We start from the raw sequence: 72,089 nt of genomic DNA, 5'->3' as shown, positions 1-72,089 counted from the left end.
TTCAGATCATGGATTTATGGAGAATGCAATTATGAGGTTGGTGCAAAAGTCATTGTGGTTTAAAAGGTTTAAAATCATTGCAAAAACCACAGTTACTTTTGCACCAACTTAATATTAATACAGAGGGTGCCAAAAAAATGTATACACATTTTAAGAAAGGAAAAAATTATTAAAATTGTAATGCTCAATATATACTGATAACAAAAGATGAATACAGGTCACAGTTGACTTCTGCAATTACAAGAGGTGCTCGAAGTGGTTCCCATCAGCGTCCGGACACTTCTAATGATGGCAAACTACTGCTTGAGCAACGTTGACCAAAGTGTCCACTTGCATGCATTTTTTTGGCAACCGTGGTATACGCCATGTTTTGATGCCATCTTGGCTTAGAGAGCTGCCAGCTGCATAACCTGTGGTTTCACCATAGAGTAAGGCATGCTCCAAAGAAAACCACGTATCATCACATACGTTTACCCTATTAAATGGCCATGGGCTGATTCCTCCAATTTAGTAACTCTTTTGGAACCGTGTTTTTGATCACACTGTTTGCTTCTTGGGCATAGCTCCCCCAAAAAACTGCCCCGGTTCCCTCCACTGATTGACAAGACACAGATGTCAGACATGATGTTATTAACAAGTCATCCTCTGATGAGAAACTGCCTTCCTTTATTGACCTTCTTTTAAATTGCAAAATTACTGCAAAAATATTCTTATGTGAATTAATTTCTCCCATTATTTTATAATTTCTCATCGTCTTTCTATCATGTGTGTTGATGTGAAAGGAAGTCGTGGCCAGATAAGACTTGGGCTACTTAGCAATGTCACTCAAGCCACTTTTTGTCATAACGTAAGCTAACTTTTTTTCTGTTATATTAGGTTTTCATTCTGAAATCTGAAACCATATCCTCAAAAAGTTACACATCGCTCAACATTTATTTTCATTCATGAGAAATGGCAATAATGTGTCTTGCGTCTGTTTTATCAATTGGTGTGGAATTTGAGATGACAGGGTTCCTGTGGTTTCTGCCATATGAAGAGTCTCAGAACTTGGCCCCACGTCTGCAGACCAGATTTTTAAATAAAATCTAGCTTACTTAATTGGTGCTGAAATTTAAGACCGGCTTTCCTCATTCTGCCTGGTGCAATAGCTGAAAAAAAAACTGCCATTTTCCACTTCCTTAATAGCACTTCTTATCCTCGTGAAATGCCAGTAATGACATTGGTGGTCTCCACAGATAGTTCCCACTGAAATATAAATGAGGACAGAGTCTCCTTTGCTGTTTAATGGGCCAAACCGAGTTAAACCTACTCGTCCTAATTCGGTTCTGTAGGATTCTCATGTAGTTAGTTGCTTTGAGTTTGTTCATGTGATAATGAACAAGAGACTGAGAACATCAAAAGAAGGAAGGGAGATGTTTAATGTTTTATTTAGGACCAGCATCGAACAGAGTACGTTTGATTAAAGAAGCAAAATCACTATTTGCATAAGTTGGTTCCAGAATTTATTCACAGCCTCGTGAGCACATGACACCTTCTCTTGATTGGAAAGGCCTAATTAACAGCGGTTTTATCAGAGGAAGGTGGTGAATTATTGATTTGCACTCTAGAGCAGCTCTTGCCTCAAAATAGTAGCAGTTATGCCAATCCAGTAAGATGGGTCTTATACCCGACGCATCTTCCAAACTAAGGGGTAGAGACCCCATTATTTTGTCCCAGCACCAAAACTGTGTTGACTGATGCCCTAACTTTTGTCAGGAGCACTGGAGCTAAAAATGCAAAGGAATGGCAGGAAAGACCCAAGTGACTAACAGAATTAAACAGGGCTGCCTTTGCAAACAAGATCCCTTGAAGTTGGGATTAGCTTCGGCCAGTAGTGTAGAATTTGAGCCAAATAAGACAGAAATGAGGTAGAAGATGGAAGAGACTCAGATATTGGAGCAAATATTAAAACATGTCTTTCATCCTTGTAATCCATTCCTCAGTTCTGATTTATTGCATTAGATAATTAGTTATCTGCTAGGTTTTATTTTTCCCAAACTCCTGCCACTTGTCATCTTCCCAAGGGAAACCCGCGCTTTGACCTGCTCTCTTGCGTTCTGGTGAGTTGTTGTCAGAACGCAGTTCCTCGTGGGTTATTGGACTAAGGGTCTCATTTGGGGTCGTACACTGCTTGGGCTGCCACAACCAAATACCATCAACTGGATATTTATTTCTCACAGTTCTGGAGACTGGGAAGTCCAAGGTCAAAGTGTCATCACCACAGGACAGTTTCATTTTTAGTCCTCTTATCTTGATATGCAGATGGCCACCATCTCCCTGTGTGCTCAATGCCTTGTTCTTTGTAAGAATGCAGAGAGAGAGAGAGAGAGAGAGAAAAGAGCTAGAGAGAGAGAGAAAAGACACACACACACACACACACACACACACTGGTTTCTCTTCTTCTAACCCATCATGTTGGCCCCAACCTCATTTAAACCTAATTATTTCCCACTTCAAACACCATCATACTAGGAGTTAGGGATTCAAGATATGAATTGAGGGGAGGGGCACCAATATCCAGTCTATAACTGGCCAGAGCCCACGCTAAGTCCCTTGTCATGTGGACCTCTGCAACATGGCTTCTTATTTCATCAAAGCCTGTAAGTCAAAAAGGTGATAGAGGGAGCGCTAGTAAGACAGACGTCAGAGTCATCCTATGGCATCTCCCTGTCCTGCTGGATAGAAGACAGCCAAGACTCCATGGGACAGAATTGCATAAAGATAGGAATACCAGGATTTGGGGCTCATTGGGACCCATCATACATGTCGCTTCCCCTTGACATTCCAGTTGGACTATCTGGGTGAGCTTCAGAAGCGAACAGAGATGGAGGCTGCCTCCAGATGATGTCTGCCTCTCCGCCTGGCCCCAACTCTGGGACTCCCTCCACAAGCCACACGATGATCAAAAAACACGAAAATGAGGGATTACAAACAGCACTTACATTTTGGAATCTGAAGAAGGTTAACCACACTCCAATAAACATGCTGCAGGAATTACACAAAGAGGATGGTTCCTCCGTATTCCTTGCCACAACCCCAAATATTCTCTGGTAACTGATCGCTCCGGCCCTTCATCCTCTCCAGAAAAAACCACTGCGATTCTTCTGAGAGAAAATTCACTGACTGTCCTTGTTCCTTTTGGAGACGTTGGAACGACAACCCATAGGACCACATGCAGTGACATAGGGCGTGAGAAATGTCATTTTTTCTATGACATGTTGAGGGAACATCAGATAATCCTAAGTGAGGGGCATTCCAAAAATAACTGATCAGTACTCTTCTTAGGTGACAAGGTCATCTAAGACAAGTGAAGGTTAAGGTGCTGTCATAGATTGCGGGCGGCTTAGGTGACACATGCGCTAAATGTAATGCAATGCTGCAAGCTTTTGACATTGGGGACAGCCAGGTGAAGGCTATGCAAAGACTCCTGATGCTATTTTTGCTACTTTTCCACAAGGCTCAATTTATTTTCAGGTTAAAATTTTGCAAACATATTCTCACCTGATTTTTCAAAACAATTTTGTGATGCTGCTGTCGTACTCCGTCTAGATTGCTCAAAGGAATCCCTAAAGTGTAAGACACAGCTATCTGAAAATCATCAACCATCAGGACAACTTTCTCCTATTTTTCTTTTTTTTTTTGGCCGTGAAAGTGACTATCTCAAAATACTTTATAACATGCAAATTCAATGGGTCAATCCTGTAAACTTGCAAATCAATAATATCTGTCAAAACTAATTAGAATGGACTCAAAATTCAGGAGTAATCTCAAATGATATATCTGTCAGAGACCAAAGATGCAGGATAGCAAGTGTTTCAAAGCAGTTAACACCTTCTGAAATTTACTATTAATAACACCAATAAAAAACAAAGTCTCCCAATTTTTAACAGTGTAAAACGTGTGTAAGAGAATGCATACAGTAGTAAAGATAGAAAAAATATTTGCAAATTGTTCTAAGAAAATGAGAAATGATACCTACTCTTGAAAGAAAGATAGTTTGTTCTTCTCGGTGTAAAATTTTCCAGTGAAGTTTGAGTCCATTATCAAAATATAAACAGACATTCCAACTCTGAGACAATGCAGTTAAAAATAAACTGACTCTGGGTGGTGAACACACAACGTGATATATAGATGATGTATTTCAGAATTGTACACCTGAAACCTATGTACTTTCCTAACAATTGTCACCCCAATACACTTTAATTTAAAAATAAATAAATACATAAATAAATAAATAAAGATACAGTGACACCGTCTCTAAAGTCCTTGCCTATCATTATTCTATAGCACATTTTTCTTACCAATTCCGCGAGTGATTATTCACTCTGTTAATTAATTGACATTTCTTGTCTGTTATAGCCACGTAGATATCCCAATGCCACGTCCGTGTTCCCAACATAATGAATAAGAGCGTAATTCCATCTTGTCCATGTACAGTTAGCTGGAGCCTACACAAATGTCAAAGTTTTAAAATTTCTATTTAGAAGGGTACATTTTTCCTAAGTCATAGAATACAGAGAGCCTATCGGCTGGAGGTAATGAGGCAAAGGTGCCCCCTACTATTCATCAGCATGAAACGGGGTAATTGTGTAGACACACACCAGCGGAAGCAGGTCCACAGAAAATTGAAGGGCATTGGTTTTTTTCCTGTAGAATATATATACATATATATGTAATTTTTTTTTTTTAATGTGTACAAGTGGACACTTTGGTCAGTGTTGCTCAAGCAGTAGTTCACCATCATCAAAAGGGTCTGGACGCTGATGGGAACCACTTTGAGCACCTCTTGTCATTGCAGAAGTCACACGTGACTTGTATTCATCTTTTGTATCAGTATATATTGAGTAGTACAATTTTAGTACAGTTTTTCTTTCTTAAAATGTGTATACAGTTTTTGGCACTATATATATATCACATGTATAAGCACCCATACACAAGGTCTGAAAATTAAGTTCACAAACTTGTTGCAACAATGTTGTTTACCTTTTTTGAAATCAGAGAAATTATTTATTATGAATTTGTATCAACTGGACAAACAGGTAATCAAGTTTACTATTGGAAGTGCTTAAAAGGCTGCGTGAAAAAGTTAGATTACTTGAAATTTTCGCCAACGATTCATGGCTCTTGCATCACGACAACGCACCAGCTCACACGGCACTGTCTGTGAGGGAGTTTTTAGCCAGTAAACAAGTAACTATTGGAACACCCTCCCTACTCACCTGATCTGGCCCCCAGTGACTTCTTTCTTTACCTGAAGATAAAGGAAATATTGAAAGGAAGGCATTTTGATGACCTTCAGGACATCAAGGGTAATACGACGACAGCTCTGATGGCCATTCCAGAAAAAGAGTTCCAACATTGCTTTGAAGGGTAGACTAGGCACTGGTGTCGGTGCACAGCTTCCCAAGGGGAGGACTTGGAAGGTGACCATAGTGATATTCAGCAATGAGGTGTGTAGCTCTTTTTCTAGGGTGAGTTCGTGAACTTAATTGTCTGAACTCATATATTTATATATGTGTGTGTGTATATATATATATATATATATATATATATATATATATATATATATAATATTAATATGTATAATATATATATAAAATGAAACACAAAAAAAGTCTACTGCTTGGTAGAAAGATGGCCACTGAGTTGCACATCAGCTCTCACTGTTGGAATTGGTCCCCTGAGAGCTCAGGAGCACTGGTACAATATCTTGTTTCAAATCCTTGTCCAGAGACTTTAGACTTTTGTTTGTCTGTTTATCCTGAAGAATCTGTGAGGAAAAAGAAAGGCATGGGATGCCTAGGTACCTTCCACTATTGTCACATTCTGGGTGAAGGTGTCCTGACTGTGGAACGCTATAATCTAAGATGTCCAAAATCCACATCAATGAGATTACAGTTTGGGAAATATAACATTCTTTCTTCAATGTGCGGAGAACGTACAAGAATTATTATCAGTATCTGTTGATGGTTTTCAACAAGGGGATTGGTTTACTCATATTCCTAGGGAACAGCCTCAAGGACTTTTTGATGGCACACGTGTCCTCCCAAATCCTGAAATCTGTTCACAGTTTAAAATGACGCTTACGATAATGCTACCTCTGTGCCTTTCAATTCCTCATTTCCATCAGAGTAAACCGGAGAGCCTCGGTGAGGTCATTGTTTCATCGTCTTAATAATAAGAAGAGCTTCTTAATAGGTACGAATTACATGCCTGGAACTCTCCTCCTCTGTCATCTAGGACGCATCATATTATCATATTCGTGGTATTAACTTTCTCCTACATCTGAGATAATAGCTATTCAGAGAGATGATATGTGTCTGGAACTTAGAGGGCTCATCCTTGGCCAATTGGAGATTGATGGGCACATCTGTTATACCCCAAAATTGTTGCTCTTTTTTACTATGGTAATTTGTTCCCTCAGCCCTTACACATTGTTTCAGAGGATTTCAAGGTGGAAAGATGGTAGATGACGGTAAGGCGGGTAGTTTGAGTCACATGGAAAACACGGCATTCAAGTCCATGCTCAATATTAATGCAAATACCAGAATTTAGAGCAACTTAAACTTCGCTGGTTTTCCATTGCTAAAGCAGAGCTCTAAGTGTTTCTACACACGCTCAAGTGCTCAGTTGGGACCTGGAACCTAAATCTGTTGGTCTACTTTAATACCCTCTTCTGTATACTAACTTTCAAGTATAGTTGGTTTTAAGAAAATAAACCAGAATGAATGTTTATAATATACAGGGAGAAACCAAAAACTGTGCACACCACAAAATCCTCAGTTAGAAAGATAACTCTGAATTATGCCAGTTTCAAGCTTATAAGTGATAGAAGATTAAATGACACATCAGAAAAAGTGTCTCTTTCGATGGATAAAGAAATTGTCAGTGTTGGTCCAGGCACGATAAAGGCTCAGTGACAGGAAATGCACTGTCCTATTTATGCTGAAAAGTACAAGAGGCATGACATAAACAACTCAAAGTCTGAGGAAATCATGGTTCTCAGAGAAAGAAGCCATTTCTTTGGACATAGTCACAGTTTCTGTTATGAGGATGTCACTTCTTGCGAAAGAGGATCTTATATATACATTGGATATATCATGAAAATATTACAATAATATAACGAGGCTTCTTAGTCGGGGCTGTAGACTGAACACTTATGTCCCACCAAACCTCCTACGTTGAGACCTAACCCAATCTGATGGTATTTGGAGGTGGGGATTTTGGAAAGTAACTAGGTCATGAAGTCAGAGACCTCAGGATGGGATCCAGGCTTTTATAAGAAGAGACCCCCTTCTGCCCTGTGGGAACGCAGGGAGAAGACACCACCTGTCACCCAGGAAGTGAGTTCTTACCAGACCCTGAATCTGTAGGTGCTTTGATCTTGGATTTCCAGCCTCCGGAACTGTGAGACAGAAATGTCTGTGTTTTGTAATTCACTCAGGCTATGGTATTCTGCTATTAGCATCCTGAAGGGACTGACACAGGGAGTCATTTAAACCTGTTCACCTCTCAAGTTTGTTTATCAGCAGAGATCTTTTACTGCAGCTCAAGGCTCGTATTCTCGTGGGTTCTCAAGGAGACTTTACAATGACAGGATCAGCTCAAAAAGGAGCAAAATGCCCAACACTCTGAGGGTATTAGAAATGATGGGGAGAGACTTTCTCCAAGTTCTCGGTATTCACTCAAGAATGCTGTGAGTTTCTGATGAATAGTTTACTCCAAAACACAAGGGAATGCATTCAGCACCAAGGTTTTGGGGTTGGAAAACAAACTTGCACAAGCCACCATCTGGGGATTGTAAACAACACTTGGAAAAACAAGAAGCCCAAACAGGAGATGGAAAGATGCATGCATGAGAAGCTCGTGATGTCATTATCTAGATGGCTCTTTATTGGGTGCTAAGCAATATGTCATTTCACAGTGTGGGACCCTACTTCCTTCATTCAACACTTTTCTTTTCCCCCCTAAATTCCCTTGGCTATTTGTTTTCACTACCATCATTTTGGGCTCTAGCATTCAACAAGCCTAAAATATTTTTTAAAAAGTCAAGAAAAGAGTAGGAAATAATTTTGAAATAATTCCTCAAAACTTTGCCATTTAAAAGTGATTTCTTCCCAAACCCTCCTAAGTCATTTATCACTTATCCCCTTAGCCGGTATTTATCTTCTGTAAACGTTCTCAAATCTTTTGATCCAAAGACTAATCATGTTTTACTTATACGAATATATTAGCTAACATTACTTTAAGCCTCCAAAATCAGTTGTTTGGCTACATGTTATATGATTTTCCCTTGACGATACTGTTTAGATTTTGTTGTATGGGTTTTGATTCTGCAGCGTATACATTTGGTTTCTTTTTTTATTATAGCAATCCCTAAAGTTAATCTTAATTTACTCACAAAATAGGGTTGACTTATTTTTAATTCCCTAAGTGTAGCATCACAGCTTGACTTATTTCACTGGAAACTCATTCGCGTTTATTTATTTATTTATTTATTTATTTATTTATTTATTTATTTCTAGTAACATTCCCTCTAATCTTTGTGTTCTAATGAGTATTTTATTTTGAATGCTAATGCTTTTGATTCAAATCTCTTAATTCTCTTAAGCATTTTTCATATGAATGTATAGCATGTTTCTTTTTGTAAAACCCAGCAAATGCCATATCTGTTATAGTTCATGGTACAAGCTGTTCAGAAAACTTTTAAATATTAAGTAATCAGGTAATTAGTTTGAGTTATATTCAGAAATATAGAAACAAGGAATTTATTTATGTTCGAAGGTAGCAAGTGAAGAACATGGGCAAATAAATATTTCTAAGTAAAGCCAACTTCAATCTAGTTGCCAACAATTTATACAACTCTTGCACAGAACTTTAAAATATTTACCATACATGGTATTAAACTTTAAGAAGCAATATGGAAACTCCATCTTATTGCTCAGAGTTTAATTGTCCTACATATCTCCATGATTATTTCTTAACTAAAAGTGGGTGGCCTTTCAGAAAAATGCCCAAATGCACACACCTGAGAAAAACATGCACCCTCATGGGATTCAGGTAGAGAACTCCTGGTTTGCAGCCTAATAAGAAAGACACAAAGCCAATGATCAAACAACTGTAATTTAAAACAATATAGGGGATCGGCCCGGTGGCTCAGGCGGTTGGAGCTCCGTGCTCCTAACTCTGAAGGCTGCCGGTTTGATTCCCACATGGGCCAGTGGGCTCTCAACCACAAGGTTGCCAGTTTGATTCCTCAACTCCCTCAAGGGATGGTAGGCTGTGCCCCCTGAAACTAGCAACGGCAACTGGACCTGGAGCTGAGCTGCGCCCTCCACAACTAAGACTGAAAGGACAACAACTTGAAGCTGAACGACACCCTCCACAACTAAGATTGAAAGGACAACAACTTGACTTGGAGAAAAGTCCTGAAAGTGCACACTGTTCCCCAATAAAGTCCTGTTCCCCTTCTCCAATAAAATCTTTAAAAAAACAAAAACAACAACAACAAAAAACAATATAGTATACTGTTCATTCCCTACCAAGTAGCAAACTCCCCTTTCTCTTTGTGGAAGAACTTTTGTAGCAGGTAATCCCCCAGGGGGATTTCTTTGTACAATATTCTAGGGTATAGCAAAACCACAAATGTGAATGCAAAACCCCAGGGCTGGCAGCAGTGGACCTCTCACCATCCTTAGGTCCAAAGAAATAAAGAAAGAGGTCTCAGTGCCTGGGTGAGGAAGCTTTGGGTGGGGAGAGCTGTGAGGTGACCTCCTGTAAAAGCATAACAAGGCCACTTCTCCAATTTAGAATCAGGACCCCTCTCTTGCTTGCCAGAGATTTTTACTGGAATTACCAAGCTGCCCTCCAGCTCTTAGAGGTGCCTACTTATGTAATCCATACAGGTCAGCCTGAAGGGACAGAAGCAGAATAGACAATGGATCTGAAAAAGCAAATAAAAGATGGGTTTTATAATTCTGGAATTTCTCAGCTATGACCTCAACCCTAACGTGCCTCAGAGAATCACAATCCCTTGATCCAAGGATAACTGTTGTTGGTGTGAGCCATTCTCAGAGGTCTCAGCACTCTTTCTTGAAATTCAGTTAGGACTGAACAAGTGCCAAGTTCAAGCAATGGAAAGTATAAAGAGCTTGTATTGGGAGCTTCTGGGAAAGGCTGTGGAGAGAGCCTCTGTTCTACTGTCTGTTCTCCTCCTGGACATTAGTATGTATGCCGTGTATATATTGCATCCTCCTATGATGTGTGGCATGACGTGTAGCACCGGGGCCATCATCTTGAGAAAGGAAAGGAACTACCTTGAGGAGCAAGATGGCAGAGAGGAAAGATGGAAGGAGCGTGGGTCTTCGCAAGTGTTGTTGAACCGCTGGATACCAATGTGCGCGCCCTCTGTTCTGCCATTTCATTATTTGTAGGATAATACACTGTTCTCATAGTGAAAGCCATTTTCACTTAGGGATTTTTGTTACTTTCAGCCAAAGGAAAACCAGTCTGTACAGGTTCCGTGAGAGGAGTTGCATGTAACTTGAGTGGGAAGTTGAGTCAAGTTTGCAGAGCCCAGGTTGAATGCAAGGGATTTCATAATGAGGGCGAGTTCAAGTTCTTGAACGCTGGAGTGTCACATAGGAAGGAATATGTATTGTTAGATAGACTAAGTGACATCGAGACACATGCAGAGAGGTGAGTGAAAACATTAATGTAATAATTGAAAATCCAAGTGTCAAGAACCCGAAATAGAATGCAAATCCATGAAATGGAAAATAAGACAATAGGAGAAGTTCAGTGAAAAATGAATTTAAAAAAACAACCCATGAGATGCAAGAATTGGAGCAGGAGCAAAGAAAAAGAAAAAAGCAATTTAAAAATATTTAGTCGCAATTATGTCTTTCCTTAAAGCAATTCCAAGACTTATTATATCTGTTTTTAGGAAACTGCCTAATCTATAATTCAGATATTTTGCAACTCAGATTATCAATGTAACAAAAAACATTGAGATGAGGGTCATTTTATTTCAAGATTGATCAATACAGATAAAATTGCAACACCATCAATAAATATGGAGTTGATGAACAGAAACAGGTTTTCCAAAACTAAAATAAATGCTAAAGAAATTAAATAATACTCTCAGCGTCCTTACAATAGGGAAGCAAGATGTCAGTGGAATTATTGTTTATCTTTTTAATTGATGGCCAATAACATTTAGCAGATGGCCAAACGTTGTGTTGGCACTAAGGTTGTAAGGATTAAAAAAACATAGTGCCTTCCTTCAAGCAATCTATGACGGACAGGACCAACAAGGAGCTGAAACACAAGATATATGGTACTGAAGATTAGGTATGTCTGGGATGTTATGTGAGCACAAAGAAATGTCATCTAACAAAGCTGGGAGTGGGTGGTACAGGAGATCCAACTGGATGGGCACCATTCCTGGAGAAAGAGAGTTTTGAGGAATGACAGCGACCGAGGAGACTGCAGAAATGAGAACAATGTTCTTTCCAAGAAGGAAGGTGACTACCACAGACCATTTGGCGTGGCTGAGACATAAGCTGCCTGCTCAAGAAGCAAACTAAGATGACAGATACAACACGGCCACATCAGAAGGAGCTGTCATTCCAAAATGAGATGCCTTCTTCTTCTTGCCTCGTTTGGGTTACAAAAGAAACATGGCTCTTCACCCGTGAATGTTGCTTGTAGTTTTTTAAGCATTTGGGATGCTGTAGGAGCATCTAAATAAATACCACTGGTTCAAGCTACATCAACCCAATATTTTTCCTCTGGGCCTTGTGTGAACAAGTAATCAAGAGGCATACTTGTTTCCATGTTTTTTTTCTTGCCAGGAAATAAAAAATGCAATTTCAATATTAAAATTATGGTCATTTGTTTCATGCCAGCTTGAATTCAATCAAATACTTCCTACATTTCCACAATTAAAAAATGTGTGTTTGTGTGTGCACGTGTGTGTGTGTGTGTATGCACGCGTGCACACACTTAGTGATTCAACATTTATGAGTTGATAAACCTATCAGGGCCAATAAGAGTAAATTGCTTGTACATATGTTAATATGAAATTGTTTATGCTAGTTTGATTTGTGCAAAATAAATCATTAACATTTACATATTTGATTATTTCACCTTCAAGTGATGCAGTACTTTAAATAAGATTTGTAATCCCAAATGTTATTTTTGCAAAGCCCAGATTGAAATTAAACCATCTTCATCCTAAATCAGTGGACCGACAGAGCAAACCAGCTCTTAGAACTAAAATTAAATTGAAAAGTATTTTAATATTCCTTCTAAGGATGAACTTATAAATATTAATGACACTATTATATGCTCTCTTAAAGACATTTATAAATATAATTGTTCTCCTCTTTCCCAGTGTAAAATCACATTATGGGTGTACTTTGTACATCTTTTTCGCGGTTAGGAAAGTCTGAATCCATGGTTGTACCATTGCACGGATTTAACCATTTGGCAAATTTTTTGTTTTCTTAAAATTTTCCACTTAGTTTTTGAACAATCTGAACTTTGAAAGGGTTCATCAGAAGGTAAAATCTTTGTTTGTACAGAAATTTTTGCTGCCATTTGAAAACAGGAATTACTGGTCTTTATTTTAGGAACTGACAGATGGATTCCCTAAATTAGAAGAAATTATTTTTTTCTGATAGTTCTCTTGTCTATAAGCAAGGTTAAACAAGGTGTCATCATTTACACAATAATTAATAATGTTGTTTGTGTCACACATACCTAAGAGTATCTGATAAAAATTATTGACCTTGAACAGAAAAATGCCTGTAGCTACTTTTGCACAAAACACAATTTCTGGAATTTGCAGCCCGTATGTAGATTACTGGTTACGAATGCCTCCTTCAAAATGTAAATTATCCTTGGAAGAATGAGATGCCTTTTTTAATTTGGGAGAAAAAAAAAAAGAATTTAAAGAGATTACCACCAGCAAAGACTCATGATGAAAATGATATGTTACCAGCTTTTCCTAAAATGCCTGTACATAAAAGAAAATGATTTCCAGGAGTAAGACTTTCACGGCTTTTGTATTCACGTAGATGTTATAAGAAAGCTATGCAAATGAACATTCAAACAGAATTTTCTACAGGTGGTAGTTGTTAGGGCGACATCTTAGGTGGGGTCCAACACCAGTCAATTCCTCAGACAGTTCCTCATGGGCAAAAAGGGACCAGCTGTCTTTTGTTCTTGCTGACCTTAGATTTTAGACTCTTTACCAACTTCTGCTTTATTCAACCAGTAGATAACATGTATCTTTTAAATAATATCAAGAGGATTCCAGTATATTCTTTTTTCACCATGTTGCTTTCATGTCTGCTTGCTGGAGTTGTTCCGTATTATAATTTCTCCCATAATTAACATCAAATACAAGTAGGCAATATACTTCCAATTAGATGGGTTACCATGATGGTTCAAAATTAATAACTAAATTCATTTCCCTCGCACTATACAATCAGTGCTCTCTATGATTGTGCGATCTCTGAGCTGTCAAGAATAAGTGAAATTAATTTGGAAAAACACTGAATGCCCATCAATAGAAGAAAACATAAAGAAAATGTCATATGCATACAATGGAACACCTATCAGAAATCAATTAAACAAAAACAGTACTGATTTGAGAATTGCGTCAATGCAGCTCAACAGCATTTTGCAGTGGAAGAAGCCCAGCGTTAAAAAAAGAACCTATTGTGTGATTCTGTGGATAGGAAGTCCAAGGTCAGGCAAGACAAATTTATGATTATCTTGAGATACGGAATTTTGGGGAAATGGGCATGAAGAGTGTTGCTGGGATGATGGAAATGTTTTATGGTTTGTTCTGGGTTCTGCTGATGGATACATCTATTTGTCCAAGTTCAGGAAGCTGCAAACTTGTGACATAAGCACTCTATCATGCATATATTACCCTTATTGAGATACCATTATTTTTCTAAAGATAATTAGTTAAATTAATGTCAGCTGAAATTGAATCTATGGGCGCAACAATTCCAAAGGGTTTTAGTAGGTGCTATGCAGTAAATTTCATATACTGAGTAATAGCCCGTGGGACCAGTATCCCAGATAACATGGTTTAGGAAACACTCATTTAAATGGTACTCAGTACTCAAAGAAAACATTAAATTATAGCCTATTTTTTAGAAGTGGTTCCCTTCAAAATGGCTGGATTTTCGAACATTGTCTTGGGGAGAATAGCTCATTCTGAATGATTCCAGATAAATGACACAGAGACGATGAAGTAAAGATTTTGAATTTCACTGTTTGAAGCACAGAACGGATTCAGAAAAAGTAAATTTTAGTGAATAGAAACTAATGAAAAGATGGTACAAAATTTATTTATTTTCTTCATCCACCAACTTAACAGACATATATAATACCCCGGTAATGAAAAGAAAAAAAAAAAAAAATCCGGTCGCTTCTTTTCCTAATAATGTTACAAAATATACATATTTTTATTTTTCTCAATCTTAAAATCCACTGAGAGCATCACACACTTTGGGACACTGGCAGGTGATATCCTGAGTTTTTTTAGATGAACACAGGTAACTGTATGTCTAGAAGTGTATGATGTAATGAAATATATGCTGTCATCACGTTGAAATGCATGACGTAATGACTCAACTGCTAATCTAATTTGAGTACCTTACCTACGAAATCACGGTAGCCTAGAAAAAATTATCTTTCCATTTGCTTGACATCTTAAATAATTGTAATTATTTGGGGAGAAAAATGTGAAGCTTTCAGCTCTTTAGGAAAAATATAGCATTATTGTGGATCTCCTGAGTGCATTTTAACTTCGAGATTTCTGTGATACTATAGTTTAAATCGATAACGGTTCATTTTTAAGCCTACTCATTTCATGAAAATTCATGAAGGTGGATTTTTCTCCTTAAGCTCTCAGTGCAATGCTAAATCCGAAAACGTTCTGTGCTTCCAAAAAGAGAATGAAATGCTTTGTTACACACTCGTTGCAACGTCATCTGCGATGAGGATTTGACAGACCCTTTCCACTTAATAATCTTTGCATATGGCCTCCCTCTTGTCTCAATAGATTTCTCTCGGTTGTTTGTCGCTAGGACTGCCGTTGCATTTCTGCCTGGTACTGGTCAACAGATCTGTTATTTCTGTCAGCTGCTGCCCACACTTAGAAGGAGGTCAAGGATACATTCTCACTGAGTCTAAAACACCCAGAAATCAAGGGTAATAGCCTATGTGTCATCACAAATTGAACAGGAAACCCTTTAAATTCCGTGGCTTGTTTTAGCATAAAATTAGAATTCCAAGAAACATATAACGCTTACCTTGTTTGAATCTATAGTCATGAAATATTGTCCTGTGACGTTTCATTCTAGTAATGTGTTTATCAGGTTTTGGTTTCAAGGTAATGCTGAATTTTAGGATAAGATGGAAAGTGTTCTCTTTTATTTTTTTAAAGGATTTATTTAATATTGGTATCACATCTTCCTTAAATGTTTTAGAGAAAGTACCAGTAAATCCACTGGCCCGGAGGAAGCTTTGTATGGTATTTTTTTATTATCATGTATCAAACAAATTAATAGTTCTATAGCTGTTTGAATTGTATTTCTCCTTGTGTCAGTTTTCATAAACTGTGTTTTTCGAGGAAATGTTTATTTTATCTAAGTTCTTGCATTTATTATCATAAGGTTATTTGTGGTATGGCCCAATCATCATTTTAACATCTGTTATCACTTTATCAGTCTTCTCCTTAGTAATTTCTGTTTCCTGTTTCTTTCTTGATCACTCTTTGTAAATGTTTGTCAATTTTATTAAATTTTTTATGGATATTTTAGTATTCATTTTTATTTATCTTTTTTACATTTAATATTTAAAAGTTACTTATTTCAGTTCCAGCTGACATTTAAATTTATATGAGTTTCAGGTGTACAGTATAGTGGTTAGACATGTGTATATTTATGCAGTGGTCCCCCCAATTAGTCTAGTACACCCGTCACTATACATAGTTGTTGCAACATTATTGACTATATTCTCTATGACGCATGTTGCATTCCTGTGACTATTTTGTAACTACCAGTTTGTACTTCTTAATACCTTCACTTTTTTCACCAGTTTCCTACGCACTTCCCCTCTGGCAACCATCAATTTGTTGTCTGTGTATCTATGAGTCTGTTTCTGTTGTGTTTGTTGGCTTATTTTGTTCTTTAGATTCCACATATAAGTGAGATCCTATGGTATGTGTCTCTCTCTGTCTGACTTATCTCACTCAGCATAATACCCTCTACGTCCATGATCCATGTTGTCCCAAATGGTAAGATTTCGTTTCTTTTATGGCTAAATCCCCATCAAATTTATTAAACTTTTAAAAACAGCATTTAACAATCTTGACATCTCAATTTTGTATGTTTTTTTAAATTTTATTTTTTCCATTTATTTTTACCATTTAATTTCTTCAACTTACCTTTATTTTATTTACTCTTCTTTTTTTAGCTTTCTAATGTGGGCTCTTAGTTTCCCAATTTAATCTTTTTCTTAAATCAAAAGAGTTTAGTGGAATCACCTATATATTAATATGTGGTCTTTTCATTTTTAGAAAGGCCAGTATTTTCCTATTTTTCTTTGACAGCTGGGTTTTTAAAATATTTTTCTTAATTTCAAAATATGTGCATTTTCTCTATTTATTTCTGTCTTATATTTTATATAAGTATATTTATAAGTATATAGTAATATATACTGGGGGTGCCAAAAAAATTTATACACATAACTTGTATTCATCTTTTGTTATCGTTACATATTGAGTATTATAATTTTAATATGTTTTTTTCCTTTCTTAAAATGTGTGTACAATTTTTTTGGCACCGTGTGTGTGTGTGTGTGTGTGTGTGTGTGTGTGTGTGTATGTATACTTTATATGTATTAAGTATATATAGACATACATTTATATATAAATATATCAATAATTTATATGGATATTAGTGTGTATTTAATTTAAACTTTATGGCTTTTATGGTATATTTTGGTATATTTTTTAGTTTAAGTCTGTACTTACATATACTTATAAATAGTATTTCTCAACATATACATATATGTGTCCATAAGCATACAAGTCCATGCTTATATATAAGATACACACACTTACATAGTGTGTACACTCACATATCCGTACACCCATAGGCTGATATGCTTGCATATAAATTGACCCTGGAATTTTAGAAGTCTTTTGTATTTATGACATTAGTAATGTGCAGCCATTGAGAACAATACTGGAAACCTTTTTATTTGTACTCAGTATTATATGACCTAACAACGTAGAAGAAAATGGTTACTTACGGTTTCCCACAATAGAGACTTCAATTTCACAGACCATTTTGTAATCCCTGCTTATTCAACTCCCCATAAAGTTAAATAGGTTTTATTGAAAAATCCTATCTTAGGAAGACATTCAGTCCTTTACAACCTCAAATATTAAAAAGTTCAAATAATTATATTTTTGTAAAGGTGACATGTGGCGTATTAAACTTTCTAAGTGAGAGGATGTACGTGTGCAATGGAAATAAAAGGGTTTAGGGATATTGTTTTGAAGAAGACTCTCTTGGGAATTAATCATGTGTATATTCCGCTCTACCTGCTACGTAGAAGCAGGTAGAAACCATACCCTCCCAGCTCAGACGCTCTAAAAGTGAAAAAGACGTCTTCCCCAGGATCAGAATTCAAACTGACTTCTCTTCTGTGCAGTCCCCTCTTCTCAGATGGTGCCAACAGAATTCTGGATGCTTTATATTTTCAGTGTAACGCAAACATTGCCTGATGTCCTTCCTTGTTTGTCGAAAGGTGCCTCGCCAAACCTGTCTGTGTTCTTCCACGTCTTCTGCTGTTCCAACAGCAGAGAACAGCAGACACCGCCTCCGTTAGGCATTGCAAACTGTTGGTCACCTCCTGGCTTGCTGTTAGAAAGCAGGGTCTCCATTTTCAATTCCGTCCAGGGAGTGGTGGGTTAGCTCTGTATTGGAAGTGTTCTCTTTCTTGTTAATCATGCAGGTTAAAAAGTGTTTACTAAGGTCATAATTGTTGCATAGATGAGTGGAACCACTTTATATAAAAGTGAGGTGTGATGGTGTAGGCTCTCCAACTTTCTCTGTGTGAGTTAAACGTATTGAAGGACTGAGGGTTGGTCTTCATAATTCTCACACGTGGTGTAATCTGCCATGTGCCATAATTCCTTCCCCAGTTGTTACTGGTTTCCCCGAAAATAAGACCTAGCCAGACAATCAGCTCTAATGAGTCTTTTGGAGCAAATATTAATATGAGACCCGGTATTCTTATATTATATTACCCGGTATTATACTTATCTTGTGTTATGTTATGTTATGTTATGTTATGTTATGTTATGTTATGTTATGTTATGTTATGTTATGTTATGTTACGTTACATTACATTATATTACATTATATTATATTGTATTATATTATGGTAAAATAAAACCGGGTCTTATATTAATTTTTGTTCCAAAAGATGCATTAGAGCTGATTGTCTGGCTAAGTCCACTTTCCAATGAACTCTGGGTAGTGCCTGTGGAGAAGAGAAATCAAGTTGGATGTGAGGGCCAATTGTGGTCCTTTTCACAGACTGGTAGCTGAAGCGTTGTGTACCCAGGCAGGTGGTCAAATCAAGATTGTACACCATGAATTTCCGGTTTGTCTGAGGACAGGTGCCTTCTTCTGATCTGAGGAAAATATTTCTTGATGTGCTGGAATTGGTAACCAAATATCCCTGGGGTGCAATTAGGTAAATCATTCTCTTGCAGATTTTTCAATGACCCTGTCATTTCCTCTTGAAAAACTAGCAGTGTGTCACTCAAAAATGCACAATTGGGTTGATTTACATGGACAATGAGTTGAATTAGAGATTCCCTTTTTTTTTGGACAAATCCTATTTTGGTTTATTGGCAGATCTTTCCGTCCAAAGTAGATTAAAGGATTGAGTCGTTGACCGGAAGTTTCTGCCCCATTGAAAATGCACTTGAATGGTGGGGAGGACCCACAGAGAAGGTGGCTTTTGTCTCATCAACAGTTGCTTGAAAAAAGGGGATTCAGTCCATGAAAAACTGAGGAGAGGCTGTTGTAGTCTAATTCTTGCTTTCTGAGATCATGTTTCAGACTGTATTTTATACTGATTTTTTACTATATTTTGTACTATAAATATTCTCTTTTATACTATATTTTATACTGAGTTTCTTTTTTAAAGAACCTAAAAGCAACAGTTGCCAAGCAATAGAGGGAAAAGAGACATCAGTATGACATCCAGTGGTGGCCACAATTCTGAAATGATGGGAATATTTTGCTCAGGGGAGCTACTTACACCAGTTTACTGTGTGTGCCTCATAATGAATGCATACAAGAGCTGACAATTTAGTTAACAAACTTGTTGCAACAATGTCGCTAACCTTTTTTGATATCAGAGCGATTATTCATTATGAATTTGTACCAACTGGACACACACTTAACCAAGTTTACTATTTGCAAGTGCTGAAAAGGCTGCGTGAAAAAGGTAGACGCCCTGAACTTTTTGCCAACAATTCATGGCTCTTGCATCACAACAATGCACCAGCTCACACGGCACTGTCTGTGAGGGAGTTTTTAGCCAGTAAACAAATAACTGTATTGAACACCCTCTCTACTCAGCTGATCTGGCCCCCAATGACTTCTTTCTTTACCCGAAGATAAAGGAAATATTGAAAGGGAGACAGTTTGATGACATTCAGGACATCAAGGGTAATACGATGCCAGCTCTGATGGCCATTCCAGAAAAAGAGTTCCAAAATTGCTTTGAGGGGTGGACTAGGCGCTGGCATCAGTGCATAGCTTCCCAAGGGGAGTCCTTCAAAAGTGACCATAGTGATATTCAGCAATGAGGTGTGTAGCACTTTTTCTAGGGTGAGTTCATGAACTTAATTGTCAGACCTCGTAAGCCTCTTGTCTTGCTAAGCCCTGATATTTATAAAGGCCGAAGCTGAAATGTTTGACACATGCTGAGTAGCTAAGGAGACTTCAGACAGATTACAATACAGTAATTCAGCTCAGAAGATCTCCTAAAAATACAATGGTAGATCCGGGTCACCAATATGTTTCCTTGCTTTGAAGTGGCTACTTATTAGGGTAAAAAGTGCTGGTTGATCTTCTACAGAAGGTAGGAAGAGAAAGAGGCCTGTCTGTGACAATGTGTGTATTACCTCTCTATATATTTAGAGGCTTCTATTTGGCACCTGTGCTATGATAGTTCTCCAATGTGACCTCGTTTCTGAATTCTGAAAAGGGTGGTCCACATGGGCTAGTCTGAGTCAGGCTGTCCCAGCCATTGCCTGGGGTCATGACTGTGGTTTGCTTAGGGTGGGTCTCATCTGTAATTCTTCTAACGTCCAGGCAGGTGCTGGCAGCGACATACCCCTGGAGCTCAAGGAGATACCTGTAAATGCAAGTGCCTTTGAATCCTCTCCTCACGTCATATTGGCTCTATTCCTTTGTTCTATTGGCCAAAGAAAGTCATGTGATCAAACCCAAAGTCAAGGGGAGGAAATTACATGGCAGGGCTGGGGACCGGTCCATCATGGTAGGGGAGTGAATAATTGGGGCTGAGGACGCAAGCACTTTCTTGAGTAATTTGGACGATAAAACATTCACTGACAGAAAGGGACAAAACATACACTTACGCTCTGAGCGATTAATGGGTAGGGGCTACAAGGGAAGGGCATACATTTTCGCAACCTATGGAAGGTTGGAGGTTTAATGAGGTTTGGAGATACACATAGGATTGGAAGTTGGAAGATGAGCTTTAGGCTATGGAGTCTGCCTTCATCAAATAAGACCTTCGGGACTCAGTATTCTCCACATTAAACATCCATGAGAATGGTAAATTGAGGTGACCTGACTCTCTAGAACTTACCCACCCAAAAGCAGGATTAGCAGTTGGCTGGAGGAACCAGCAGATTGTAACGATGATGCTGAGACTCGTGGAGCTTAAGGGTTGGCTGAAGTCACTTTACCGATCAACGGAAGACCCAAAATGTGGAAGTGATGCTTCCGGATGTCTTTAAAGTGGGCAAATGATCATATCAGGAAATCCTGATAATTCTAGAAAATTCCATTTGTTCTGCTTGCTGACATTTGCCTTTCATTGAACTTTAAGACAGAGTGTGAGTGTTTTGTGATAAATCTTCCACTGTTGTGTCTTGATTTGGATGGAAATCTGTGACACACGTATCCTGCTAGTGTACTCTGGTGTGATTTACTAGTCCCTCTGTCTTTTTCCAGCTTTACTGAGGTATAATTGACAACAAAAAGTTCTATGTATTCAAGATAGACAACATAATGATTTGAATTATGTACCCATTGTGAAATGATACCACAAACAAGCTAATTAACATATCCATCACCTCACACAGTCACAATTTTTTTGTGGGGGAGGGATGTTAAGAATGTTTAAGATTTACTCTCATAGCAAATTTCAACTATATGACAGACCGTTATAAACTAGAGTCAACATGCTGTACGTTAAATAACCAGACGTATTTATCTTGCATAACTGAAACTTTTTACCCCTTGACTGACTTCTCCACATTTATCCCACCCCCCAGCCCCTGGCAACCACCATTCTCTCTCTGCTTCTATAAGGTTAATTTTTTTAGATTCCACATGTAACTGAGATCATGGAGTATTTGCCTGGCTTATTTCACTTAGGATAATGTCCTCCAATTTCATCCATGTTATCACAAATGGCAGGATTTCTCTCTTTTTAAAGACCCAATAATATTCCTATTCTATTCTATTCTATTCTATTCTATTCCATTCCATTCCATTCCATTCCATTCCATTCCATTCCCATTCCATTCCCATTCCCATTCCCATTCATTCCCATTCCCAATTCCATTCCCATTCCATTCCATTCCCATTCCCATTCCCATTCCATTCCCATTCCATTCCATTCCCATTCCCATTCCCATTCCCATTCATTCCCATTCCCATTCATTCCCATTCCCAATTCCATTCCCATTCCATTCCATTCCCATTCCCATTCCCATTCCATTCCCATTCCCATTCCATTCCCATTCCCATTCCCATTCCCATTCCCATTCCCATTCCCATTCCCAATTCCATTCCCATTCCATTCCATTCCCATTCCCATTCCATTCCCATTCCCATTCCATTCCATTCCCATTCCATTCCATTCCCATTCCATTCCCATTCCCATTCCATTCCATTCCCATTCCATTCCATTCCCATTCCATTCCATTCCATTCCCATTCCATTCCATTCCATTCCCATTCCATCCCATTCCATCCCATTCCATTCCCATTCCATTCCCATTCCATTCCCATTCCATTCCATTCCATTCCATTCCATTCCATTCCATTCCATTCCATATTCTCTCTGATTTTCTTTATCCATTCATCGATCCACGGACACCGCAGTTGTTTCATATCTCGGCTGTTGTAAATAACGCTGCAATGAACATGGGGGTGCAGCTAACCCTTCAACGTACTGATTTCATCACCACTCCAGACTGCTTACCACATTGGCATTAGATTACCAACCTTGCAAGATCCAATGATGTAACAGCTGCATACAGATTTGTGATATAAATGCTCTCCTGCAAAGGATTGTTGCCTCTACAACATTCACTCCAACATTCCCCCCAAACTTTGGAAACACTGAAACTTGGTAAACTCATTTTTTAAAATTAGTTTCAGGTGTACATTTATACCCATCACAAAGTGATAACCCCCCGCCCCCAATCTACTACCCCTCTGACATTATATATAGCTGTTACAGTTCCATCGACTCTGTTCCTTATGCTATATGCTACATCCTGTGACTATATATATATATATTAAATATATATTAAATTATAGTTGACATTCAGCATTATTCAGCTTCACCCCGTTGTTTTTATGCTTCGTTGTAACTAGCATTGCCCACTTCAGCCACTCCTTGAGTTAAAAATGACTGAAATTAAACACCACTGCATACTTTTGTGACAGCCGACTTACATTTTTGAGGAGAGATACTCAGAAATAAGTAACCTTGAGTGTGGGTGACAACACACGTTATAAAGGAAGACAGAAAAGTGCCACCTTTCCTGTTTTACTTATTCCTCTTGTGTCTCCTACAAACCGGAGAGTTAATTAGACTATTTCGTTTTCTCAGCAGTTTTCTTTCTCCAGAGTGGAAGCAAATTTGAAACGAGAGACAATGTTCTTTGGGCAACTTCCAGCAGAAAGGAAGATTTTAAAGTCCTGCATTTTCTTTCCGCTCGCCAGGTGCTAAAAGCACTCATAACAAAAGAACAACCTTGAACGTTAAAAACAGATGTGGTTTACAAGAGGAAAGGGTGGTGACTCGGGTGTAATTATCAGGGAGCACTGAATACCTGTCATTTCACTGCCATGCACAGTGCCAGTTTTGCAGGATACCTACCTCTTCATTGAATTTTTGTCAAAACACAACATGCCTAAACATTTATGGATCAGCTTTCCTTGAGAGGGAGACTTAGCAGACCGTACCTGTATAGTTTCTGTTTGATCAGAATTATGATTCTCATTTTTGGAAATGAACTTAAAAATTATTCAGTGATCCTAGCTACTAGGTTTCATCCAAAGAAGGCACTGAAATGACGTCTCCGGACAAGTTCATTTTCTATGTCAATTTGCTGTGATTATGGGACTTTAGTTTCATGAGGGAAACGTCCACAGGTTACTGTAATTTGGATGTTTATTTACTGTCTCAAATCCTTCATCAGATATGTTAAAAGTGGGCAAAATCACTTAAATCAATTTTAAGCTCTATTTTTAATTCTGTATTCATTTGGATTCTTTTTTTTCTGCTATCTAAACAGATATATATATATGTATATGTATATGTATATGTATATGTATATATGTGTGTGTATGTGTGTGTGTGTGTATATATATATCTTTCCTCTTGTTTAATTTCCATTTCACATTGGTTTTCCTATTCGTTTTGTTTCTGAATTTAATTAACATTTTACATTTCCTAATTTCTTTCCTGGATGTGAGTGATTTTCTCTTATTAGCACTTCAAAGCCAGACTGCCAACTGCAAGCAGAGGCCTTAATTGCACGCATAGTTAATTTCCTATTACAGCCGAGCTCATACATAATAAGTGGTCTTTAACCTTTTAAATGTTCACTGGAAAAGTAGAGTGTGAATGCCTTAAATACATTTTTACATGTTAATTGTCTCCCAACATCCATGAAATAATAAGCGAACACTAAGAGACTAATAAGCAAATAAGAAAACAATAAGAGAAATAGTATATATATATATATATATATATATATATATATATATATATATATATATATATATGGTTCTCATTCAAAAGGATCAAATCGGATGCATTTGTTCATACACAACAATTGTTGAAGCCTGAACATCTATTTTCCTGAGACTCATAGATCAGAGTGATTTATCCCAATTCAAGTTCAGTGAGATTTGCTGGATTGCATTTATTTATTTATTTATTTATTTATTTATTTATTTGCCGTTTCTGGAAGAGACAGCAACATAACTTTTTCATTTGAAAAAGAAAAAGACTGGGTGGTGAACACACAATGGGATTTATAGATGCTGTAACACAGAATTGTACACCTGAAATCTATGTAATTTTACTAACAATTGTCACCCCAATAAATTTTTAAAATAAATCAAGAAATAATAATAATTTTTAAAAAAAGAAAAAGAGATGATATATTCCATTTTAGGAATTTTACTTAGGAAATGATTGGGGGGGGCAGGATTTAATGTTTTCAATGTGGATATTTAATGTGCATATTTGCTACTACATAGTTTATAAAAATGCTACTTTGAGTTCCTAATATTTAGCATTGGGGGACTTGATAAGTTACTTGCAATACATCCATATATTCCATTAATTACTGTGATAAACAGAAAAAAGTATGTTAATGGCAAAGGAGATTATTTACAATATTTATCAAATGAAAAAAATGCATATTTCAAAAAATGTGTAGAGCATGTAAATATTGTGATAAAACATCACATAATATGTATTTCTAATCATAGAGAATGGCTGTAGGCACATATATGTGTAAATATGTATATATATATGCCAGGGGTGCCAAAAAAATGTGTACACATTTTAAGAAAGGAAAAATCTATTAAAATTACGCTGGTGGGAACCACTCTGAGCACCTCTTGTAATTGCAGAAGTCAAACGTGACTTGTATTCATCTTTTGTTATCGGTATATATTGAGTATTACAATTAATACAGATTTTTCCTCTTAAAATGTGTATATATATTTTTTGGCACTTTGTGTGTGTGTGTGTGTGTGTGTGTGTGTGTAACCAAATGTGAAGAACAGTTCTCTAGGTAGTAAAGGAGGGTTATTTTTTTTCCCTTTGGGCGTTTTGCTGCTTTGCACATTTTTTTTTTTTTTTTGACAATGTATGCTTGTTTATATAATGAGATAAAACAGTGAAATGGCACGAAAAATTAGTATTTAAAAAGGGTCATTGCCACTGTTTTGAACAGCGTAATTCTAGATCATAGCTACAGGATCGTGGGTCCAGAAACATAAGATGGTGCATTCAAATTGAGAAGATGAGGACAGCAGTGCCCACGCTTTCTCTAGTCTTTTCAGCATCAACTTTGTCTTTCCGCTCCTCAGCGCTTGGCAGCTGATGGCCACGCAAACATGATGTGCAATTAAATTCCTTCCTGAGAAAAGCTAATGAAGGAAAAGAAGCGTTACCTCAGCCTTGAGGCAAATCACAGAGAAGAAACAACTATTAACTTAGAATAGACTACAAAGCTTATTGGCGTGAAATATCACTCCCCCCACTCTTTTTTTCTTGTTTTGACTAATACCGTGTTTCCCTAAAAATAAGACCTAGCCGGAAAATCAGCTGTAATGTGTGTTTTGGAGCAAAAATTAATATAAGACCTGGTATTATATTATATTATATTTTATTATATTGTATTATATTATTTTATATTATATATACCCAGTCTAATAGTAAAATAAGACTGGATATTTATTATATCATATCATATCATATCATATCATATCATATTATATTATATTATATTATATTATATTATATTATATTATATTATAAGAGCCAGTCTTATATTAAAATAAGACCTAAAATTATATTATATTATATTATATTATATTATATTATATTATATTATATTATATTATATTATATTATACCTGATTTTATACTAAAAGAAGACCGGGTCTTATATTAATTTTTGCTCCAAAAGACACATTAGAGCTGACTGTCAGGCTAGGTCTTATTTTCAGGGAAATACAGTATTCCTTTGGACTTCCTATTTTATATACCATATCTGTGGCCTTACGAATACCCTTTAAAGTGGAACTGAATGGGTGCCAATGAGGTTTATTAAGGAAAATCTCAGACTTGGGAGAGCTTCACAAGGAGGGGTTATTATGGGTTGGTGGAAGACACTGTGGTGGTCCTATCTGATCCGGTCTTCAGAGCGGCTCGCCCATCCTTACCCACTGGAAATGTTTTCTGCTAACTGCTTCCAGGTTGGATGTTTATTGAATTGCCCTAGACTGTGGGGCATTGTGTACTTACAAATTTGCACAGCCCCCAAGTGATGGACCTGGGCCAATGATTGGTGGGTGTGGGGATAAAAGCAGCTGGCCACTTGTGTCCACTTGGGAGAACTCCGATGGGTCATGCCAGCTGCAGAGCTCCCCAACAGATGGGCTGACCTCTGTGGTAACTGTTTGGCAGCTGCTAGAATCTTGATCAGGTACAAGTAGCAATTTTTAGCAAGACTGCTTCCTACCTGGGGTTGAGTTCTTCCACCAATCACGGTTGTCTCTCTTTTGGGGATATGAGAATACCGCGATGCTCACTGCCCAGGCCCAGCACTTCATAAACGGCTGGAAAAACAGTGACAGTTTACTCGGACCCCTCTTAATTTTTCACTAGGAATTCAATAGAGAAGAATTGCCTTCTTTGATTGTGTGGTTACAGGAAAGCAGCCCTGTCCAAGCTAAAACCAGGATGGTGAAGAGCCTAATAGAATGGACGCTCACTGGCTAAAGATGACACACTCTGACCACTAATAAGAGGAATAACTGCACAGTATGAAAACACCAAATTTGATAAAATGTATGAGTTCATGGTGATGCTGAAATACTCCCGTTGACCATCTCTCGAAAATACTTACACATCAGCTCATTCTTTTGCAAAACGGTAAATGAAGGGCAAAAAACAAAGATGTATTCTACTGTGTTTCCCCGAAAATAAGACCTAGCTGGACCATCAGCTCTAGTGTGTCTTTTGGAGCAAAAATTAATATAAGACCCGCTATTAAATTATGTTATATTATACCCGGTGTTATAGTAAAATAAGACCCAGTATTGTATTGCATTATATTATATTACAATATATTATTATATTATATTGTATTATATTATATTATATTCTACCTAGTCTTATTCTAATATAAGACTTATGTTAAAATAAGACCGGGTCTTGTATTAATTTTTGCTCCAAAAGATGCATTAGAGCTGATGGTCTGGCTAGATCTTGTTTTCGGGAAAACACGGTACTTTTCCTATAAAAACTCTGGCATGGATTAATCACTGAAGTTAAAAATTTTTTAATTTAAAAATTCAATTTTTTATTGAATTTCATGAGGTACATACAGTATAAACACAGACTTTCAGGTTCCTATTTAAAGCTGTAAACCCACATATAATTAATGTTACTGTAATATGCTCACAGTACAATAAGAAATGAGAAAACAAAAAAACAAACACACACACACACACACAAACACACAAAGCCATCATGCTGGATTTGAACAATGGCACAGAATCCATTAAGCTGTTTCTTATCATGAAACTGCAATGGCTAGTCAAGACTATGCTTTCTGTGCCTGGAGGAAAGTATTTTTCCTGCATTGTTGACTGGTGGCATCCTATATATCTTTGAATATACTTTCAGAAGAAATAAAGATAATTTATTGGAGCCTATTAGCTTCTCACCATTACCTGTGGTGTGAATTGTTTCCTAATGATTCCAGTGCTTTTAACACGAGATAAATAAAGTCCAACAAAATAAGGCTGAGACGAAAGGATCCAATGAATTATGACAAAATTATATAAATATGAAATAAATGATAATAACCCTCTTAAGATACAAATGGAGTGATTCCAGATATTATGATTTTAACTTCCAACTTCATTTATTATGTAGTAAGATACTTCCTAAATTTACTCCGAAGCAAAATGAGCCATAATGGCGATTATAGCTTGTGCCATATATTAAAGAGATCTTACTTTAACACAAATGTACATTTTAAATCAAAAGGAAGCAGAGACAATGGTGGAATTTTGGGAATACCCCTGGAACACAAATGCCCTGAAGGTCTGCAGTCCCACAGGTTATAAATCACGGAACAGGACAAGGGTAGTTTAATAATACTCCAGGCAGTGTTCCCAGAGTTCCTCATTTTTTTCTCCTGCTCTCCACTGGAAACACACTAAAGAAAAAGAAAAACAGGCAGTAGCAGCACCAAGCATTTTCCAAACACTGGCTAAGTAATCTACTTGTCACTATTGTCATGTAAGGTGTTACTGTTCACAGGTGAGAAAAGAGATTTGGACCCTTAAATACCTGTACGCTTAAATAGCCATTTAGTTTTATCACACAAAACATAACCCGTATTAATAAGGTCTCAAAAATGTTGGTTAGAAGAGGTGTTAGGGTTGTAAAAACAGACCACTTGCTTCTTTAGGGTTGACTTTCTAGTTCATCATTATTTAGAGATGGTGATTTGCATGGATAGGAATATATTTTTGAATAAATTATTTTCACATCTCAAAAGAATCATGTAGGAACTGCAATCCCCCAGGTTTAATGGCCAGATAATCTTGGGTTCACTGCCTAATGTTGTCACTTACTACCTGTGTATTCTTGGCCAATTGACTAAAATTTGTTTATTTATTTATTTATTTTGGGGTGTACGTAGGGGGGGATTGTGAGAATTAGAGCTAATGGATGTAAAAGTTTTGGCACATGGTGTAGCTATTGTGTCTGAGGCATGGGGCTGGCAAAGATTTGAAAATGCATCCTTGGTCATAACTTAGCTATTTAAAGCGCTCTCCACAACTATATGTTGTTTTAACCAGTCGTTTATTTATTCACACATTTATAGCACAAGTTTCAAGCACTACTTGAGCATAGAAATATGTGCCCCTAGTTGAGCCCTCGTTGAGCATAGAAATATGTGACAAATACATGCATTTTACAACAGCACATTCTAGCCAGAGAGAAAGATAAAACAGTGTAATACATGTGCCAGAGCATAGATTGGGATGAATGTGGGGATTCAAGATGCCATGTGGCAATGGATGAAAGTGTGCTCAGGACCCAGCCAGGGATCGGAGCCATGCCAGGTACTCATTAAAAATGGAGAGTCTTTCGTAACCTAATCTCAGAAGTGATATTCCACCATTTTACCCAAATTCTAGTCTTTAGAAGTACATCACTAGTGCCATTTGAAGCAGACAAAGTCTGTTATATCTCCTCATTTTATTTCCAAGAAGTCGCATTGTCCTGGACACAAACGTCAGCAAAATTATTATCTGTGGGTTGACTGAATGGGTGTAAATCTGTAACTGAGGCAGGATGCTATTACTAGTGTCCACTGGATGACGGTGATGATAATGGTGATGGTCGTGATGATGATGATGATAGTGATGGTGAAGATGGTGATGATGATGATGATGATGATAGTGATGGTAATGGTGATGATGATGGTGATGGTGGTAATGGTGATGGTGGTGATGATGGTGAATGCGATGATGGTGATGGTGGTGATGGTGATGGTGGTGATGATGGTGAATGCGATGATGGTGATGGTGGTGGTGATGATGGAGGTGGTGATGGTGGTGATGGTGGTGATGGTGATTATGGTGGTGATGGTGATGACGGTGATGGTGGTGATGATGGTGATGGTGCTGATGGTGATGGTTGTGATGATGGTGATGGTGGTGGTGGTGATTGTGGTGATGGTGGTGATGGTGATGGTGCTGATGATAGTGATGGTGGTGATGATGGTGGTGATGATGGTGATGGTGGTGATGGTGATGGTGGTGATGGTGATGGTGGTGATGGTGATGGTGGTGATGGTGATGGTGGTGATGGTGATGGTGGTGATGGTAGTAATGATGATGGTGGTGATGATGATGAGATAACATTTTTTATAGCACTTAATAGGAGCCAGGTACTCTTCTAAGCAGTTTACATGTATTTACTCATCGAATCCCTGCTGTAACCCTGTGAGATGGTTAGTATTTTACTCAAATTTTACCAATGAAGACAATGAGAAAAAAGACATAGAGTAATTGGCTTGAACTTGGACAGGCAGTCTACATTGAATCTACAATGTGAGTGGAGGAGGTTTGGTTTGAATGTCTATGCTCCAAAACCAAGACGCTGAAACATTTCAACAATAAATAGAAGCTTTCCTAAAATAGATGCAATTTAGAGATAATGTTTTGCTCTGATGGATTTCACCTTTAGAAAAAAAAAAATGTTTTAAATCAGTCAATCAATGCTACGGGACCTCCCAGATCTCTCAGTGGGGGATGTCCATTAAAATTCTGCTGTATGTGTTTCTAATGCCTTTTGCTTGAGTTGGCAATCTGTGTCCTCCAAGTACCTCCACCAGCCACCAAATTAGTTACTGCCTAAATGATCCAGTGGCACAGCCATCCCAAGTCAGGATTTTGTTCCAACTGAAAACCTGCCTAGATTCACCCAGTGGAGGGTAGAAAACCACTAACCAACCACCATGTTCAGATTTGCATGTCAGCATGAGTGCTAGGCCTCCATACCAGACTTTAATAAAAACTAAAAGGTACATTAGAATGTCTTTTGGGATCCGTCCATTAATGCTAAGTGTTAATGGTGGTTCTGGTTGAATGAGAACTTAAACATTAGAATCTTTTGTTCTTTCTCCTCATCCCCACTGATTATTTTTGTGACATACATTAGGTGCTAAATAAATGTTGAATGAACTAGTGAAGTCGACTGATAGTCCATCTCTTTCATTCTTTCCTTGAGTATGATGTGACTTTTGAGGACCATATGAGAGGTAAGGTTTCCTACAATAATACTTTTGTCTTTGACCAAGAAATAGTGACCTGAGTCATTACCAATGAAAAGGTTTCTTCCCTGTGGATTACAACAGTGTGTTACCAGTAATCCAGTGGGTGAAATCAGATCGGAACCATAAATTCATGAAAAATAAACCTCAGCTTCCTGTGGGAGGTAGTGTTGATTTTTTATGGGCATTTGAAAAATAGCAAAAAGCTGTCCTATAATACAGAAGAAGAAAAAAAGTCTAGGTAAAAGGCCCACAAAAATTGAGTTGTGTTCAACTTTTATCTCAGTAAATTCTACACATTTTATTTAGAATTGTGAATTATGGGAAAATCTTTGTGCTTATTAAAAGCAGGACTTTCTTTCTTTACTTGAGGCCCATAAGCATGTGGCCTGTGACCTTTCAGAAGTCAGCCTTTCATCTGACATAAAGCACCATCACATCAGCATGTGCTCCTGCTCAGAAAAACCACACATGATTGTAGGTTGGGGCACGTCCAATTAGAATTTTCCATAGCCAGTCCCATCTGATTCCCTTTGTCTGGTTTTATTCTCTTCAGTCACACACATAATTACTACTTTAACTTCCCAGTGATTCTGAAGACCAAGAAAGTTCATGGGAAGTTATTTTGAAGACCAAGAAAGTCCATGGGATGTGGGCATCTCCTCTAATTACCACATGTGTGTCACAAAGCCACCTCCCGGTCACCTCGGTGTCTGAGGAAGCACAGGTAAATGAATGAAGTCAGTTTTCTAGAGCTGCCACCTGGGAATCAGGACCCAGACCCATCACCATGGTACCCTGATGACTTAACATGCTACCTTAGATGTGAACCACGCTCACCAATACTTGTTAAGGACAACATCCTCCAAGAAACTCGATTCCATCAAGACCTGAGCCAAGAACGCAGATGATTTTCAGCTACCAAGTGGTTAAAATTCACCTGTTAAGATCAAAGGGTTAATTCTCCCAGAAAGACGTCTTTGATAGTTGAGCGATGAATTCCCTGAGCTTATTGTTATTTTCTTGACTCCTTCTTTGCACAGCATGTCACCTGGACCCAGTGTACCTCTTCCTGCTTCACCTACGTCTGATCTTTGTCGGCTCAGTTCTTCTGAATTATTGCTTTTCCTGAAACCCCGTGACATCACTTTTGTACATTCCGGCCTCTGTGAAATTTCTCTAGAGCAGGCCACTCTAGCCAATGACACACCATAATTCAACATTTTATAACTAGATTTCTGAGAAAAGCCAGGTCATTCAGGGAGAGACACAAGTAACCCGAACCTCATAAATTTAAAAAAAAATGGTAATTTTGCAGTAACTTTCAAAAAAATGAATTTTTTTTTCTTGGTTTACACCAATACTTTTTGTAAGGAGAGTCCGTCTCCTGCTTCCCATGCTATCTACTGCTGACGTCTTTCTTTTTTATTCTTGAATAAGTATCAAAAGAAATTGTTCCAATTTTGTTGTTTAATAAAGTTGATATATTTTTGCAAACACATTTCGTTTTAGAGGCAGGGAACAATTTAGCATATATATATTTATATATAAATATATGTTTATATATTATATTTTGTATTTATATATACATATTTATTTTTTAAATTAATGTGTTGGCTGAGAAGTGAATGCAGTCACAAATTATCAGTGGCGAGTGACCTGCACATTATTTAATAACAAAAACCAAGGCATTAGTTTGCATTCTATTGTGTATTTTTAAAGTCACATAAAAACAAAATAACAAGATATCACATCATTCTGGGAAATTGCTGCCAAGATATTCCTCAGAGAAGGTCGTGTTCCTTTTTTCTTTCCGTATTTCTGATTTAACAATCATGAAGAAAAACAGGACATCATCTCGCTACTTAAATGCAGAGAAATATACTATGGGTTCATCAGTAACTCAGATGTGTCCTCCTCCAGAGAATCAAAGACTTACATTGTGTGTGATAGTTAAGCCTGTTCCCTCACTGCTCTTAAGAATTCTTAAATTAATGTTCCGAGGAGGGCAGCATGTAATTAGTCCCTTTAATTCCACTTAACCAGCACAAAATGAATCCTCCCTTCAGTTATGTTCATGAAAGCACTAGGGGATCAAACACCCGCACTTTACAAAGAACCCTTATCACAGCAGTGACTTGTCACCACTTCCTCAAGGCATGTCAGCTCCTTTAGAATTGCCCAGCAACACTTCCATTAATTTCGCTGCAGCATTAGTCACGGTGGCCAGGACAGGAAAACAACCGAAGTGTCTTTCGATCCCATCATCTATGGGATAAAGAAGATGTGGTATATATACACAATGGAATACTACTCGGCCATAAGAAGAGATGAAATATTGCTGTTTGCGACAACATGGATGGATCTTGAGAGTATCATGCTAAGCGAGATAAGTCAGACAGAAAAAGACAAGAACCATATAATTTTCACTTGGATGTGGGATGTAAAACCGAAAGCAACATATGAACAAATAAAACAAAAAACTCACAGGTGGTTACCAGAGGAAAGAGCAGAAGGTAGAAAGGTACATAGGGGGTCAAATATACGGTGATGGAAGGAGAACTGACTCTGGGTCTCTGGGTGGTGAGCACACAATTCAATATACAGATGATGTATTATTGAACTGTACGCTTAAAACTTATGTAATCGTATTAACCGATGTCACCCCAATAAATTTAATTAAACATTTTATACTTGGTTTCAACAAAACCAACTTTCCTGGGTTAGCAGCAGCTTGCCATCTAGCTTTTAAAACCATTCATGGAGTAGAAAAATAAGTCTGTTTCTTTGGAAGAATTGCTATCTTGAGATTTATTTGAAAGTGACGTAGAACATGGTTCCTCTTTTGAAGACGTCCAAGGCAGCTGACTGGTGCTACTGGGTACTTTGTCGACTCTGTTCATCACATCGTCACATGTGCTCACCTGCTGGGAGGGTTGGCTGCTCAGCACACAGAGCTTCATTCTTCTCCAAAGAAATAACCTCGGGGGTGAGGGGGAGGGTTTCCAACCTCGGTGCTGTTGATATTTGCGGCAAGGTGATGCGTGAAGACACTGCGTCTTCAATACATCTTCCCTCAGGGGCTGCTTGTAGGGAGTCCAGAGAGCGAGAGAAAGAGAGAGAAAAAGAGAGAGAGATATTTCAATATCTTTATTTTCCTCCTCCTTCCTCTCCTTCTTCTTCTTCTCTTTCTGTTCCTTCTTTTTGTCCCCTCCTCCTTCTTCATCACCGTCATCAGGTAACTAGGTGCCGGGCACCCCGTATTACATGGTATACTTTACCTGTGCTAATTCCTACCTGCCGAGTATCCCTGTACATGAGAACAGGGGACATCAGAGGATGAGATCCCTGTGTTTGAGACATAATCTGGTCATAAACACTCCAAAGAGCTTTGCAAACTCTAAAATGTTCTAGCCATTAATTCTGCTACCGAACAAGGGGCAAAGATTTAGTTTAAAGTGAATTACACACCGAATTTCCATTTATATTCAAATAGCATGCAAAGGTGATTTCTGAAGGCAAATATCTTTTTTTAGGACAGAGGCAGAAATAAGGGGAGGAAATATTGCATGTGCGTTACCAAGTGCGTGCATGTGTGCGTATGTGTGTGTACACGTTACATGGGTTGAAAACCCCATCAAGGATATGTTGTCATGCCTCAAAGCATATGAGTATCCACAGAGCTAAAATTCAACTTTGAGCCCATTACGTCCTTGGAGCAGAAACTCCAGGCTGGTTGTTTGCAATGAGATTCTTGTTAATCAGTTTTACAGTTGGATCTGAACATTGCATTTGCCTTGATAATATGTTCTAGGTCTTGAGATACACAATGTATCAGAGCATTTGGGTTCCCAAGCCCCTAATTTAATTCACCAACAGAAGGTGTCTCACCTGAGTGAGAAAAGGAAAGAAAGCTGACGTCACCTTCTTTTGTGTGTTTATTTCCAGGGTCATCTCCTACTTTAAAAGGAGATATCTGTAGGAAGTGACTCAGTAAATGTCTGCAGCAAGCCAGCTCTTTATATTTCTAAATTCTAAATGGCTTCCCGTGCGCATTTGTCACTGTTCGTGGACCAGCATTTTGTTGGCTGTTTCCTGCCTCATTTGATCGGATACTACATCTTTATTTTGAGGACGATATATAAATACATATTTTTTTTTACAACAGAAGATAGAGTTATAGCGTAAGCCACTGTAAGCCAGGCCATTATTTCAAGGATACGGTACTCTGTGTTTAAATCATCTAATCTGGAACGTAATTTCTCATGGTCAAAATTGGATGGAATGCTGTTAACCTCCAGGTAGATATTAGTCCTGCAACGCAACAGAGGAAGTCTGAAAATACGGCATTTTATTTACTGAGTAGTAGGCCATGCCGGCGTGGCCTGGGACAATCATTTACCAGTTCCCGTGAAATAAATACCACTGGTCCTTTTCCCAAGGCAGGCAGCCTCTAGGAGGGAGGGGAAAAGGAGGGAAGCAGTCACTCACCAGCAGCTGCAAATCCAAGCTCACTCCCTGGTGAGACCCTGACATTTGGAGACCCCATATGAATCCCAGTGTGTTTTCTCTTCCCAGAAGGTCTTAAAATGCTCACATTTCTCCCTTCCAGAACGGGGCCTGCTCTCTTTGTGTCCATCTTGCTTGCAAAGGCAGTTGTGTATCTCTCTGTTGGAGATGCCCACAGGACCACACAAATGGCCTCTGGATGTGCTACGTACTCTGTTGTTTCTTTCAGAATGTTCCATATGCTGCCCAGATCAGGTGGGAATCTTGCCTGGGACACATGCTTGCTGAAGAAATAGTCATTTCATGAGTGAATGTTTTTTAAGTAGTTGATAGGTAGATAGATAGACAGACAGACAGACAGACAGACAGATAGATAGATGATAGATTAGATAGATAGATGAGAGGTGATGGACAGATACATAAATAGAAAGGTAGATAATATATTGAATTTTATATTATAGTTAAATATTTATAATTACATATATTATACTTAATTTTATATTATTATATATTTTAATAATACTTGGGATCTTAAAGATTAAAAGGCCATGTGATTATTAATAACTGACATGCATGGAATTATAATGTGGGGTATATTTAAAACTTGCCTCTCGTTAAACAGAAAGATTTTAGGTGTTTCTTTAGAGATACCTCATGTAGTTTTTCAGTCATACAGACACTTGTCAATAGGCAGGTCTGTTGGCGTGCGGAGAGGGTGGTAGCTCATTGGGGAATACCACAGCTTCGGTTAAAGTCGGCTCAAAAACTCACTTTCAAAGCCTGAGCGAATGAATCAGGGGACATCTGGAGAGAAACATACAGATATGCCTGCTTTTTGTTTTTTCTCTCATTATTTCCCCTCCTTTCTGCTGTGATCTATCTATCTATCTATCTATCTGTCTATCTATCTATCTATCTATCTATCTATCTATCTATCTATCTATCTATCTATCTATCCATCCATCCATCCATCCATCCATCCATCCATCCATCCATCCATCCATCCATCCAGTTCTCTCCTCTTATTCTCCTAGACGAAAGTGGTTGTTTACTTACACCACATAATTGTGTATCTCCATTAACAAAACATAACAATTAGGACACTATTTGATAAACTGCTGGGCTAAATTATGCATTTTCCATATTCTGTTTAACCTAGATTAGGTGAGAGAATTTCAATAATAAATTCAACAGAGAACGTAAAAGTTACTTATGTGTGTTCAATTCTTTTAAAGGAAAAATCCATGTTTCTGTTTTGTTTAAATAGATCCCATATTCACCTTCATGTTCTCCTTTGCGGTGGCAGTATTGGGAAATGGATTGTATATCATGCAAACAACCCTTCTAAGGAGATATATAAGAGGTAGGTGATACTAAATGCAGGGTCCAAACCCTACCTCAGTAACACAGTGAAGAGCTTGGGAAATGTGTGTATATCTATATGTATATACACACACACACACACACACACACACACACACACATATATATATATATATATATATATATATATATATATATATATATATATATATGTATGTATAGTTTTTTCCTGTAATACTAAAATCCATGAGTAGAGTGGAATTAGCCAACAATTCAAATGTGTCAAGAAGACCATGGAGTCATTAATATTTCCAGAGTGGGATTGGAGGGCAGGGGTACTGGAACATGACAATAATAATCTATAAAACAGGAAAAGTATATTTTTATCTGGTGAACAAAAAGACCCTTCTCAAACGTCATCACTCCAATGGATTTCACATTAACATCACACATCTTAGCTAAGAAACATAAGGAAGTATTGCTCTTAGAACCGAGCTGAATAAATGTCTCACCAGGGAAGAAAAATCGTACCGTCTTCTGTCCTACCCTGCAGGAGATGTTTCTACTTTAGAACATAAAACAAAACAGTGATGCCTTTCAGTTTTCTTTGGGGTGTGTGGACATGGATGTCATCAAACAGACCCTCTGGAGAGAGTGTGGGAGAGAGAAACCCCTGGTTCTCAGGAGACATTCTGGCTCTGTCTCTCTGAGAACCCGTCCAGTGCAGAGACCTTCAAAGAAGGTAGAGATAATATCTCCGACAGTTACGGGAGCACATCTGCAGGGTACTTCTACTCTTTGCTTGCATTGTTCTTGTGTCTCTTCTCCTTTGGGATATTATGATACTTGGGGAAATGCCTTAAATTTTCTAATGAAGTAAAGCAAGTATCTTGATTCACCGATAATAAATCATTGGGTGGGGACACTGACATACTCTCATAAGATGAACAGTATGATGTCATGCTGTACAGAGAGCACAAGTTAAGTAGATGTAACAAGACTCAGACACCCAAGGTGCAGACGGATGTCTGATGTGTCTCTCTGACCTTAATCTTGTGTAATGCAGTGGCCTCCCATTGCAACTGCCTCAGCAATATTTTCCCTCAGCTGAGTTTTCTGCTGGGCTAAATGTTTACAACAGATACATCAGGGTGTATGCTTAGTGTCTTCCTCATTCTGCTCCGGTGACTGGGGTCCCTCCTCCATGGGACCCCCCCAAGGCTCCTGCAGATGTGGGTTCAAAACCATGGGTATAGGGACGATTATGGCAGCCATTGGCAAACACAGTTGCATTTAAATAATGACCCTCACTAACCAATCCCTGAGTCCCAGTATTGTCAGTATTGTGTGCTGTTGTTTCCTGCCAGTAAAATTAGAATCATAAACTCTCCCACAGTAACAAAAGCTATACATTGAGGTAAAACATATTAAGAGAACTTGGTTCATCACAGGCTCTCAGTCAATAAATATTGGTTTATTTTAATTTGGCACTCTGGGTCTGACCCAGTCCTTAATTTTATACCTCTTTTCTTTTCTTTTCTTTTCTTTTCTTTTCTTTTCTTTTCTTTTCTTTTCTTTTCTTTTCTTTTCTTTTGTCTTCCCTTCCCTTCCCTTCCCTTCCCTTCCCTTCCCTTCCCTTCCCTTCCCTTCCCTTCCCTTCCCTTCCCTTCTTTCTTTCTTTCTTTCTTTCTTTCTTTCTTTCTTTCTTTCTTTCTTTCTTTCTTTCTTTCTTTCTTTCTTTCTCTCTCTCTCTCTCTTTCTTTCTCTTTATCTCTTTCTTTCTTCCTTCCTTTCTTTCTTCTCTCTCTCTCTCTCTCTCTCTCTCTCTCTCTCTCTCTCTCTGTCCCTCCCTCCCTCCCTCCCTCTCTCTCTTTCTTTCACTACACTTGAAGTCCATCTATGTGCATACGCAGACAATACAGGATGGTGGGCAACTTGGGATCAGCACAAATGTTCTATTCCTCTCTCTGTCTGATACATTTTGTCAGAATATAAATGCTCAATACACGTGGCTAGAACGGAATTGTCTCATAAAATACAGAAGGCTCCTTTCCAGATGGCCTTCCTCTCCCTCATACAAGCAAGAAATGTCATTCATTGTTGCACACATGCAAGTGTATACATATGTATATAATGTATACTATACTATACACAATGTATATTCTAGTGTATTGTATGTAAATGTGTATGTAAATAAATGATATGCAGTATGTATATTTTATGAAGTATAAAATATGTTCATATTTATAAATATACATAATGTATATAGATATCCATTATATACATGACATGGACTAAATGTTTGTCTTTTGGTCTGGCTAGAGCCTTATCGTTTTTATTGACTTTTTAAATAGACAGCTTTTGCCGTCATTGATTTTTTTTTTTTTGGTATTGACTTCCTGTTTAGTTCATTGATGACTACTTTCATTTTTATTACTTCTTTTCTTCTGATAGCTTTAGACTTTGATCATTCATCTTTTTCTAGGTTCTTAAAGCAGGAACTTGGATTATCAATTGTCAGTATTTCTTCTATTTTAATAGGCATATTTAATGGTACAAATGTTCCTCTAAGCACTCCTTTCAGTAATTCTCACAAATTTTAAGTTTTCATTTTGATTTACTTTGAAATATTTAAAAATGTTTCTTGAGATTTCTCCTTGGACTAATGTGTTCTTTAGAATTGTGTTCTTTAATATCCAAATATTTGGGGATTTTCTAACTCTTTCACTTGGTGTTACGTGGTCAGGGCCAGTCATTGATTTTGGAAAATTTTTTACCACTATCACTTCAAATATTTCCTATGCTCCATTTTCTCTTTCTTCTCCTCTGGCATTCCAATTATGAGTAAGTTACAAATTTCGAATTGTCCCGCAATTCTTGGTCATTCTGTTCTTGCCTCTTCTTCATTCTCTTTTCTGTTTGACTTTCAGTGTGGGAACCTTTCCAGCTAATTCCATGCCACAGCTGAAACTGGAAATATGTCTCCATTAATTTTTACAACCTTATTTTGGAGTTTGTAATGGTAACACTTTAAGAGTATCGCTGGTGTGTGTTGAGACCAGCGTGTTCGGTCACCTATGGGCATCATATGTGAGTGTAGAGATAAGATTCCTACAGGATATGATTGATCACTTAGAAACAAACTGATATCCACATACTGGGCCACCTGCAATGGACTCTTCAGGAATTGACAACTTTTATAGAAAGATGTTGCCAGTGTCATAGAAAATGCTTCCAGTTACACAGGAGATGGAGGAGTAGGAGAGAAAAGTTTGGGAACAACTGTCCTCCAGGCATCACCAGCGTCTCCTTTGAAGAAAGCACTTCCTCTCGGATATAGCATTTCTATGAAAACCAGAGCACTGGGCTGAGGTCAGGTTATAAGGTTTAGTAACTTTGCATAATCAGCAGAAAAGAGAAGAAAAGGCAATTACTTGTAATGAGACACCCATTTGAGGCAGCGTCCTGGACAGACATTATCCAATCTTAGCCCATTTGGAGGGAATGGCTGGCATGAATGATAACTTTTCTCACTCTCCGCTAAGGCAGTGCAGAGGCAGGGAGCCATGTGTAAAGTCAGTATTTCCCCTACCACGGAGCTCAGATCACATGTCATTTTCTCACTTACTTTCTGCCCCTCTGAGTACCAGTAGGACAAAGACTGTTTCTATTTTATTCATCTCTTCATCCCTGAAAGTCAGTGAAGGCCCAACACACGTTATTCTACCGTGTTTCCCCAAAAATAAGACCTAGCCGGACCATCAGCTCTAAAGCATCTCTTGGGGCAAAAATTAATAATATAAGACCTAGTCTTATTTTACTCTAAGACTGAATCTAATCTAATATATAATATAATACAATACCGGGTCTTATATTAATTTTTGCTCCAAAAGATGCATTAGAGGTGATGGTCCAGCTAGGTCTTATTTTCGGGGAAACATGGTAATTTCCTCCCCTCTCCTCTGAGGGATGAGACCTGGTTGTATGAGCTCAGAAATTCCAGCTCTGATTTCTCTCGTCTCCTCAAGTCCACCTGAGCCATATGTATTGACTAGAAGGAAATAAACCCACGGGTGGTTCTGCCTTTGGTAGGTGATGTGTGCATGCTTACACAGAAGGGGGTTGATGGGAGAACAGTGGAGTAGAGACCATGGAGGAGAGAGGTGGGGAAATGTTTGGAATTTCTGTTGGGAGCTCTATCCTGAACTCTGTGTGTGTGTGTGTGTGTGTGTGTGTGTGTGCGCGCGCGCACACCTGTGTCATGTCATATTCACTTACGTGTGTATCTAAGTCTGTATCTATTCTCAAATTGCTACAGAATTCTCAAGAGAAGAGCATCTCATTTTTCAGCAGAGCTATGGTAATATAGGCTGGGTCAGAAAAGTAAATATAGCACATAAGCAAATATTTCCGTCAGACTCACGGAAACTAGGACACATGCTAAGGAAACTTGATAAATAGCCTTTTCGGAGTGAGTGGCCAGTGTTTTCCAAAATACTGCAGGTTGATTAGGAAAGGGTATTGTGAGCCAGAATGGGCCACGAGGAAGAAGGCTTTTTTATAGGTCACCCAATTAGTAGTCAGATTTGAACATGTTACTGCTACACAAAAACGATTCAGAGGGAATACACATACGTTTTCTCCCCAAACCCATGCCTCCTGCAAATACTGGAATGGAGAAATGCACGAGGCATCCAGAGTTCTCGTCAGGGTTCCCTGGTCTTAGTGGGAAATAGTGGCAGACTTTTTTTTTTTTCCTTTTTAAATTTATTGGGGTGACATGGGTTAGTAACATTATATAGGTTTCAAGTGTACATTTCTATCATACTGGCAGACTTTGGACGTGCAATCGTAAAAATCTTTGTGGTTTCCAGCCGATGGATGCAAGGAAACCTCCTGAGAGCTCAAAACAGTCTGGCTGCATCCTATTCGGAAGCCTGGCCACAATCTCGGAAGGCAGGTCAGGCAGGGTAATTACTTCCCTCTAAGAAAATGAAGTTGTTTGATTCTAAAGAGCCTGTGAAGCTATTTGTATCACTGAGCTTTTTGATAGCGCCATTCGTATCTGCAGGCCACTCTGATGGTTATCAGCGTGTGCATTCCTCATTCCAGCTTCATATGGCAGCGCTTATCTCTGATCCCTGGACAGTGACTAACAAAATCCCAGACAATGGCCGGCATTGGAAACAATTTATATTCTTCAAAGAACCCAGAAGTATTTGATTCTATCTGGACCCTTAGACAGCGGCTTAAAAATAAAGTTTGTGTGATATCCTAAATCTCCCTTCACTGCACTCTATTTATCAGCTGTAGGTTATTTTAAAGAATGATCTTCTAACTAGACGTTTAAGTTAGGCAGCTCAGGACCTCAGTCGGGGCACGTACTGGATTTTTGTGTCCCTCCTCCAACTGCACTTACAGGGGAGCTCGAAGTTCTGCAAACAACGCATTTAGATGAGCTTTGGCCCGAAAATGTCATAAATGAACACAGAGATATACACCTGAATCCTTTTTCCCAGGGTTTCACCTCGCTGACATATTCAAGTGCCATTTGCTGCCCTTGTGAGTCAAGGGCCTTTCGTAATGAAGACGAGGAACGTGTATTTGAGATTTGGTAAAAAGCAGTCCTACTAAAGCACATTTCCGTACAGGAAAGGCTGCCTTTGGACTTCGTCAGAGATATTTACATATTGAAGTCTGAAACTGATGTCGTAATGATTAGTGTGTTCGTTACCAGGTGATGACATGGGATATGAAACTAGGGAGCTGGAGAAGGGATAACGGCACTTGCTGTTGTGGAACCAGTGTGGCAATGGATTTGATGATTTGTGGAAAAATCTGCTCTGCCTGCAAGGGAGAAAGAGTGTCTATATCTATGCAGTTTTTGTCCCTTTCTTTTTCAGCTCATGCAATGGCTATTAGAATTTAAGTATGTGTGTATGTATATTATGTATATTGTAATATGTAATACAGATAGTATGTTATACATACAAAGGTGCCAAAAATTGTATACCTGTAACTTGTATGCATCTTTTGTTATCGGTATATATTGAGCATTACAATTTTAATGCTGTTTTCCCCTTAAAATGCGTATCCATTTTTTTGGCACCCGCTGTCAATGCACACACACGTATGTAAAAGTATAATTAGACTAAACAATGACAAGAAATACATACGAGGAGTATCGTTTCTTGTTTTGTTTACCAAGAAAAGGGTAATGAACACATCCATCACTTCAGATAACGGCAGCTTGTTTTTGTGGTGAGAACACTGGCGATGTCCTCTTTTGGCAACTTTTAAATACATAATATCATACTAGTAACAACAGTCACCATACTGTAGCTCTGCAGAACTTACTCATGTTATGACTAAAACCAACGTGATAACATTGGTTACCAGCGTCTCCCCATTTTGTCTACACTCCAGCCCCTGGAAATCACCACTCTACTCTCCGTTCCCATGAGTTTGGCTTTGTTTCGACTCCACACGTAAGTGAGGTCGTACAGTACATGTCTTTCTCTGTCTTCTCTCATTTAGCCTATTGTCCTCCTGGTCCAGCCATGTGGTGGCAGATGGCAGAAGGAAGCAGAGCTGACACAGGAATGGTCTGAGAGCCCCAACACCGCCCTCTACGCACTGTCACCCCGTATTAGGATAAGCTCTGACCAGACCTACCTGGGTTCCCTCAACTGTGTAAGCCGTCTCATTCCTCACACAGAAGGCAGCCATTTGGGTTATGAAATTTCTCCAGTTCCACAGCCGACATAACATTTTCTATGAGGCCATGTGCTATAAATTCATCAAGTCCAGGTGTATTTACCATAAGCAATGTTAGCCAGGCTAGGGACCTCCTACCGAAAGCATTCCATAGACAAAGACTTTCCCTCTGACCAATAACAAAGAGTGTTTGCCAGGAAGTGTCTCATTAGCATGGTTGCAAGAGGATGGGACCAGTTGATCTTCTTTCTTTCTTTACCAAGAAAGAGGACGAATGGACTGTACAACTGTTACTTAACCCCTGCCTTCCCAGTCACACATTGTTTGTTTTTTCCAGAGCCCTAGGTATTATGTAGAGTTTTCTCAGAGTGTCAGTCCATGATGAGAAAAGGGACACATGGGACCTTGATAGCCTATGTGTAGAGATAGCAGTTGGCTTCCTTACCCCATCCTGAACCAGATAATTTCTTTTGGAGCCCTTTTTTTGTACTGGCTTCTGCATCGGATTCTGCAGGATCCAAGGACCTGGCGGTATAATATGCAGTGATGGTTGAAGGAAAATTTTTGAAGGGTATTTCAAGGAAGAGCATTGTTCTGAAATGCAATGCTTTGTTTTCATGTCTCTACATTCTCTCTTGATTTCTGAAACTATGCAATGTCTTTCCCTGGTCAACTCAGTATGTTCCCCATAGAGTTGTTACAAACCCTAACCCAGGGATTTCTCTCTCTTCTGACCTCAACCATCCTGCATATTCCACTCTTTTGATAGTTATTAGCCTATTACATCATGGGAACTTCTTTTATTACCAAGAGATTGTATTGCTCTTTTTCTGTTAACTTTCCTAAAGCAAAAACTCCCATGAGGCAAGTGGGAGACTCAGGAAAGCTGATGGTGTAGTTCCTATTTGAAAACCAGCACCCTGGAGACCCAGGAAGAGCTGATATCCCAGTTCACATTTGAAGGGAAGAAAAAACACCGATGCCCCAGATCCAAGGCTGTCAGACAGGAGAATTCCCTCTTAATCATGGGAGACTTTATGTTCTATTCTGGCCTTCTACTGATTGGACGAGGCCCATCCAAGTAGGGGAGGGCAATCTGCTTTATTACGACTACTCGTTCAAATGTTATGACCATCCAAGAAGACAGACAAACCCAGAGTAATGTGTGACCAAATATTTGGACAGTCCACGGCCTATTCTAGTTAACACGTACAATTAACCATTACATTTATAAATCCTATTATAAACATTTATAAATTCTATTATAAGTGTTTCACGTTAGGCCAAAGGGAACATGCTGTGTCATGTTGTTACCTTGGCCCCAGGCCTTCCAAAAATAGTAGAAAATATCCTGTACAAGGAAATAAACCAAAGAGAAACAGAAATATTCCATATACACTCATTGGCTGTCTACAGTATGTTATTTTGCCCCTAGGTGTGGAAAACTTCAGAACGCACAGTGAGTTGCCACTTAAATACTAAGCAGTGTCATCTGGATATAGTCCATCTGAGGGCCTACTTGGATCTGAAGACTGGTCACTTGTTTGATTGCTGTTACTTTTTGACATACGTTCCCCAATCCATTTTGCTGGAACTCACAGGTCGTTGAAAGGATTAGTTTACCTCCTGGCAGAGTTTTCCCACCTACTTGTCCTATCACACTCAACCAACTCCCTCCACAAGTTTATCAGGACAATTGCCAGGACAAAAGAAGCCCTAGATGTCTTTGACCAAAGCTACCCACAGCTTGGCTGAGTCCATATTAAAAACTTATCAAAACTGTCTTCCAGATATCCAGGCTCCAAGGTACCTGGACAGGAGAATAAGGTGGGTCTCAGCAGCAGAAGACCTATTTCTAACTTTTTGAGACCAGTTAGAGACTAGTCTTAGATGGAACAGTGTCTTTGATCAGAAGTAACAGGAACCATCTCAGCAAAGCCCAATGGGGCCACATGGCTCTTTCATTGATGATTAAAAAAAAAAAAATGCCACCGCTGTAGCCAACATACCATCTACTTGACAGACACATGCATCTCTTTTGTACTAACTGTTTTCTTTTATCCTTCATGTTTTCTTAAACCACGCTATACCCACGTCACGTGAGTTTAGTGTTTACACATCATTTATTATGGAAGACTATGTCATACATTTTAAATGAGTGATTTCCATTTCTTTTTTTTTCACACTCGCAATCTAATCTCCGTTTTTTTATTTTCTTTTTTTCATGACATTAGTAATTTTCTGATATTTCCCCTGAGGCTAAAACTTCATTTTCCAATTCTTGTTTTGCTAGGATTTCATTTTCTGCTGGGTTAGATTCCTTTAAACCATAGAGTGAAGTTTAATTTTAAAAACCTGAGCTGGTGTCTTCTTTCATGCCCTTTGCTTAGTTACATGTTACCTTAGACTAACACACCTTGGGCTGGATTCCATAGGAGCTACTGTCTGGAAAAATAGGAGGTATAGTCATTTCTACTGAATAACAATATTTAAAGGAAGCTATTCCGATGGGGCAACAATTGCAACTCACACCATTACCTGCAACATTAAAAAAAATAAAATAAAATATGTCTAATGGATGTGCAATGAACACTTTCCCAAAGTATGCCCATTAACATATGAGGTTCCACCGGGGTGTCAGTCTTTACAGTGTATTCTCCTCACTTCTGGTGACCGCTGACCTTATCCAGGAGGTGACTGACCCTTACCTGGGCTAGCTATTGAAAATACTGCGGCGTCTACCCTGGTTTTCCCCATCGGCTCACGCCGTCTTTCATGGACCTCCAAACTGGAAGGTATGGGTTCCTCTTCATTTCTTAGTCACAGCCTTCACTGTGTCAATCCAGTCTGGCAATGGGATTGATGTCACATTCCCCGTGGTTGGGACCTCTGAACAAAGAAACTCTGCTTGCCCTGGGGCTGCCTTTGTCTGATGTCATCCAGGAGGTCTCATCAGAGACTTTTTATGCTCCGTACGAAATCTGCCTTCCTCTCCCTCATCTGGCTGCTCCCTTAGAAACCTGCTCATCATTGCTTTCCCTGTTTGCTGCCCCCTATTAGACTGGAAGTTCCCTCCCAAAGAAGCAGGCTGTCTCCTTTAGGTAGTGCCTGCTTTTCTTGCCACACATGAAGCAACACCGTGGACGCTGCCGAAGAGGTAGTGAGTAAGGTAACAAAATGTCCCACGTTATTCTTCACAGTCCGATTGAATTTAGACGTACGGACTCCTGCTTCAAACGCAGTTGCTTTGCTATTTTGGTGCACTGGGCTGTAGTCAGTGTGTTTTTGTTTTTGTGTTCATGTTGTTTTGCATGGCCTGGATGGAGTCCCGTGCCTTTTCTTCTGTGTGTGTGCGTGCTTTCCTCTTTCTCATCTCGAATGCGTGCTTCATAGCTGCTGGGCTGTGGAGTTGTGGGGGCAGCCCAGCCTGTCTCGGTGAAGGTCCGCCCCAGGCCCCCCTGTTCCGAGCGGCACTCGCCTGGTGTTCTTTGGCTGTTTTAATATCCTACTACTCCCTCAGTGTGTTTCCTGGCTTTTCTGCACCGGACTTAAATCAATTAAAAACAATTTTTTTCACAGTTAATACCAAATTCACAGCCTGCACGGCTACTAAGGTTCTTTTTCTCTGCTGTCACTTACAGCATTATATTTAGAGTGGACTTATCTCTGGGGACATGCTGGGCCACCTGGAATGTCATGAACCCTTGTACAGAGGAGTATTTATGGGACCTGCATGCATCCTTTCCCTGGAAGGGTGGGCGGGGGGGTGGGGAGGTATATGGGAACAGAAGCAGAGATGTGGAAACAGTGGGCTGCGCTCTGGGGTTGGGGAGAGAACCACCCACTGTTCATCCCTGTAGGGGTGTTTGTTCTTGGTTTCCTTGTCTTTTTGTTGTTGTTTTTAATTTAAGCCTCAGCGTTGCATAAATAGTGACAAGCGTGTTGTCACCTTTCTTACGTGACTTCTACGCCGCAGGTTGACAAGTATACAGTGCAGTGGGCCCCTCTGACCCATTTTTTGTAACGTTTTACTGGAATCCAGCCTTCCCCATTCATTTGCATATCGCCAATGGCTGCTTGGGTATGAAGAAGTTGGCCCAGAACACCGAAAATATTATCTCGTAGAAAAAGAGATCGGTGCTCTGTGTCTTAAAATGAAGCTGGGGTTTACTGTGAGCTACAATCTGTGTCGATAGTCTTGTTTCTTTTTTTCCCCGCACAGAACGATTTGTTTTGCTGATTTTCTGAATTCTTCCCAGATGCGTTGGCACCAAGTTCTGCATCAAGTTCTGCGTCGTGGTGTTTGTAATTGTTCCTTCTGCCTCTCACTTCTCTCTCCCTCTCTCTCTCTCTCTCTCCCTCCCTCCCTCCCTCTTTCCCCCCTTTTTCCCTCTCCCTCTCCTTCCCTCTCTCTCCTTCCTTCACAGTATAAATTTGAAAAGCACATTGTACTCAGGTACACACAGCACAGTGTCCTCAGTACAGGGGTATGTGTGTCACACATAGTTTTAATTAAAACTGTAATTTCATGGTAAGACAGCTTGTTCTCTACGTTAATATTCCCAGACACACCGTAGGAAACGCAGGAGAGATGGCATTTCGCAAAATGTGCTGGAACTAATGATAATGGAGTGTTTACGTGAAAAATGAAAAGCTTGTTGTGACCCATGGCAATGAAGGGTCTATTCACTGATACAGGATTGCCTATCGTTAGCTCGAAAACTGCCCTCGACGTTTTGTGCAAGTACAGGTGAAACATGGAGAGAATTCAAAGGGAAAACGCATCAGTCCCAAAATGACAAAAATTATGTATCAGATTATGTATTATGTACCAGATGTAGAGCTTGTGTGTGTGTGTGTGTGTGTGTGTGTGTGTGTGTGTGTGTGACGCGCTGTATCTTTTGTTTTATAAGGTAATGTAAGTTAAACGGAAACCACTAAAAATGCAGAAAATATCCAAAGGAAAATGACCTTCCCACCCTAAAAATCACTGACGCTAAATACACAGTTTAACATTTTGATGCCTTGTTTCCTTCTCTCTTGCTTCCTGGTTGGCAAATGGTGCGATTGTTCAACGTGGGGAGAACAGAAAGAGGGCATTGGAGAAACTTCCACACCAATAGTGAAAGGATATTTAAAATGAAAACCAAATATAGCTTTAAAATCAACTGAATGGCTTGCATGTGTGTGTGTGTGTGTGTGTGTGTGTGTGTGTGTGTGTGTGTGTTTGTGCGCGTGTGAAAACCTGAACGCCAGAATAATAATTCAATATAATGTGAGTTTGGGTAAGAAATTCGAGTTGTTCAAATAAGGAATGAAACAAAACCTAGCGTTCCCTTTGTAACCGAGCAAAGAGTTCATCTATCCATATGCAGCTGACCAATTACAATGACAGCAAGGTGTAGTGAAAGAAAGTGGCTTTTATTGTATAAAATGGGCAGCTGGCCGATCCAGGGTTCAGGGTGGGTTTTGAAGGGGATGAGGGGGGAGCTGGTGTGTGGGAAATCCTGGCCGGGCACGTTGTAATTGAGGACTTTGGAGCTTGGCCATTTATGGTGAGGGGCTTCAGTACCATACGTTTCTGGACAGCTGCCTCTTTGCTTCTGAAAGGGGTCTGGTGTTCAAAGTCTGGTTGTGTCCTGGTCCTTTCTGTGGGGGGTGGGTGAGACTTTGATTCTGGGCACAGCTGGAGGTCACACGTCTCTCCTCTGCACACACTTCGGCTGCCTGACTTGCGGTTTTGGTCCCTTGTCTCTAAAAAGCAACTCAGTACCTTGCTAGAGACACAAGAGGACCATTTTGAGTTGGTTTTGCGGTTACATTTTGTAACAATGTTTTTAAGGCAAATTATGAACAAACGATTTAGTCCCACTAGTGCTCACAGGGAAAATTCTATTTGCTACTGAAACTTTATAAAGTGTTGAACGGGATTCAATGTAACCACCCTCTCAAAAGGACAATTACATAAACAAAACAAAACACTCTGAAAATAATCCTTATTTGGAAACAGCGATTTTTTAAAAAAAAAATAATTTTCATGTGTAACAACTGCTGTTTACATTTTTACTTTGACAGCTAAATAATAGATATTTTTTCTCTAATGATATTGTTTTCCCCCTTTGGGAGACCTAAATTCATAATAAAAAATTAATGGCAAAGAGTGTTTCATTATTGATGATAGCAGAAACTCTGGTTTTGTGCTCCAAATACAACCACTGATGATGTGTGATCCAATAGGGTTCAAATTGTCTCTTTTATCTGCCTTTATGGAGCTCAAAGTTATCCTCTGAGAGTTACTCCCAGAAATTTACTCTCCATCCCACATTTAGTTTGTCCCTGAGAAAACCAACAAATGATGGAAGCTGTCATTATTAAGGTCTCCTCTGTAAAAATCATAATAATAATATATGTCTATTTAAAATATGGCAGACATGGTTGTCACCATTCAATATGTACCATGTCATTCATTTGTCATACCATGAGAAAGGTCCAGTTAGCGTCCCCATTGCATAGGTAAGGGAATCAAGGCACAGAAAGATTAAGTTAATTGTCCAAAGTCACGTGGGTCATCAGTAAAAGAGTTGGCATGGATGCCCAATGGAGAGTATTCCATTTCCTTTGCTCTTAAATTATGACACGGTAATTAAACTACCTACGTAAGATAGCATGGTCGACGGGCATTTATTTCCTTTTGGGCTTGGGACATTGAGCTCTCCATTCTCTGCCCGATCCCTTTTTATTAGCAAGGGCATTCTCTGTAAACCAGCTGACCAGGCTTAAGCTCAAATATGACACTAGTAGACCATCAATGGAATGTCATCTTTGACTCTGCTCTCGCAGGCTACTAAACCCCGTGGCATAGAACTCAGTATTGTTCGCAGGAGGCCAGATCCAGGCGTAGGATGTCCAGTCTTATGCATCTTTCTCCTTCTCACTTTTTCATGGCCCTGCAATACTTCCATAAACACAAGGGTCCCTTCCTCCCATCATGGGAAAAAGAAATCCAGATCCCAAAGGATGACATTTTGAACAAAAATCCTCGTTCAGAACTGAATAGCACTTAAACACAGGACAGATAGGCTCACTGTGTAGAGTTAATTTTCTCCTAGAAAATGTAGAATGTTGTTAGAAGCCATTGTCCCAAGTCAATCATTAATAATTTATTCCCGGCACAACGGAAGAAGCTGGGGTGAGAGGTGGGAGTGTAGCATCCGTCAGAAGGAATGGAAACCCATTGTTCACAGTTCGATCTTCATGTGACATTTTAATTCCACCCTTAGAAAATCAATTTTTGAGGTAGAAGGTGAGGGCAGTGTGCATCTAGCTGATTGAAAAACAAATTTGTTACCATGATAAATCCAGTTACACCAGATATATTGAGATAGATAAGCACATCCATGCAAACATGAAATATCCAGTAAACAGGAAAATGTAGCTCTGTTCTTGTTTCTTACCTCAAGGAATTGTGTGGATTAACAGAACTGCAGCACAACTGGTTATGTCATCAGCATTCAAGGAAATGACTTGGCGATGAAGCCCTTTCTTGATTTATACTTAAAGAAAGGATGCTACCACACTGCAGAAAGGAGGGGAAAAAAAATAACTTCAGTAAAATGTTAAAGTGAGGATGGTGTAATAGATTTCTGTGCCTGCCTTCTCTACAAATACCATGATTTTTTTTTTAAGGGTCTGTGGAGGGGAATGTGACAAGAATAACAGATTTATAGAAAGGTCAGTGGAACACTCAAGGAAACCTAGGGAGTATCATAAAATGGATGCACCCTGAAAAATGAATGCAGCCACGCGTGCCACCAGCGTCCGTGAGAATCTGCTGTGCACACAGCACACGTGGCCCCTCCTGACTTTTTCCATCACAAAGTTTTACCTCTAACCTGTGGGGATAAGCATTTTTTCTTCTTCTTTTTTTAATAGCTGTACTGACAAGTAATTGACATACAAAAAAATGCCGCCATCATTAATATATACAATTGGATAGGTTTTGAACATATGCAACAACCTGGGACAACATCATCACAACAAAGGCAATAAACATATCTGTCACCTCCAGAAGTCTCCTCCTGCCCACGTTCTTTTTTTGGGGATAAGAGTACAGCATGTTATTGGGGTGATCACTTTGTAAGTTACAAGGTTTGACAATTACGTTCATGAACTTGTTGTGATAATGTTGCCCACCTTTTTTGATATCAGAGGGATTATTCATTATGAATTGGTACCAACTGGACACACAGTTAACCAACTTTACTATTTGGAAGTGCTGAAAAGGCCACGTGAGAAAGTTAGACGACCTGAACTTTTCACCAACAGTTCATGGCTCTTGCATCATGACAATGCACCAGCTCACACAGCACTGTCTGTGAGGGAGTTTTTAGCCAGGAAACAAATAACTGTATTGGAACACCCTCCCTACTCACCTGATCTGGCCCCCAGTGACTTCTTTCTTTACCCAAAGATAAAGGAAATATGGAAAGGAAGACATTTTGATGACCTTCAGGACACCAAGGGTAATACGACGACAGCCCTGATGGCCATTCCAGGAAAAGAGTTCCAACATTGCTTTGAAGGGTGGACTAGGTGCTGGCGTCAGTGCATAGCTTCCCAAGGGGAGTCCTTCGAAGGTGACCGTAGTGACATTCAGCAATGAGGTGTGTAGCACTTTTTCTAGGGTGAGTTTGCGACCTTAATTGTTAGACCTCGTATATAAATAATTGCTCTGTTGTACACCTGAAACTCATATAATCATGTATGTCAACGGCCATTGAAAAATAAAACAACAAAATTTTAAATCAAAATAACAAAAGAACCCAACTTGAGATCTGCTCTCATATTTTTCAGTATAGAGCACAGTGGTGTCAATTAGACACACCATGCTGTCCAGTGTGTCCCCAGAACTGAGGACCTGTGTTTCCTACCCTGGTCACCTCTGTGAAAAAAGTACCAGTGTGCATTTTGTCAAACTTGTCTAAAATTAGGCAAATATCCGTTTATTTCTTTTTCATCTGGAAGGTCCACCTACGGAGTTGAATAGTGCCCCTTCCTCCCCCGAAACTCATGGCCACCTAAACTCTGTGAAGGTGACCTTGTTGGGACATAAGTTCTTTGCAATGTCATCAAGTGAAGATGAGGTCATAGTGGATGAAAATGGTCCCTAATCCAATGACTGGTGTCCCGATGAGAAGAGAGAAAGTTAGGAGGACACACAGAGAGGGCTGACAGTCACGTGAAGTGGAGTCCGAGCTTGGGGTGATGTAGCTACAAGCGTCAGCAGTGAAAAGGCAGGAAGGACCCTCCTAAACCTTTTGCAGGCAATGTGCTGGCACCAGCTGGCACTTGCTGACACCTGGATTTCAGATTTCACCATCTCCAGAACTGTACGAATAGCCTTCCTTCTTTTTGTTTTTCTATTTTTGCCACCCAGTTTATAGCACTTTGTCATTTCATCCCGAGGAAACTAGCACGGTTGTAATACATGAAGGCCCATTTGTGATGTACTCCTTATGATTTATCTTCCCTGTGGCCGTTGTAAGAGGGTTAAATTTCACATTTTATAACTCTCTTCATGAAAAATATATAGCGTGTAATTAGCCGAAAGGTCTGTGAATATCATCCCAGAATTGCCACTAATTGTCTAGTGTCCTTAAGATGGTAAAACAGAAAGTGGCTTTGAAACCAATTTAATTGGGAAATCAGCAATTCTCAGGTTTCTGGAGACTTGGGAATCACAGGTCAAAAGCATGAAAAATGCTGACCCTGGCCCCACCCCGTAACTCTGATGCTCCTAGTGTGGGGTGGGGTCGGGGAGGTCACGACATGTGCCGGTGCGTGAGGACCCAGGGGGTCAGGAGGCAGGTGACAGGCCAGGACACTGCTAGCGCCATCTCATGTTTTTATCCCAGGTCTGGCCCTTTCCATTCCATCTGGCGGAAAAGCTAACCTAACACTGTGTGCCTCAGTTTCCTCATTTGTAAAATGGGGGGAAAATAACCACCACACTTTGTGTTAATGTAAGTATCACATGAAATTGTAGAATATATAGGCATACGTTTTAATGCAATAGAAAATTATATCATATATTAGACAATATCATAGAAATATGTCTTTGATGTTAATTAACATCACCATAGTATTATATAATATACATATGTATGCATGTGTTATATATAAAATGGCATTACATAAATATGAACATCTCTGTATAATATACTCACACAATATACATACCTTTATCAGCCCATTGTGTGGAGCCTATTGAGTTCTGCATAAACAACAGAACGTTTCAATTTTAACTGCAAACCCATTGTTTTAAAGATAGAAATATGACAATTTCAGAATTTAGAATTTGTTTTAGAAGTAGTAGAGATGCCTGGCGTATTGCAGGGACTTGGCTGCATCTGGAGTAAAACAAACATTTCTCCCTCACAATTCCCTCCTTTTAAAACATATCATATATATTATACACACACACACACACACACACACACACACACACACACCAGCGCGAGCGCTCTGTCGGACAATTAAGTTCGTGAACACATCGTAGAAAAAGTGCTACACACCTCACTGCTGAATATCACTATGGTCACCTTTGAAGGACTCCCCTTGGGAAGCTGTGCACTGACGCCTGCGCCTAGTCCACCCTTCAAAGCGATTTTGGAACTCTTTTTCTGGAATGGCCATCAGAGCTGTCGTCATATTACCGTTAATGTCCTGAATGTTATCAAAATGTCTTCCTTTCAGTATTTCCTTTATCTTCGGGTAAAGAAAGAAGTCATTGGGGGCCAGATCAGGTGAGTGGGGAGGGTGTTCCAATACAGTTACTTGTTTACTGGCTAAAACCTCCCTCACAGACAGTGCCGTGTGAGCTGGTGCATTGTCGTGATGCAAGAGACGTGAATTGGTGAAAAGTTCAGGTCGGCTAACGTTTTCACGCAGCCTTTTCAGCACTTCCAAATAGTAAACTTGGTGAACTGTTTATCCATTTGGTACATGTTCATAATAACTAATCCCACTGATATCAAAAAAGGTGAGCAACAGCGTTGCACCAAGTTTGCGAATGTAATTGTCAGACCACGTATGCCTATATGTATGTATTATTTCAGTTGCTTCACAAAATTAGAACCTCCTAATTGTTTTACTTACCCAGTGAGGGAAAAAGGAGATGTTGCTTCCTGCATGTTGCTCCTATAATTTAAAACCATGATTTGATATTGAGCAATTTACCTGGAGAGCAATGCTTCCTTTCCGCAGCCAGACACTGGTGAGAAGAGCTACAGATGACATTGTGACTGTAAGAATTTATCACGGGGAATTCTTTCAGATACATTTTGTGGAGCCAGATCATTTCTGAGCAATACTTTCCCTGCCTTAAATTATTTCAGTGTGCAGAAAATCGGCCTCTGCACGTTTTCTATGCTGCAAGTACCTCTCAGAGGCAATCCGTCTGCAATTAGCAGCCGTCCACTGGCGCGGACGAGCTTCACAGGTATTTCCTATTGGTGGGGCGCCTGCAGCCAGCGGAGCGGGCGAGAGGTCCATCACTCACAAGACACGCTGACCTTTGGCTTGTGCAGCAGTGCAAGCTTTGTGGCTGGATAATGATGTCTTGCTCAATAGCCAAGATGCAGAAGTGCTCCATCTTCATCATGACTGTACTTACAACCAAACAGATGGCCCAGGGACAGACTGGCCTTGGACGGGACTGACTGGGGTGTTGGGCCAAAGATGAGGTGGGGTGACCGGTCGGCAAGCTGTGCTTATGCCGCTGGGGTTAAAGGGAGGAAATATGAATCTTCACGCTGCTCGCTGCAAATGCCTTGCTGAGAATGCAAGCACAGCCTTACCAAGGGGGCGGACGCGAGTCTGCCTGTGTCTCCATCATGAAAAGAGGCTTGTCACTTGATTATATGCGGCAGAGCAGAGGGGCTGTGTCTTTGTATGAGGCTCAACACCCAGAGAGAACCAGGCCATGACCTTTCCATTCTCTCATCCTTGGTGCGTTGTGTGTTTTTGTTTTCCTCTTTGCTCAGTAAGTCAGTTCTGCCTGGTCCTAGCCACCTACGGGGAGGTTTTGTTTCCCCACAGGGCCATGGTTGTGTGGCTTAAAGGTACAATTAGATTTTCCTGTTTTCTTCCATGTCCTTCTGTCATCTCAGGAGGGGCGCAGGCACAGTTACGAGGTGTGTGGAAGCTGTTTTAGTCACTCTTGAAGTCTGCACGGTCCACAAAAAGAGTCCAAATGGAGGCAATCTGGGGTTGGGTCTGTAAGAGTGTCCTATGGCTGTTACAAACAATCGCCACCAACAGAGAGGCTGGACACCATACTTGCTTACCCTGTTACACTTCTGGAGGTCAGAAGTGCAAGGTGCGTCTCACTGAGCTGACCTCCAGGTGTGTGCAGGGCTGTGTTTCCTTCTGGAAACTTCAGCATAGAAGCCGTGTTCTTGCCTTACCTGCATCTAGAGGCCCTTGTAGCCTTGACTCACGGCCCCTTCCTCCATCTTCAAAGGCCTGACCTCTGACGTCTGCTTCCATCTTCACATCTCCTCTGTGACCCTCTCACATCCCTCTTATATGGACCCTTATGACGATACGGGATTGTCTCCCCGTCTCCAGGTCCTTTATTTGATCACCTGTGCAAACCCCCTTTTGCTTTAGAAGGGTACACAGTCACAGGTTTTGGGGACGAGGACGTGGTCATGTTCCCGGGACGGTTTGCCCACCACAAATCCATTCCCAGTTCTGAGCTCGGAATATGTAAAGAGCCAAGGTGGACCCCTGCTGGTTCTTAATTAGAGTCCTCACTTAGCTTCCACTGCGTTGGAGAGATTTACCTATCGGGGATATAGCTTTAGGAACCGACACGAGCTACGGATGTAAGTTTTCTTTCATGATGGGATTTAATTTTCACAGGTATTGGGAAGGTGATCTTTATTTGCTCTTAGAACAGTGCATGGATGTCTTAAGGAAAGATGATTGATGGACGGGGCTATTAGGAAGAATATTCAAAGGGAGATTGCTTTCACCTGCTCTCCAGGCATGGAAAATGGATGCGGTCCTATTTACGGTATGCAGCACATTTATATTTTCCTAACTGCGTAATGAATTGTAGAAATAACAAAGCCGTGTCTATCACACTGGAAGGACTAGTTTCGCGCGGTTGCTGGAAGACGAGGGTCCAAATGAGATTTAACAGCCCATCCTTTGAAAGTTGAAGACACTGTGACCACTAATGATGTCATAAATTTACTACTACATCTTTTCCTGTTTCGGTGCAAAAAGAGAAAAGAGTTACCCTACTCCTAAAATAGTTGTAAGACGCTCTGTGCTTATTAAGGAGCTTCTATGCCCATTCACTTACTCAGAAAGGCTCAGGGAGCATCTATTAAGTGTCAGGCCCGGTGCTGAGGACAGTGCAGAAAGACGTGGAAATACCTGGGACGCTGGCCTCGAGACGCTCACCAGCATACAGGAAACAGCCAGAAATAACGGGACAGCAGCTAAGCTGTGTGCTGAGTGCCGTCAGAGCCATCAGACACACGAGCTGCTCTGCAAACGCTCCCTAGACTGTGTTCCCTTCCTGGCACCTACACCCAGTGTGGTGGGTGAGCCAGGGCACAGGGGTGGAGGGTTTAGAGGAAAAGCTTATTGCAGCTTCCGGATAGGAATGGATAGATGCTCAGTACTCAATATGCCCAGGAGACCAGCAAGCATTCATGTCGTAGGCTGCTTATAAGCAGTGACAAGAGCCAGGCCATGTTAAAACAAGAGAAAGTCATTCTCTCACTGTTTTGGAGCCCGGAAGTCTGAAACCAAGGGTTCGGCAGGGCTGAGCTCTAGGGAAGGCTCTGAGGATATCACTATTATATGTTGTGGTTATATTCTCACTGCAGATGAGCCCTTTTCTAAGGTCACCACTTAGATGTCCATTTGAGGGATGAACTGTACTGAAGTACTTGTTGCCAAGCTATTGACCGACCCACAGCTGTCACCAATTCATGGTTGGCTCAGCTGCTCGGAGTAACGTCAAAAGGGCACGCTCCTTCTGTGGGGGCATAAAAAGTAACCTCCCATCCCTCGCTCTGGAGGCCCCTCTGCAGCGTCCCAGACCCTCCAGAGCTCACCTGGGTCAACTGACACTTTGTTGACCAACTCCGAAGGTCCCTTTTCCTTCTTGGCAATCCTGCTTCCTGTGCCTTACCCCCAAATACCCTGCTCCTACCTCCATCTCAGCATCCCCTTAGTAACCAACCACTCACCAGGCGTGTCACGCCTGATGTCACAAAGGCACCCACTATCTCACAGGCTGGTGCATCTGGGGACGAGAAGCAAATATTTAATGAGTTGACTTTATCATTTGCTAGCGGTATATGTGGTCGTAGTCTAGTAGTGGACAGTGAATCCCTGTCTTCATAGCTCATTTATGTATTTATTCTCGATGTTTTACGTTTTTGTTTTTAAAAACTATTTTTTTCGGCTATAGCTGACATTCAATATTATCTTATATTAGTTTCAGGTGTACAGCATAGTGGTTAGACATTTATATAATTTATGCAGTGATCCCTCCCCCCCGTAAGTCTAGTACCCACCTGACACCATTATTGCACTGTGTTGCAACATTATTAACTATAATATATTCCCTGTGCTGTACTTACTTCCCATGACTATTTTGTTACTACCAGTTTGTACTTTTTAATCTCTTCACCTTTTTCACCCAGCCCTCCAACCCCGTCCCATCTATCACCCCAACAAATGTAGCATCCATCTGGCACCATACGTAGTTATGACAATATTATTGACTATATTCCTTACTCTATATTCTACATCCCCTTAACTACTGTGTAACAAGCAATTTGTACTCCTTAATCCCTCCCCCCTTCTTCACCCACTCACAACCCCCCTCTTTTCTGGTAACCATCAAAATATTCTCTGTATCTGTGAGTCTGTTTCTGTTTTGTTTGTTCATTTATTCTGTTCCTTACATTCCACATATAAGTGAGGTCGTATGGTATGTGTCTTTCTCTGACTTATCACACTCAGCATAATACCCTCTAGGTGCATCCATACTGCCGCAAATGGTAAGATTTCATTCTTTTTTATGGCAGAGTTATATTCCATTGTATACACGTACCACATCCACGTGGGTACTAGACTAACCAGGGGGATCACTTCATAAATTATACAAATGTCTAACCACTCTACTGTACACCTGAAACTTATACAAAATAATATTGAATGCCAATTGTAACTGAAAAAATAAATAATCAACAACCACAAAAAACAAATACCAATCAGACTGTTCTTTCCATGTAGCTTAGATGGGAAATTAAGTATACGTGAGCAAATATGAAAAGTCTACCCTAAAAATCAATAGAAATTGAATAAGTGTAGATACATTTTGGGAAGCCTATTAGGGAAAATGAAATATGTTACAATGTTTCTTTTTTAGTGAGGTAAAATTCAGATAACAAAATTTAATCCTTCACTGTTTCAGAGAGTATAATTTCGGGATACATAGTTTATAAATAAGCATGATGAGACTATCACATCTATACTTGTGTAAATAGTGTCCCATCAAAGATGTCGCCACCTAGAACCTATGGATGTGACCTTATTTGGGAACAGAGTCTTTGCAGCGGTGATTAAGCTAAGATGAGTTGTTCCTAAATGACAAAATGGGCCTTCAACCCAATGACAAGTGTCCTTAGAACAGACAGAGAAACGGGAGAAAAACATGGAGGAGAAGGTGACGGAAAGACAGAGGCAGAGAGTGGACTGATGGAGCCACAAGCCACGGAACATCCTGGGTTGCCAGCAGTGGCCAGAGTTAGGAGAGACAAGGAAGGGATTCTGCCTCAAGAGCTTCCACTAGGGGGAACCCACCCTGCCACTTCTTCATTTCAGCCCCCAGAACGGTGACGGAATATAGTTCTGTCATTTCAAGCCACCCAGTTGTGGGAATGTGTACAGCCTCCTCTAGAAAACGAAGACAACCTCTAAAACAAGGTCACAATCGTTTCTTAAAGTCACCTCAGACTTACTGACATCCAAGTTTCCCTGATTTTCTCCAGGAATGGCGTTTTATACTTGGTTTGCTTCGATAAGGATCTACTTAGGTTGGTAGAATCACCTAAATGAGAAAAACCAATCTGGAAAAATCCTATACGGAAGGATATTTAAATGTAGCCACACACGCAATAAACCCATTCTATATAATGGCATAGAATACTGTGACTGAACAAATAGCCACTCAGATTTCTATCAGATATAAAGGGAAACATCCGAACGGTCACACGTAGCTTAGTACCTCATCGTGGGTACACTAAAGCAGAAACACAAGGTCTCTAAACGTACGCAGCAAACACAGGAACTTCATTTGCGAAACGGAAACGTCTCATCCAGGAGGACCCCATCAATAGATCCACGTTTCTCTTTTCCCAGAAGGTGTGGGAGATGTGCTGTGTCCTGGGCACAATACAGCATTGGTATGAATCTCTGTGGTCTTTACGTTCCATCTTCCAAGAGTTAATGAATCGGCATCTGTTTTGTATCGAGATACCCCAGCAACTCACGTTCACAGTCGAGTTTGGGATGTATTCCTTAGCATCTTAGGGTGTCACATCAAGGGTTTCCTGAATTGAAATTAGACTTCACAACTAGAGAGGTGAAACTTGTGTGTCTGTCTTTTGTCCTGGATGGAAGGAGCTCATGAAGCAGAAACAGACCCAAGGTTCATTTCCAGCTGACCTGGGACGTGAACCTGGGTCTGACCTTCCTACATACACCCCTCGACTGGGGATTTTTCAGGCTTTCCCTTTGAGGGGACAGAGGTAGAGCTTTTCCAGTTTTTTCCCCCTGCACCGCCTTTTCCGCACTGCCATGATGCTAATGAGTGCCCTGAATGACAGGCAATTAATAAATGGATGTGAGCTACCGGAGAGAAGCCGTGCCTGTCGTATATGTTACTAATTTACCCCTTCCATATGGCCAGCCTTTCTTACATAAAGAGACTCATTTAGAACTGTGATGTGAGGACGCCACATGCCTCGGAGTGATGGGTCACGGCGGATAAATTGCTCAATATTTTCACATCTCACAGTTTAATTTTGTGTGCCATCTTGCACTTGTGATGCTATCATAAATAGCTTCTTTGAAGGTCACCGTGTGCTTTTTCATGTGTTAAACATTGAGGAGTGTGGTTAGACCAGGTGTCGTAAAACCCTCTGTGGGGGAAAACACGGTCGTGAAAAAAATCAGCCTAAATGTGCCCTCATGGACTAAAACTATATTTCAGTATGTTTGACTTTTTTTTGGATATTAACATTTAGACATATTTTGAATGTCATTATGAAAGTCCTGTATTTTTCACAATAAGATGGTTTAGTCATGCAGTTTTATGGACGAGGACCTTCAAGTCCTGTTACTGGGTTTTAGGGCTTTGGTACAGTTGGGTCCTCGGTACTAAGAAATCCCTGTCCTGTGTTGATGAGAATGAAGGTCACCCTGCAAGTGAGTTCTGATAGAGGGTGTTGGTGTTGATAATGAATTCTTTGAAGGGGCATGCACAAGCAAGGAGTAGTTAAAGTGTTCCAAGGGTATGTTTTCCACGGGACAAGACAAAACAAAAGCACTCGTCAGGATTGTAACTCAGAGACTCTTGTTTACTCACAGCGGCCCGATTCTCAGGTTGGATGCCAGCAAAGCAGAAATCAATCTCCGCCCCAACCCAGTTTCTCCTGTTTAAACAGGGGGCAAATCCAAGGTTCAGTAAGCTTAAACAGCTGTGCCATTTCATGTCCCCATTTGTCCCCAAGCCAGGGCTTGAGAGCAGGTCTTTCGAGCATTTCATCGCCAAAGCAATGTGGGGTTCAGGGGGTACCTCTGTGCCTATGGCTTTGCTTTTGGCTTTTGCATATAAAGGCAAGGCTTCTTACTTGGAATATCCCAGTTTTCCTAGTGGCGGCTGCTGCCCGGGAAGTCACTGGCTGGCGGTGGCCCTTCTCCTTTTCGTCAAAGCCACATTCTCCGTGGGCAGCTCCTTCTTGCATAAAGCAACAAGAGGACCGACGTTAGACTCCCGAAAATATGATTCGGATCTGTCTCCTCTATCCTCTCTTTTGTTCTGCACTCAGTTACCAGGGAAACCAAGGCCATTATTGCAGTTTTCTGAGGAGAGTGGTTCCTGTGCCCACGCAATCTGGCTTCACTTTGCAGAGAACGGCGAGTGATAACCCTGAGGGAACTGGGCTGCCCTGGGGGGCGAAACAGTGGAGACCAGGTGGTGTCATCCCCACCTGTGTCCTTAGGGACTCTTGACAATCGTAGCGTCTGTGAGGTGCACTCAACAGAAGGATGTCTTTATCCACGTTTGGGGGTGAACGCCTTGCGTCACCTGTGAAATGCAGGGCCCATCCTGTCACCAACCTTTTTCTAACTTCATTCGAAGGAGATCAGCAGTGTATCCTCTTTCTGCCTTTTTTATCCTCCTTCATCTGCACTTCTTCTGTTTGGATATTTTCAAGGCGTCTCACGTGCGTGTCATAGCACAGCGTTCGTTAATCTCATGGATAGTGACCAATTACATTTTTTTTCACAAAAGTTCAAATCTTATGCCTCACGCATTTTGAAAGCAAAAGTTGCACTCCTGAGACGTGTTGTTTAACTCCTAAAAGTGTGTTGTGTTCTGAAATTCCTATTTGATACATTGTATACACAGTCCTGTTTGAACACGAAGTTTAGGGAATAGTGTCCACTATTTTGAAATACCAACATACACGTTATGTTCCGTGCATCTGCAAATACTAATAATTCCTCCACACCCTTCTATGAAAACGTAGCAGCTATGATTCAGATAAGATCAAATTTTCTAAACACGTGTTTGGGAGAAATAGAAAGGGAATATCAGTTTCTATTTCCATTCTAAGTTGACACGACATATTCTCTGATTTATAACTATATGAAAGATGCAAAGATGGCTAGGGAAATGCATCTTTCTCATCCCCACCACAGAAACGTGTAATTATACAGATCTGGAATTAGCAAGGAGTTCATTTTGTTAACCTTTGTATGCAGAAGTTGATCAATTATGGAAGCTGACTTTGCAGAGCTGATACCCCTGGCGTCTTAAGAGGGGAAAGGCAAGATTCCTACATCATAGGGGTGTCTTCCGTAAACATCTGGTTTATTTTATACTATATTCGTGGTATTTATACTATATATCGTGGTTTATTTTATACTATATTCATTTTACGTTTTCATCTCCTTGAAAATAATTCCAATTATTGTATTGATAATTATTATACTGAGACTCTTTAATTGGTTCATCCACATTGAATATCAACAAAGTTATCCGTGCAATATAGTTTTAGTTTTCAATTACAGTTGAGATTCGATATTTTTTTATGTAATTTTCAAGTGTACAGTGTAGTGTACGTTTATATAATTTATGAAGTGATTTTCCTCATTAGTCTAGTCCCCACTCAGCACTATACATACTTATTACCATATTTCAGGAAGTCTGCCCAATGTAGTCTCCGGATCCAAAGGAATAAACACAAAGCTCATTATTTGCTATGCAAACATTTTCATAATGTAATCGTAACGTACTTTTCCAAACCCACCTGACACACTGCTGTCCCAAGCATTGGGGGCTATGCCACCTGGAAAATGTGGCATTCTCCTAGATCTTGCACCAAACTATATTTTTCTGTGGTCCCTGTGTTGGTTTTCACCATGGCATACGTGGGGGGCCGCTACAAGATTAGAAGCACCCTGACACGATCTGTACACACCCTAACAGTCCAAGGCTCAAATGCCGTTGGGTTAGAAGATGTTATCTTGTAGCTGGTTTATGTTGGACGAGAGGAGAAAAGTTAGGAAGAAAGAAGGAGAAAAGAAAGTTAGCATGTATTTTTATAGTAGGAGAATTGTCAGGACATGAAAACCCCTGGCAAACCATGAACCCTTTCTTCCTTACTCCATTAGGATACGTCAAGGAACGAAGGGTAGCTCATCGGCTAAAAATCAAGTCTGTTATCTCAAAGCTGCATTTCTCAGGCTTGACCTAGAGCCATTTCTAGAATTTATGGTGCAGAGAACCACGTGCATCTAGATAATTGTATTTGCCTGTGTTATAGAGGTTTACCTATGTGGTGAAGTTCTGCTTTCATTAGTGATGCCCAGCTCTTATTTGAATAACACTTATTCAAATTAGGCCAGGTCTCTGTCTCACCAAATTTATACCGTCTGTCAATCTCCTAACTTCTTGACCTCTCACTACCCTTTTCCAAAATCAGAAGAATTTTATGGAACTGTTATTTCAGTAATGTGATTCCACAAAAGTCCAATAAATCTCAGAAAATAGCCCTCAAAAGGGTCTATGACCCTGTAATCCTGTTAAATAAATGGAATAATATCGGTGTATTTCACATGTGTAAACAGACCGAGGTTTAGATGGGTAAGAAGGAGAATCTACTGAATAATAAGTTAGCTAGGTTAAGACAGAGTGATTCAGAAGGAACGGTGTTTTCTATTATACGTTTTACAATTTCTGTAAAAAACAAAACAAAACTCAGCTGTTGTTTTTTTTTTTTAAATCAGGGAAAGAAAATCAGAGTGGGAGACTTATAGAGATATAAACAGTCACCAGCTGTCTCTATTGCTTTTTGTTAATCCTGTCATATCCATTTCTATGAAGATAAAATAAGCGTTAGGCCAAGAAAAAGAAAATTGAGGTTTCAAGAGCATACTTTATTTTTGTCTTTTATTCTTTTCAAAATGGGCTCGAGTTGAGACACCTTCAGTTCATCTGAAATACATATGTCTACAGAAATTCATCCCATTAATCATGTATCGGGGTTTTTTTTTATTTTCACCTATTTTTCCTAAGACTTAGGCAAAAATCAGCAATTATCTGAACTGACAAGGCTTTGGCTGTTTTTACTTTTAAAATGGATATCTTCAGTCTAAATGCTCAGCTTTGAAGAAAGGAAGTTGCCAGGGGAGATTTTTCTTTCTGTTTTTTTTTTTTTTTTTAATTATTTCGGTGAAACGGAACCGAAATGGAAATGAGCTGTAGAACTGAGTCTATGAAAACTGTACAGGAGGTTTTTCCCTTTTATTGCCTTATCATTCTCAGTAAATGCTGGAGCTCATCTTCCCGTCCCAAGCTATTTATGCTGCTAGAAGAGATCTGAAGTGATGTATTTTACTCGTATTTCATTCAGAATCGTGTCTTTTATGAAGTCTTGATTTTCCCCCCCTGAAATTGTTCAGACTTTCATTGCTTCTTCTATACCTTACGTGGAAAATCCCTTAATCTTTCTTTAATGGAATTCAAGGACAGTAACTTAGATCGATTGGAACCAGTTGCATTATTTACCCTTTAGAATTGTTTTATGTGATTTGCCATTTCTGAATTGAGAACACATCACAGTTTATACAATAGATAAGTAAAACAGTAATGAAATGTATCTTTCACTGGCTCATTAATGTCTCTGTTCGTATTTCTGTCAGGCATTTTGCACCTACAAAAATGTAAACATTTTTTCTTACTTTTTTTTTTCCTGTTGCAAATCCAAAATCTAGTAAATTTACCCCAATGGCAGTGAATTCATATAGGCTCAGAGTAAATGGTACTAAATCATGGATACCATCAGTAAAATCTGCATGTGCTTTATACTTTCTATTTCAGGATTTTGTGTTACAAAGATTCCAGTTTTAATCAGGAACCGTCTTGCCTGTGAGCTGCATTTTTCTAAGATACAGCACAGTTTACTGAACAGGAGAGAGACCTTCCCTCCAGTATTAATTAATCCATTTCTTCCTCGCTGCCTTTTGAGAACACAGAGTGGCAAAACCTAGAGGGAGGGAAGAAACTCCACCTCACCACCAATCTTGGTGTGTGTACCAAGAGGCATTGCAGGACATGAGGACAAACTTTCCACACTTTCTATGCTAAAGATATACTGTTCACCCAATAGTTATAGAAAAATCAGGGTTCATCTTCCGTAGGTTTGTGATTCTCTTTATCATTACATCGTACTCCTTAAGTAGAGCTGGAGACTTACAGAAATAGAAATGTGACACAATTTGGTGCACTTTAATGTAAGTGTCACTCTGTCTTCTAAACCAAAGTGTGGAGATTTCAAGATAAGTGAGGAGAGGAACTGGCGTATGCAAAGTAGTCACTATCCATCTCAGCCTATTCCCTTGCCAATATTTTTAATGCTTTAGGAGAGAGAAGATAATTTAGAGATTCTGCATAATAGTTACATTGTGAACAGATTTTCCCCTTGTTATTGTTCCTTTTGTCTCCTGCTCTTCAATGGAAAGAAGTATCCTTATCTTGATCTCGGGGGAATTTCTTCTTTTGCAATTTCACCCCCAAAATATGCTCCTTGCTGTAATATTTTTTTTACGGTAGAAATCCTTCTATCCCATGTTGGTGATACAGTCTATTAATTATAGTTAGAATTTATCCTTTTAGAAATGTATTTTTCTGCATGTATCAGGATGCCACTTGTATATTTTCTTTACTGTGATTTTTTTTTTACTTTAAATGATTTTTCAAATTTTAACACTCTTGCCCCTTGTATTCCAAAAATAAATCCTACTTGAAAATAGTATGTTAAGTAATATATTTTTATTTGATTTATCATTGGAATATACATACATATTCATATTCATTCATAATGTGAATATTAATGTATATGTAATGATTATATAATTTCATAAATTTTGCATGAATAAGAAAGAGTATTGACAGAACGAACTCTAATTTCCTTCCTGTTATAGTCTCTGAGTTTAGTATCAGAGTTCTACTGCCCTCAAGGACATTTTGGAATGGGTTCACGAGGTTTGCTATTTCCTGTCAAATTTATATGATTTCGTGGCTGCTAAAACTTCTGTCTGTCTTGTGTTACATCATCCAATAGTTGTTTTTCAACTTATCAATAATCTATTATATGTATTCTGTTAACTTACTAGCCTTGTTATTTGCTGTTATTTTTCTGTTGGCATCCTTGGATTTTCGACTCAGGCCATCAAAAATGTGTAAATGATAATTGAATTACCTCCTTTGCAATATCTATGTCTTTCATTTTGTTACCTGTTTAAATATTTTCAAATGTGTTAACTAGTCTCTCTAACATTATATGCGTTTATATTATACATAGATACCTTTACATTATATGCATGGATTACATAACATTTACATAATAGGTATTAACATGATATATATCTTAACACCAAGTACATATAAACATTATGCATGGTATGTATCTATTTCTATTTAATATTTATTCTTTAAATAAGAACTGAGAGTTGACTTTATTTGTTTTGTTATCACTTATGTTTATAAGTATATTATATACACTATTATAATATTCATACATTTAGCAAATTGACTAATAAAGAAATTTATATTTATTCTTGAACTAAATCTCCAGTCATCCCAGTGAATTTTTGTTTAACTTCGGCTGGGTCCTATTTGCTAGTTGTTTAAAATATTCCTATCCGTTTTTTGTCATTTGTGCCATGGTATATTTCTTGGATTTCACGTCAGTGAAATTAGTATGAAGCTTTGCTAGCTTCAGAATAAATATTTGGAACTATTTCTCTTTTTCTATATTCTAAACCAGGGTAAATATCAGCAAGTAAATCTTGTTCCCATAGAAAACAACTGTGAGGCCGCCTCGAAATGTAGGAACAACACTCCATCCATTTAAGCTAAGGTCTCAAATGCTCAGAATGGATCAAACTAGTTGGTGTGATTCCTTCAGAGCTGTGATTTCCTTCCATCCTTTCTCATTTTATGCATTTGGGCTTTTCTGCCTTTTCGTGATCGCATCCTAGTAAACAGTGTATCATATTGTGTCTTTACCAAAGAACCAAACAGTAGGGATCCTCCCGTCAACTTTTATTCTCATTCGTCTCCTTTTTTATTTTGAGCTCTCCTGGCTCCTCTGTAATTCATTTCCACTGACTGTGTCTCTGCGTGGTTGGTGCTGCAGTGGCTGCATTTGGGATTTTGCTTGGAGGAAAGAACCCACAGTTACAATGTATCTTTCCTAAGAGCCTCTCCACCATGGAGCCCGATTAATTGCTTGAGCAGCATGATTGTGGCATTAAATACCTACTAAGTAAATTGGCGTGGCTGATTCCTATATTCTTGGCTGCAATACTCTGAAATATTATGTAAAATTTCATGCCCACTTAGGCACAGGCCGCATTGCAAAATATCTCCAAAGTGAGTATGACTGCCCCTGCAAAACTCACAGTAGAATTTCTATGTAATTCAGGAACTTAAGCACAGCGTTGTTTTACAAAACCATGGCGGAGGCAGGCATGGGTAGTTGAACACATCATTTAGAATTTAAAGTTTTCCTGCCAGCAGAACCGTATTTAACAGAAAGTTCTAACCTAGTCTTTCTTCTTGTTGAGGATTTTTCAGGTTTATAGCATCCATTTGTAGAAGTGGCATTTCCTTCTTGCTTCTTCTAGGTGTTGATTTCTCTGTTTTTAAGGTAGGAAGTTTACAATCGTATGCAAAACTGTGGCAACTGCAGCGTGTTTCAAATACGTCTCTGTTGTTGTTGTTGAATCTGGAGCAGACATGGCTTCATTCCACGAACACAAACCCTCCGCTGGAGCCAACGTATTTTGTGCTGCTGTGAAGGGAGTTCTTCCTGCCTCTCTCTGCTGATAAACCCTGTGTTTCGATTTTGCCACTTGTAAATGGATTTCTAGTAGCTTTTTCATGATGCCTGTCCGAAATACTTTGTATGGGAGCAGCGTGCCTACCCACATTGGCGCTGACGGAAAATGTCTCCACGCCAAACCACGGGCATTAGGACACTTTCGCTAGGACTGTCACTGCAGCTGAAGGTGGTGTGTTAAGGAAATCAGGCGCTTCTGCAATTTTAGCCAATTTCGCTTTGTTACCTATCAAAAAGATAAAAACGTGTAAAATACACTGATTACAAGCAAAACTCCTGCCTTAACTCTTATTCACAAAGAGACTTCTTAAAATTTGACTTTGTTCATTTATTAAGTACTCTTAAGAGATTGTGTTAAAATTTGGGTCACAGAAAATGTTTAGCACAGGACCATGAGATGGTCAGTTTTTAATTTTTTCATTTATTTTTATTTTTTCAGCTTGAACCTCGTGGACGTTTGAGGTGTACACTGGGGTGCTTTGATATATGTATATATTGTACAATAATTACTGCTGTAATGTTCGTTAACACATCCATCATCTCACATAGTAACCTTTTTGGGTGTGAGTGGTGAGAATTTTTAAAATGTACTCTCTTAGCAACTTTCCAGGATATAATACAGTATAATTAGCTATAGTCACCATGCTGTATATTAAATATCAAGTACTTGTTCATCTTGTAACCAGAGGTTGGTCCACTTTGACCCTCTCTGCCTGTGTCTCCCATCCCCCTGACTTTGCCCCTGGCAAATACCAATCTACTTTCTGTTTCTATGAGTTTGTTGGTTGTTTTGTTTTATATCCTACATATAAGTGAGATCATGCAGTATTTCCTTTTCTCTCTGTGACTTATCTCGTTTAGCGTAATGCCCTCAAGCTCCATCTGAGTTGTCACAAATGGCAGAATGTTCTTCTTTATGGCTGAATAATAGTTTTATATATATCACAGTTTCTTTATCCTTTCATCCTTTAGTAAACACTTAGGTTGTTCCCATTTCTTGGCTGTTATGAGTAAAGCTGCAGTGAACATGAAAGCTGCAGATATCTCTTCAACATAGTTATTTCATTTCCTTTTTCCAAGTCAAGTAGTTGTCCTTTCAGTCTTAGTTGTGGAGGGCGCAGCTCAGCTCCAGGTCCAGTTGCCGTTGTTAGTTGCAGGGGGCGCTGCCCACCATCCCTTGCGGGAGTCGAACCAGCAACCTTGTGGTTGGAAACCAACTGAGCCATCTGGGAGCTCAGCGGCAGCTCAGCTCAAGGTGCTGTGTTCAATCTCAGTTGCAGGGGGTGGAGCCCACCATCCCTTGCGGGACTCGAGGAATTGAACTGGCAACCTTGTGGTTGAGAGCCCACTGGCCCATGTGAGAATCGAACCGGCAGCCTTCGGAGTTAGGAGCATGAAGCTCCAACCGCCTGAGCCACCGGACTGGCCCTCATTTCCTTTTGATAAATACCCAGAAGTGCAATTGCTGGGTCTTGTGAGAGCTCTATCATAAGTTTTTGGAGGAATCTCCAAACTGTTTTCCATAGTAGCTACAACACCTTACAATCCAGCAACAGTGCACAAGGGTTCCCTTTTCTCCACATCCTGTCCCCAGCACTTATTATTTTCTGTCTTTTTGATAATAACCATTCTAACTGGAGCGAGGTGATAACTCATGTTTGACTTTTCCCTGGTGATTAGTAATGTTGAGCAGTTTTTCAGTTTATCTGTTGGCCATCTCTTGGCATGTCTTCTTTGGAACAATGTCTATTCAGGTCCTTTGCCCGTTTTTTAATTAGAACGTTTATTTTTTGCTATTGAGTTGTATGAATTCCTTATATGTATTTTGGATGTTAACTCCTTATCAGATGTATATGGTTTGCAAATATTTTCTCCCATTCTGTAGGTTGTCTTTACATTTTGATGATTGATTCTTTTGCTTTGTAGAAGCTTTTGAGTTTGATGTAGTCCCATTTGTTTATTTGAGTTGTGTTGCTTATGCTTTTGGTGTCATACCTAGAACACACCATTGCCACGACAAATATCAAGGAGATTTCCCCCTACGATTTCTTCTAGGAGTTTTATGATTTAAGGTCTTACCCATAAGTCTTTAACCCAGTTTGAGTTAGTTTTTGTAAGTCATGTAAATAGAGTTCCAGTTTCCTTTTCTGCCTTGTGGTTATCCGATTTGCCCAAAACCATTTATTGACAAGACTATCTTTCCCCGCACTGAGTATTCTTGGCTCCCTTATGGAATAGCAGTTGACCGTATATTAGATGCCAGTTTTAAGTTGTGCTCATTCTAGGTAGACTGTAAATACTGACACATATGGGATTCTTTAATAATTTAACTCAGTAGGGAAATGGAATGGCTATAAAATCAACACAGGTTACCCAAAGCGAGAAGGAATCATCGTGGCTTGTATTGGTTGTTTCTTTTAGAATTTCCAATCGGTATTCACCAAGAGAAAGAAAAAAAAAAAAAAAAAATGACCACAAGATTATTTATGTTAAAATTCAAAGCAATGTGAAGTAAATCTGTGTCTATTCTTAACGTTCTTAAGGTAATTTTCATGTTAGCAAATAATTGTCTCTGTATCATTTTACTTCTAACCTACCAGGTATAAACATAGAGGTCTTATGACCCCTATTGAGGAGAAGTGTGAAGTACACTAATTATTCAGAAAAAATAAGAAGGATGGGGCATGTGTCCTGGAATTCTCTGCTTTTTTTTTTTTTTTTTTTTTGTAGGAATGCAGGATTTGTCTGCTTGGCTCTGTGAATACTCCCAGGGGAGCATGCATTGTGTAGATACTTGGAGGTGGTGATGGGCCTAATATAAGACTCTGTGTTTCAAATTGACACTTTACAGTTTCATCTCCGTTTCCTTCTTTCTCATGGAAGTGCTAATAAGTAAAAAAAAAATGGCCAAGAGACTGTCAAAGCAAAAAAAAAAAAAAAAAAAAAGCAAAAAAAAAAAAAAAGAAGAAGAAGAAGAATAGAAAAAGATAGCTTGTTGAGACGTGACTACATTTTTAAACAGTTAGGGAATGAAACCCTGTTATTACCATTGTTCTGTCATCAGTGTTTCCCAGAAAACGATTCCTATCTTATGCTTTAATACAAGCCTCCAATCAACATGCATAGACATCGCTGGTTAATATGAGAAAGAGAGAAAAGAGAGAGGCTGAACTGACTCATACAGTTAAGATCAGCATCTGGAATCCCAAGCAAGCCAGCCTCTGTTTTGTGGTCAAAGAGTTTCCATTTATTACCAATGTCATCCCAATAATTTTTTAAAAAGTTATAAATTTTGGCCAGTGGGAATGATCACCCAACACCATGCAGCAAATGACAGATAACGACTTTAAGTGCAGAACTTCTGTCTAAAAGTCAATACAATGTAGGGGATACACCTGAGAGTTTGTTTTATTAATGGGGCCAAAGATTAGTCGGAAAAATAACTTATTAATAAAACCCGAGTTCTAGATCTATATACTCCTTTCCAACTGATAAATATTGTACAAGGCACATAATGATTTGGGATGGCATTTTCTTCTCTATAAAATAAGCTAATAATGC

Source organism: Rhinolophus sinicus, chromosome 18 (assembly GCF_057876585.1).
Source record: "Rhinolophus sinicus isolate RSI-liver-muscle chromosome 18, RSI-T2T, whole genome shotgun sequence".
Lineage (NCBI taxonomy): Eukaryota > Metazoa > Chordata > Mammalia > Chiroptera > Rhinolophidae > Rhinolophus > Rhinolophus sinicus.
Note: the sequence above shows the minus strand (reverse complement) of the source record.